General features: G+C 42.9%; 2 protein-coding genes across 3 annotated transcripts in view; one reads left to right on the top strand and one right to left on the bottom strand.

The window, feature by feature from the left end:
- Positions 1 to 10007: 10007 nt before the first annotated feature.
- Positions 10008 to 53468, bottom strand: Lgi1 (leucine rich glioma inactivated 1). Of its 2 annotated transcripts, none has more exons than XR_003842389.1 (8): positions 52918 to 53468; positions 52430 to 52501; positions 34684 to 34755; positions 34510 to 34581; positions 21158 to 21229; positions 17778 to 17947; positions 17333 to 17497; positions 10008 to 13316 (listed from the first exon to the last, which is right to left on the bottom strand). XR_003842389.1 is itself a non-coding variant. In XM_021205724.2 (8 exons), exons 1-8 carry the CDS (start codon positions 53139 to 53141, stop codon positions 12481 to 12483), a joined length of 1674 nt encoding a protein of 557 aa, XP_021061383.1. In that variant the 5' UTR covers positions 53142 to 53468; the 3' UTR covers positions 10008 to 12480. The 2 variants fall into 2 exon arrangements, 1 of the variants encoding a protein (XP_021061383.1); XM_021205724.2 differs by having other exon boundaries at positions 52927 to 53468.
- A 4045-nt stretch (positions 53469 to 57513) lies between these two features.
- The window catches only part of LOC110329052 (protein FRA10AC1 homolog), a 75833-nt gene continuing 65664 nt past the window's right edge, over positions 57514 to 67682 (top strand). The window contains exons 1-2 of the mRNA XM_029540596.1: positions 57514 to 57547; positions 61234 to 61268. The gene's annotated coding sequence lies outside the window, so the exon portion shown is untranslated. The remainder of the gene's footprint in view (positions 57548 to 61233; positions 61269 to 67682) is intronic.

Here is a 67682-nt window from a genome sequence, read left to right as displayed (position 1 = left end):
CTCTTTGGCATCCGAGCAAAAAGGGCGAAGGAAGCTGCAGAGCAAGACGTTGAAAAGAAAAAGTAATGCACTGTTGGAGAGTTGCAATAAATTTTCCATAAAGCAAAAAAAAAAAAAAAATGAAGCCCAAAGCAACTTAAACATCATACTCTGGATGACACTTCAGTGTGCCCAGAACTTTGGGGGAAATTTTCTCAGTCATAGGCTCGTCACTGTTGGCACACTGCTGTTCCCCGAGATGTGACCAGATAGTTATTCCAGGGGTTCCCAATCCCAGACTGTCAACTTCAGAACCCACTAGAGACCATTGCAAAAGAAAAATGAAAGACAGGAGCCTGGTATGGCTTTCATGTGGGAGGCTCAGCCAGCACCTAAGACAGATGCAGATGCTCACAGCCAACCACTGGACTGAGCCCAACGGAAGAGTTAGGGGAAGGACTGAAGGAGCTGAAGGGGATTGCAACCCCATAGGAAGAATAACAATATCAACTAAGTGGACCCCCTCAGAGCTCCCAGGGACTAAACCACCAACCAAAGAGCATACATGGGTGTGAGTCCATGGCTCCTGATACATATATAGCAAAGGACTGCTTTACGTGGCATTACTGGGAGGGGACGTGCTTGGTCCTGTACATACTTGTTGCCCCAGTGAAGGGGGACGGGGAGGAAGTGGGTGGGTAGGTGAGCACCCTCTTAGAGGCAAAGGGGAGGAGGGGTGGGGAGGAGAAGATCCAGGAAGGGGGACAGCATTTGAAGTGTAAATAGATAAAATAATTAATTAAAAAAGAAGAAGGAAGCAAGGATGATTCTGAGAGAGAGAGAGAGAGAGAGAGAGAGAGAGAAGAAAGGGAAGGAAGGAAGGAAGGAAGGAAGAAAGAAGAGAAAAGAAAAGAAAAAAAAGAAGGAAAATCCCTTTGTTTCATTTTTTGAAGTACAGGTCCAGTGTGTATAGGTTGAACCCTAAAAATATGTATACTTAATTAGCTTTTGGTACCCTCTTAAGGAACTTTGTAAAAATTACATTTATTTATGTGCATATGGGAGGAAGTACATATGTGTGTAGAAATGAGAGCACAACTTGTGGAATCAACTCTCTCCTTCCACTGTGTGGGTCCTGGGGACTGAACTCAGGCCACCAGGCTTGGCATCAAGTCTCTGTACCCACTGAGCCATCTCTTCGGCCCATGCTCTGTTAGCTCTGGTGACCTCAGGCTTCTATGATGCTGTGGATGCCCTGATTGGGAAGCTGATGCGAACTGAAGGTGGTGACTGATGCTCTACTTTCCTTTCCTGAGCTTGGCTTAAGATAATTCCAAAAAATGACTAGGTATCCTCAGAAAATCTACGTCAGGAAGGAGCAAGTCTGGGCTGTGAGGGAGCCCTGAAGATTTGAGCCTCAATGTAAGGAGAGAAGGCAGCTGTGCAGCCTTTGGCAGGGGAAGTGTCGCCCGAAACAGGAGCACAGTCAGAACAGAACGTGATATAGGAACATGGGCTCCTCTCCCAGAGCTGGATGGCCAGCTAAGCACAGGCTTTGAAACCTCCCAGGGAAGGGACTTTACACACATCAGAGGACATGGCCTGGGCATTCAGCTCTGTAAGTTGAGCTCAGACTCCTACCAGTGACATCACCTGCCCTTGGGTGCCCCGGCATTCCCTTTCTATTTATAACAACTCCTTAGTTTTACTCCTGGAAATCACTTTTTTTTTTGTTTTTTTTTTTTTTTTTTTTTTTTTTTTTTTTTTTTTTTTTTGTTTTTTTTTGTTTTTGTTTTTTTCGAGACAAGGTTTCTCTGTATAGCCCTGGCTGTCCTGGAACTCACTTTGTAGACCAGGCTGGCCTCGAACTCAGAAATCCGCCTGCCTCTGCCTCCCGAGTGCTGGGATTAAAGGCGTGCGCCACCACGCCCGGCTGGAAATCACTTTTAACTTAACTCTTTGTCTAGTTGGTTCTTATCCACAGTATGGCCCAAAGTGGCTAGTGGGAGCACTCTATCCTTTAACCACAATGATTATCAGGTCTAGCTCTGGTCCAAAAAGTCTCAGCCCTGAGACTTTGCTTTAAAGACAGAAAGTGGTTCCTAAGCTTTCTGCTGGGAGTGGCTGACCTGACAGGACCAATGACTGGAGATGCTTGTGACTTTCTTCCTCCATGGAAGAAAGAAGACCTAGGAAGATGCTAACACAGAAGTAAGCACACCTGAGGGGCAAGGAATGGCAGGGTTATGGAAATTTCATATGGTTACATGGTTCAGGCATTTCTGAAACTAAACACACGTGGTGGTTGAATGAGAATGGCCTTCATAGGCTTATAGGTTTGAATGCTTGCTCCTCAGCTGGTAGAAACTGTTTGGGAAGGATTAGGAGGCATAGCCTTGCTGGATGAGCTATGCCACTGGGGAGTGGCTTTAGGGTTTCAAACGTCAAACTGTTCCCAGTTAGCTTTCTCTTTTTCCTCATTATGGTTGCTGTCTCAAGATGCAAGGTTGTAGCTCCTTCTCCAGCACCAAACCTTCCTACCTACTGCTGTGCTCCCAACCAGATGGCCATGCACACACTTCTGAGACTATAAGCCCCAATAACCTGTTTCTTCTACAAGTTGTCTTGATCATGGTATAACCAAGGCTTTTCACAGTCATAATAACCCCAGGACAGTTCATGTCACATAACAACTAGCTGTTTTGTTTTGTTTTGTTTTGTTTTGTTCTTCAAGACAGGGTTTCTCTGTATAGCCCTGGCTATCCTGGAACTCACTTTGTAGACCAGGCTGCCCTCAAACTCAGAAATCCACCTGCCTCTGCCTCCCGAGTGCTGGGACCAAAGGCGTGCGCCACCATGCCGGGCATAACAACTAGCTTAGTTAAGTTTCTGTAATGTTGCCAAGAGAACTTTTTTTTTTTTTACTGCCTTAGAGATCAGAGATCTCTGTACCCCAGAGATCAGAATTTAGGGTAGAGACTTGGTCACATTCATTTGGAAAAATCCCGATAATTTTGATATATTCACTGAGAACATGGATGGGATGTGAGACTAGAAAATGGGAGTCTGCTTTTCCGCACTGAACACTTCCGTTGGAGACTATCATTTAGGAAACTCAGCCATAGTCATAGAACTAGAATGAAATAAACCTCCCCCGAGTTCCACTCTACCCTGTTTTACATACAAATCACAAGATATCTTTTTAAGAAGTAAAGCACACGTCACTTCGGAACATAACTCTGCTCACAGAGCCTGTGGTAGATTGCTTCATTTTGTCATTCAGGCACATTTGATTTTTATTGGCACAAAAGGGAGACAGAAGTTTGAAGAGCTTATTTTTCACAAAGTGTTCCCTTCACTGAGACACCATTGGCCACATTGTAACAAAAGCAAGTTCTATTAAAATAGAAGTAGTTTCTCAGAGGCCAAAGTCCCTCCATGTAAATCACAGTCCTGTTGTCTTCTGTGTTGGAATACATCAGTGCTGCTGGCTCTTTACCCTGCATGTCTGTCTTCTCCACTCAGTAAGTCTAGATGACTGGAACGGCAGAACCGTCTGGGCTTTCGTTTCGGCCCCTCTTCCAGAAGCCCACACATATCCTTAGCAGTCACAGAGAAGGACAACCACATCGAGAAAGCTTCCCGCTTACCCTCCTGATTGCAGCTCCTGTACAGCAGGGTATCGCTGGTCAGTTACCCAGTTCCAGCCTTGAGAGCAAACTGAAACGCTCCAATGTGTGCCCAATCAGATCTGCCAACTGTACGGAACATGGACCTACTAAGATGCCACTCCAGCCTAAGAGAAGGGGCAGTGTGTGAAAGCGCTTGCTGCGCAAGTCTGATGACCTACCTACCTGAGTTTGATCCCTGAAACTCCCTGTAGAAGAGAATCTGCTCCTCAGAGTCAGGCCTCTGACCGATTTTTTTTTTAAGATTAATTTTCAATCTTAGGGACACTAAAATGCCACAAAATGTGCATTTTTAAAATAGCGAAATACGGTAGTGATGCAGCTGTCCGCAGTCACAGGGACATCAGCACCTTTGTCTGGGTCCTACGGCAATGTAGATCAGACTTTCTTTTTTCTCTTCCTATTGTAAGAAAGGAGACAGGTCAGGGATTGGGTTTTGTTAATATCTGCTCCAATAATAAAGCTAATGGATGAAGAACAGACTATATTGATATTTCTGTATGGAAATGCCACCATAACATCCAACTTAAAAATGAAAACAGCAGCAAATGGAGACAGCTAGTGTTGGCTGACTGTGACCCAGGAATTGTTAATATTTTCACATTACTTTAACCTCAATGTTCTTGAGAGGGAAGCACAGAAACAATGTTAGGCGTCCAGGAGATAGCTCAACAGATAAAGTACTTGATGAACAAATTCAAATCCCCAGAACCCATGGACTAGCTGAGCGCAGTGGTCTTACAGCAAGATGAGAGACAGGGACAGGAGAAGGCCCTGAATTTTGTGGGCCAGCTAACTGGGTATATGCAATAATGAGCAATAAAGAAGATATTCATCTCAAACAAGGTGGAAGGCAAAGACTGACTTCCAAGGTGGTCTTGTGACTGCCACATGTGTCTTGGTATGCACGTACCTATACTCATATGAATGTGCACTCAAATACACACATACCACATACATGTACCATATGCATATATACATACATCACACATATACATATACATACATTATACTTAGTTGCACACTTATAGGTTATCTACTTTTCTAGTTTCATTTCTATTTCAGTGTTTCTTCATCCATGACCAAAAGTTACTTTATGTGAGAAAGGGCTTATTTGGTTATTATTAAAGGAAATTAAAGCAAAACTCAAAGACAGGCCTGCTTGACTTCACACATCATTACCTTTGACCAAGAAATTTACTTTATAACAAAGGAAGCACAGCAGAAAGTCGGAGGGTGCTGCTGGCCAGCTGTCAGGCAGGTGTGTATGCTCAGGTAGCATTTATATACAGTTCAGGACCACCTGCCTAGGGCATGGGGTTGCCCATAGTGGGCTGAGTCCTCCTACATCAATTAACAGTCAAGACAATCCCCCACAGACATGTCCAAAAGCCAATCTGATTTAAACAATGTATCTGTTTAGATTCTCTTCCCAGATAATTCTAGATAATGTCAAGTTGATAAGGGTAACCAGGTGATAGACCACACACACACAAAACAGGGTGGAGGGGGGGACTTGGGGAAATAAGAATAGGAAATGAATATTATAAGGGTTAAGTACCTAGCTTACTGGCCCTGGTTTTGAAGTCCAGCCTTGCAATACACAAAAAGTTATTAACTGTGAGGCTGAGTCTTGCCAGTTTTATAGGTCACAATCGGGCATTACCTCAAAGACAATTGTCTGAGGTGACATAGTTAGCAGTCTCAGGATATTAATCCCCTAAACTAGATTTCTTTAAAAAGGAAAAAAAAATGTCATACATACAACATGTGCGTGTCCCTGTGATAGTTATCACCAAGCAATTAGCTGCTGTTTGTCTAAGGAAACGGTGTTTCAATGACATAGTTCTTTTCTTGCCTTTCTTTTCCTTTCTTTCTCTTCAGTTAACTGCCACCAAAATTTTAGATCAGCCAATTCCTTTTTGTCCTCATCAGATGTCACTACCTACATACCAATAGAAAATGTATTATTTAGTTATGTCTGCTTTTGAACCTGAGATAAATTGAATCATACCTAAGTATTCTTCCCCGACTTGCCCACCGTTTTTAAGATCCATCCATGTTGGTAGTGATACTGCAACTTATTCACTTCCCCTGATGTATGGTATTTTATGATGTGCCTAAATCTCAATATATGTGTGCTTTTATCATTGACATAGGTTTACTGAGACACTGGGTCCTCAAAGGCCAGCGTCTGCAATGTGTCACCCTAAGGCAGACCCATCTATAGTATGTCCTCATGCATACACTTGATGTTTTAGGGCATAAGTGATTTATTCATAATTAGACTCCCTTTCCTGAACTACATCCTGATGCTCACTTCAGATATTCCTTCTGCAGCCCCATTTCTTACCCCTTCCCAGGACTCACCCTGTACTCCTGGCTTAAGGCTGATTGCATTTCTACAAAACTAAGTTCACTCACACTCTCTTGCCTCAAAGCATCTGCCTGTGACTCTTGCTTGCTCTACCCGGAACAGCCATTGCTCTTCCGACTCTTCCCCACTCCTCAGGTGTCTCCTGGGTAGTGAAGCCTTTTTCTAGTTGGGGTTTTCCATGACCTAGCTGAGTTCCTGCTGTCATCATCTCAAAGTGCATTCATTTGGCTTTCAGAAATGTCAGTGATCTCAGAAAATAAAATCCCACAGCTGTCCTCAGTGCCTGGGGAGGCATAACAACTGATTTGTGTGGTTGACAGTGTGATGGTCAGGAACCGTGGAAACACCACTGAACAATGTCTGTATCTATCTTTGCAAATTCTCTTGGTCAGGGTAAGGACACCAATCNCATCCTCTTCAGTTGAAAAGGAGATGCATCTTTATTTGGACCGAAGGGCCACTCAACAATAGAAAAAGCATTCCTTGTACTGGAAAGCTAGCCAGCTACCCAAGCCTGGTGAAGTCATGGTTAGAGGAGAATCTACAACCACCACTTTACTCAGCCAACTTAATCCCTAACTACATTCTAAATATTTATCCTTCTCTTTACAACAAATGGAAACCATTACAGAAAACCACAACCAGTCAAAATGCAGAGCTGTGGAGCCCAGTTCCAAGTGACACCTCTCCAACACATCTCCTGCTCCCAAGGCTCTGGGATCANTTTGGAAAGGGAGATGGAAATATTTTTAAGAACTGGAAGAACAGGAAGTTTGCTGTGAGATTCTAACTCCTAGAAATGTCAGAAGAAGCCAGACCAGTGTCTCACTAACATTGCCACCTCCACATGTGCTGAACGAGGAGGACGCCCATACACATGCTACATGCTACACTCCCATACGCATGCTACAGTGGGAGTGGGCAAAAGTCAAGAGGCCTCAACCCTACACAACTGTAGGCAACTAACGAATGCTGAGGGCAAGAGAAATTGCATTCCCTAGGGAAAGGCGCACCGACTGGTGATACAACACCAAATAATCAGTTCTGAAAATATACATACAAGAAGCATTACACAGACTGAGCAGGTGGTATTTTTATATTTAGTAATGTGCACACACAACAACAAAAATTAAAGATAAAGAGTTGAGAGAGATTTGGTAAGGGAGGGAGGGGGGAGAGGAAGAGGAAATTGATTAAAATTATATGCTAGCCTCAAAAAATGTGTGTGAGTTTTTTTTAAAAGCCCACTATCCAGTAACATACCTCCTCCAACAAGGCCACACCTCCTCCAACAAGGCCACACCTCCTCCAACAAGGCCACACCTCCCAATCCTTCCCACACAGTTTCACTAACCGTAGCCCAAGCATTCAAACCTAAGAGCCTATGGGGGTCATTCTCGTCCAAGCCACCAAACCTCCTTTTCCCGCCCCTTCCCCATTTAATCCTCCCACTCCAGCTCCTACTCTGTCCTTTCACAATATATTGCATTTTTCCTTCCTTGAAAGATCCTCTTCTCCCCCACCCCCACCATTTCCTTACTAAATACCTAACTTCTGGGGTACTGTAAGCCCTAGCGTGCATATCAAAGGCTGCCAAGCCTACACCCACATATAAGAGAAAACCTGCAGCATTTGTCTTTTTTAGGTCTCAGTTCACCTCACTCAGGATGATTCTTTTTTTCCTAACTCCATCTGGTCACCTGCAAATTTCATAGTTTTTTTTTTTTTTTTTTTTTTTTTTAAACATCTGAGTAATATCCCGTTTTGTAAATGTACCACATGTTCATTATCCATCAGTCATCCAGACATCCATATGTCATCAGTTGACGGGCATCTAGGTGGTTTCCAGTTCCTGGCTATTATAATAAACTAGCAAAGACACATGGATGGACAAGCATCATTCTTGCGTGGGTGTAGGCAGAGTTAATCATGCTGTGTGTGGTTCCACGGTGCAGAGACTGTTCTCCGAAGAATTATTTAGAAAGATTGCCATTGTATACATTTACACACTCCACTAAAACTCACATAAAATTCCCCCAAAGGGAAAAAAAAAAACATAAGGAGACTCCCATAACACACAGTAAAAATCCAAGATGAAGATAAAAAGGATGCTAGGGAATTCTGGTTCACAATCTTGAAATGCTGGAACACTGTCAAGCAGCAGTGGTCACCGTGTGGCCCACACCAGTTGAGGATAGTTTATAAAAAAAAGTAGAAATCCCTCAAAAAGTGTGTGTGTGTGTGTGTGTGTGTGTGTGTGGTGTGATGGGAACTGGATGGTTACAGAAGTATCTCAGATAACCGGGCAGAAAGCACAACCAGATCTCTTGAGATGTGGGGCAGGAAACAAACATGGACTAGGCAGCTGCTCCCTCCTCCTTTCTCTTCCTTCTCCCTCTCTCTCCCCTCTGAGGTGGACACCATGGACTACCAAGATGCCCATTCAGGAACATAGGACTTATTGTGAAGGAGTTCAGTGAAAAGATGGACTCTGATGGTTGGCGTCTTTGCACATGGCTTTGGCTAAGCACCAGCCTCGCCTGAGCCCATGCTTCCTTTCCAGGAACAGCTTTCTTCCATAGCTGAGGAGAGATTACATATCTATAAAAGTGAGTTCTCGTGCTCCAGCTTGGGACAACTGAAAAGAGACATTTCAGCTCCAGAGCTCGTGACAGAGCTGTCAGAGGCTTTTGTCAGCGTCGGGGTGTCCCTCCGCCTAATCCTGTTCCGTTCCCTCTTTCCCAGATGTTGACTTTGAGAACACAACCCAACAAATGCTCCAGCAACAGTTTTACACAGTCTGGTTATCGGGGCGCCCACCCTGGCACAGTCCCTCCCTGCCTGACTTTCTTCCCTTTGTGCCCTCCCCTCCCTCTACCCCTCCTCCCTCACCCTTTTCTCTGCTCTTTCCCACACACTGTGCCGCATCTCACTTCTGCTTCTTTTCTAACTCTTTCAACCAGGATCCTGGTACATACATGGGCCATGACAACCGTTCAGAGATGGCTTCGGCCCCTTGGTCACTATCATGGTGGCATAGGCTCCTGGCACCCCACCCAGACTCCCATTCCCAGTTCACATACTCACTCCACAGTAACTGGGATTAATGATCAGTGACAGCTTATAAGTACCGGTCTCTGGAGGACTATCCTTAGTGGACTGAAACCTCTTCTAAAGTTGCCCAAAAGTGATGATACTCTTCACTCTTGGGCGAGTGTCACAATGCTCTTGAGTCCCCAAGGGATGAGTCCCCACTGGGATGAGGCTGAGGCCAACATCCATCTTTACCCAACATCCTCTCCTCTCCTATTTTGCTCCTCACTTTCTCAGCAAATCTAGAAACCCCAATTTAAGGTTATCGCCTTGCCAATCTGGTGGCTGTGTTAAAAGCCCTAGCCTCTGTGGTCCTAGTTCCAAATATTCCCGGGAGATAACTGACTTCGAGTGCACCCAGACCCAATCATCTGTGGCCAGAGGGGGCTAGAGCTGAACCTCAGTAGGGTCTTCAATGATTTTCTCTTTCTCCCCACTCTTTTCTCGCCCTGTTGGCCGTCCTGCATATAAGCTGGAGAGTGAAAAACTGAATGATAACACCTGATGACAGAAGCTAGGCAGGCCTGGATGACAGTCTGAATTCAAGCAGCTCATCTCCCAGCTCCATGTTTCAGGATTTAAGGAAAATTACTAACACCGCGTGGTCAGCAGACTGTGGGTGTACAGTCTCTGCGCTCGGGAACAGCGCTCGGTACAAGGTAAGAACACGGAAATGGCGTTGAGTAAAAGTAGCTATCCTTTAAAAAGTATAATATGATCCAAAAGTGGGTAATGTGCTGGGGGTGGAGTGGGGGGGTGGAGCCTACCAGGTAACTATTGTGTGGAGAGTGTTCACATAAGCCATTCTGCTCCTGTGCTTCTTGTACCTCCTGATGACTGCGGATGTGTAACAAATCACCCCAAACAGATCCATTTAAAACAACCACTTTATTATTCTCATAGAGTCCAGGTCACAAATTTGGGCAGGGATATTGTGGATGGCTTGCTGTTCTTTAATGGCTGCCCCTTAGGTGGGAAGGTCTGATGTCTGGTAGGAACTTGACCGCACAGTCTGGAGCTGTAGGCTTCACAGGACTGGTGGTTGATGATGACTGTTGGCTGTAACACCAGCTGGGCCTGTTGACCAGAGCACCAGGAGGTGGTCGCTCCCGAGGGGATTGGTTTTCCACAAAGAAGATGGCCTCTGGTTAGTAAGACTTCTTATGCAGATGTTCTGGGCTCTGCAGGCAAGTGTTCCAATTTGCAAGGCAAGAAAGAGTTCACGGTTTTTATGACTTAGCATGAAAGCCAAACTATCACTTTCACCAAATTCAGCGTATTAACAGCAAGTCACCAACCATTCAGGTGAGTTGGATGCTCCCTCTTAGTGAATTTGGGACAGGGTCTCACAGGCATGGGGTTCAAGGTGTGGTAGGGGCTATATTTGGAGAAATACCATCTGCTGTTCACGAGTAGTCTCATTTACTCCTCTTCTCAGAAGTAGGTTTTGTTATCCATCTTTACAAATGAAGAAGCGGGCTCAGGTTGGTTAAGACCTCGCCTGTTGCAAAGCCTGTGCATGGCAGAGCTAGATTTCAACTCAGGCTGTACCATGCAGGCGTCCTCCAGCAGTATGCGATGATGTTGCTTGTTAGAACAAAGGAAAAGGCGTTCCAAGGCCAGCGAATAATCAGGAGTCAAGCTTTCCTCTTCCTTATCGCTCTGAAGCCAAATCTACTATCTTTTCTATATGAGTAATGAGATTCTGTCTTTGTGTGTGATGACCTAGGGTGTTGCTTCTTTGGAGACTGATTATTATGGAGACCCCTGATGCTTCAGGCTACCAGACTTATCCTGGGCAAAGGGTACTGCTGTCTGCATCCTACCTCCATCCAGTGGGAACATAGCAAGCTCAAATGCTCTCCATAAAGGCAGCACACACAACCAGTTTGTGCCCGCAATGTCTTCCCTACACACTTTCTTTTGCGTCTTCCCTTTAAATCAAACAAAGAGCATAGCTTCCCCAAAGTTGCTCTGATTGTTTCCATGATACTGAAAATCTAGAATTTTCAGGTCATTCTTTGTACTCATTGCTTAATCTATCAATGTTTTTGCATATTTAGCCCACTGCCATTCTTTTTCCAAGACTACAGAGGGTAAGCATTGCACCCTCCTCCTGTATTAATTACCCACAACCACACCATATTCTGAACAAGTAACCAGTAAGTACTCAGTAGGTCAGAGGGACCCGTGGAGTTTATTATAAAAGAAGGAGTCACTTGTTTTTTCCCCAAACTCTTTTGTTTTATGCTAGGGATTGAACTCGAGGTTTTACACATGCCACATGAGTACTTTTCTGTGAAACTATCTCCTTAGCCTTTGAAAAGCAATTTCTGAGAGCCTACTATGTACATAACAGGCATTGTGCTAGCTACTAATGACTCAAGTGATCCAGAAGCAGGAATCTAGAAAATCAAACATGAGCCTCACAGGCACTGTGTGGCAGGTCAGTTACAGCAAATCCAGTGTCTAGAAGCAAAATGTCCTCTGCCAGATAGAGAGGCCTCCAGAGCCAGCATGTTTAGAGGCAAGTGCTCTACATAAGTTACAATCTACCAGCTGTCAGGCGACTCTAGAGTTAGATATTCAGAAGGTCCCAGATCAGGAGCTTTTCAATCCTAAATCTGAAATTTCTTCTATAAAATGGCTGAGTGGTATTTAGCCCAGGCTATCAGATAGAACAGGATGGTCTTCCTTCTCATTACAGGTTAGCCTTACCATAATAGGCAAACTCCCTCTCATCGAAGGGTGTTACCCTTTCACCTTTAAGTGTCCCTAAGCATTGTGACTTCTGAGTATTCAAAATCCATGGATAGAACCCAGATAAAGGTGTTTATAAATTATGGGAAATTATTTTCATTTGTTATCTTTACTCAATATTCATACAATAAATCCTTGATCCAAATATAATCCTAGTGTATAAAACTATTTCTTCAACATACAATCAACAGGAATCAAACAGCTCTTGTAAATAATTACCTTTGGGATATGAAAGAAAATGTAAACATTTTATTTGGCAGTTGTTTCTGAACATGTGAATAAATAAATGGAAAAGTACATATGAATATTTCTTTTCGGAGTAACAGATGCCATTAAACGCTTATTTACACATCTTCACTGCAAAGAACAGTTACATAAGGAAACTTTTGTCTTATAAAAGGTAACTTCCCACACCACTGGACCGGACAGTTAAGGATGGCGATACTGGTAGTATTGGCTTTAGCAGTCTCAATGTTGAAAGGTATTCATCTGCAAGTGTGATAAGAAGAGTCATCATGCATTGAGTTCATCCAGGTCACGCACTGTAGAAAGTTTCCGATGGCAGCCATGGAATTTGGTGTCTCATGCGCTTAAGTCAACTATGACATGTTTGTAAATCTGTGTGTTTCCCTTAAAACTGGAAGCAAAGAGAAAATTACGCTTATTAATGGACACGTGTGTGAATGATCTGGGTGCCTGAACGTTTAATTCCTGAAACTTCACAAATTTGGCTTTCTCTGCATCCCAGTTATACACTTGAGTAAAGGAGTAATCGCTTCCAAGAATTGCATATTGGTAATTATTTATCTGAAGAGGTTGGAACACCATGGATCCTCGAGATGGCATCCTCTGAATGTCCTGGAAGGAGGAGCCGCCCCACTTCATGACTTTGGAGTCGCCAATGAATCTGGTCAAGCAAATGTACACATCTCCTTTCACAGAGAAGTGCTTCACTGCGTACACATCCTCCATATTGGGAATGTCAGTCTGGTTAGTGAATAACTGTGTTGCTTTGCTCCACTGGTAAATAACAGGGCGCTGAGAACTACTGGACAGGATTAAATGAGGTGTTCTGAGGGCCAATGGGGGTCTGGCTATTTCAAGGTATTCCACATCAGTATCCCTGTACCAGGCATGTAAGGATTGGTGGGAGTAGAATCCGTTTCCGTTCCATTTGTAAATGGTAGTAAACCCAGCTTTGGAACTGTCAGCAACGACAAAGTACCAGTTGTCTTCAATCTTGAATGTTTCGATGTCATTGGGTTTTCGAATTTTGAGAACTTCAATATCTTGGATTTTTATGAATTTGTTTGCAAAGCCATCTCGCTTATAGATATGAGAGCCACCAAACAGTTGGGCCACAATGACATAGAGCTGAGTGTCAATAACTATGGGCTTACACACCACAGTGGACGTGCCTGAGGAAAAAGCAAATGAGATGTTAGATGTGTGGCCACACTCTGTGGAACTTGTAAACCCATGGTTTTCAACCTATGGATTACGAAAGGGAGGCCAAACCAAGACCACACAGGGGGTCACCTAAAACCATCAGAAAACACAGATTCATATTATGATTCATAGCAATAGCAAAATTACAGTTATAAAGTAGCAAAGAAAATTTTATGTCTGGGGGGGTCACACAACATGAGGAACTATACTCAAGGACCACAGCATTGGGAAGGTTGAGAACCACTGATGTAAATGCACAGGCTGGAGTTGGAAACTTCCACAAAAACCAGCCTAGAATGAGAGATTCCCTTGGTTTATTAGGCAGGGCCAATCTCCAAGGCTAAAGCAGCAGTGCCTTCAGGTTCTGGGCCTTTACACCCATGGGGCCTTGTTATGAACAATGACATTGTCATGTTATGTCCAAGCTGCTCTTGACAGGATGTACTTAAATGACCAGAACTCTTTCCTTTCACTCTTTGCAGAAAATCTTGTTTTCCTTGACATACCTGATTTAATTTCTCCCACTGTAATTAACTGCCATTTCTGAACATATGCTTTATCAAAATATTACATTATTCCAATAACCTTGGGATCAATGCTATTAATGGTGTCTGTTAGCTAAGAGTATGACATTTATGAATAAAGTGTTAACTCCTAGGAGTTTAACATTTGGAAATCCAAAGATCTACAGAGCGAATCTACCCCAGACTTTTTTGACTTTAGCTTTAGGGCTTTGAGGGAAGGAGTCCCACAGGAAATCTTGCTACAAATTGAAAAAAGAAATTGAGACTTGTGTGTGTCCCCCCCCCCATGTACATGTGTGTACATGTGTGTGTGTGAGCACTGCGTTCGTGCGTGTGTGCACAGATACATTTGTGTATGGATGCACATGGAGCTCAGAGGTAAACCTCAGATGTCATTCCTCGAGTGCTGCCATCTTGATTTTGGAAGTAAGGTCTCTGACTGGGATATCAAACTCCTTGATCAGGATAAGTTGACTGGCTCATAGTCACAGAGATCCTTCTATCTCTGCCTCATCAAATGCTGGGATTACAGGTGGACATTACCACACCCAGTTTTTTTTTTTTAATGGGTTCTGGGGATCAGACTCAGATTATTATACTGAAATAACTAACGTGTCACCATCTAAACCATCTCTCCTGCCCCTACTTGCGACTTCTTTCAGAACTAAAGTTACTGTATAACTTACAGAGGATGACGACGTCTCTGGGGTCAGTTTTCTTTTCTACACAATAAGGGTTAGAGTGTATCAGGGAATCTATCAGATTTCATCTCAGGTGCCCATATTGACTGACTGAGTGATCAGACTGCTTGGTGAGCTTGTATTGAGAAGAATTCCTTGGCTATATATGTATTCTGCAAGAAATATTGTCACAGGCAGGCAGTGACACCGGTCCATGGTGGAGATACTAGTGACCACATCACATTTTATTTGTGATCTTCATGGCTTGAATATGTGTGTGTACCTCCAAACTTGTTTTGAAATGTAATCCTCAGTTGAACAACGATATGAAGACATGAGACCTCTGGGAAGTGATTAAAGGACACTGAGTGATTATGAGGACACTGAGTGATTATGAGGACAATGGAGTCCTCATAAAAGAGCTTGAGAGAGTTGTTTTAATGCTGCCCTGTGCATCCATAGAAAAGAGGCTATCTTTGAAGTAGAAAGCAAGTTCTCACAAGACACTGAATCTGTTGCACTTTCCAGCTCCCAGATCTGTGACAAATACATTTCTGATGTTTATAAATAACTTAACCTGAGGCATTTCATTACAGTACCGGGAACAGACTAAACTATCATCTAAAGCAAGCCTTCTGAAAATCTGCAAGCAGACAGGGATTCCTTTCAAGTTCTAGTCTACAGTGTTATCCAGAGCAAGCTGAGCATGGTAACACATGCATGAAATCCTAATGCTGGGACTGAAGCAGGAGTGTTGTGGGTTCAAGGCCAGCCTTGATGACACAGCAAGATCCCGAAACAGTGTCATGTGCACACATCAAAAGACCTCAGGTTAGACAGCATAGACCCTGGCTGCTACACACTGGAAAATCCAGGAAGAAAGAGGAGCATGAACATGCTTGAAAAAAAAAAAAAAAAGACTGTTTGGATATCTGATAATGGATGGGCTTATGACCACTGGCCAAATCTAATTAATAATTATAACCTTACAATTGTATCTTGTTTAGTGTTAAGTCTTCTAACTACTGAGTCTCACTAAATATCCCAAGCTGGTCTTAAATTCACAGTCTTTTTGCTTTAGCCTCCTGAGTTCTAAGATTACAAAGGCGTGGCACCCTGCCCAGCTAATGGTGGCCTTTTATGAGGGGGTTGGGGTGTTCTTGAGAGCAGGTTTTAAGACGTTAGAAAACGACTGCTGTCAGATTGATATTTCACAATTTTAAAAACTGTTGAAATGGGAGCAAAACTTAAGAGATCTCCCACACGGGAACAAATGGAATCTATGAACAAATTAAGAAAAAAAAAAAAAAGTTGACCACAGGCTTACACACTGCAGGATTTCTCATAATCTCCGATTTATTTATAATTAATCTCTAAGAGAGAGATTTTTGTTTCAAGGAAAACATTAATATCTTATTTAAAATGTTAAATCAACAGAGTTTGAGAGTTGATCTAAAATAGTTTTCTTGTTTAATTTATTTACTTTCAATCCAAGCACATGTAGTTATTATGATAACTATATTTTTGTACCATACATTCTCATTTATGTGTTTGTGTCCTTTCTTAGGGCTAGAAACAGGAAACGACTTATTTCCACTTTCCTTCCTTTCCTTTTATTTTCTTTTAAAAAGCTTCCCTCTCCTCTCTCTCTCTCTCTCTCTCTCTCTCTCTCTCTCTCTCTCTCTCTCTCTCTCTCTGATGTTATTTGTACATAGATGCATCGAGGATGCACTCATCTGTGTGTGCATGAGTGAAGGTCAGAGGTCAGTGTTGGGCATCTTTCTCAAACGCTTCTCCACTAATTTGAGACATGTTCTCTCACTCAGCCAGGAGCTCACCGAGTTGACCAGACTGGCTAGCTAGTGAACACTCAGGCTCCACTTGTCTGAGAACCTGCAGAGAGATGCCTGACACTATGGCTTTTTACAAGGGTGCTAGAGATCCAAACTCAGTTTTCCATGTTTGTGCAGTGACTTCTGTACCCAGAGAGCCGTCTCCCTAGCCATACTCCCTCTGCTTTGGGAAAACACACAAAACAGTTTGTCATATGTTTGAAATAGGGTCTTATTATGTAGCTGAGCTCAGCCTCCTGATCCCATCTGTCTTGCTCAGCCTTCCAAGAGATGGGATTTCACACGAGTACCACAAGGCTCAGTTTATTTTATCTTCTTAGTTTAGAGTTAAGAACAATGAGGATACAGTGAAGGTGATGGGTTTGTCTAGCCAAACAGTAGCAGAACCTAGATTAGAGTTAATCACTGAGATCTAGCACTTTACTCTGAAGAAAAAGAATCGTCCTTCTAGAGTATATTTTATATATTAAGTACTATGCCAAGTTTCTTTTCTTTTATATTTTAAATATTTATTTGTTTTATGTATATGAGTGCTCTATCTGCATGTACACCTGCATGCCAGAAGAGGACATCAGAACTCCTTATAGATGGTTGCAAGTCACCATGTGGTTGCTGGGAATTGAACTCAGAACCTTTGAAAGAGCAACCAGTGCTCTTAACTTCTGAGGCATCTATCCAGTCCCTATGCTAAATTTCTTAAGTATAGGATCACATTTCCTTACTGTGAGTTAGATACTACTCTTATTTACAAGGAGAGGAATTAAATGTTAGTTAAAGTTTAGCAGGCAATCTCAAGTCACTTAGTAAAAAGTTTGGGGTTAACACCACTAAGACCAGTCAAAGCATTTCTTCATGAACTCCTCTGTTTCTGCTGCCCTTGGCCAAAGCAGTTTAATGTTCTAGTCAGTATTGTTAGGTTTTTCCATACCTGTAATGTTGTCATAATTCCGGAAGGTCTTCTCTACATGGTCCCATTCCAGGAAAATGCATTTTCCAGTAAAAGGTTGAGCAATGACTACATATTCATCATTCAAATAAGAAAAAGTATCTATGGACAGTGACTGGTAAGGTAGGTCTTGGGACTTTGCAAATTCTGCAAAAATAGGAAAAGAAGATGATAAAATGTAAGCTAATACTAATACCTCACTTCTTGGTTAGATCCCAAATACCCATAAGTCATATATTTATTTCAGAGAAATAATAAAATGACAATTTTGCATTTTTTAGCATGTAGAGTTTTAAAGGTTCATAATATTTCACACATTAAATTGCTCAGATGGTTCTTAACAAATTTAAAAAAATCAATTTTTATATGTGCAAAAAAGCAACCTTTTAAATAATTTTCTGCTGTAAAATGGTTTTCAATACATTACCTGTAATGATACAGTCAAAATCCTTGGGGGAGAGGCTATTGATTTTCCGCTTCTTATATTCCGGTGGGCCTTCACAGTAGATATCTTCCACAGTTGCATTGGTGTGGCCGAGCCATTCCACCAGCCACTTCAACTTACAGTCACAATTAAATGCGTTCCCTCTTAGGTCCCTGAAACAGAAACCCTTGCTTCATTTGCAGTGCATGGATCCTGTCATGATCCATGCGTGACCTCAACTCCAGCATTAACCTGCACATGCTCCATTATCTGTGTCGAACTTGACTGCCTATTCAGTTTGGGCTCAGAAGGTGATCACAGAGCACCCCTAAAGGCCACCCAGATCCTAGTAGCCTATTTTTGTCTGGATTCAATGGTGTCTTACACTAGAAGAGTAGCTAGCGTCAATGGAAATAGTTCATGAGTCATATACATAAGTTGCATTTTTTTTTAAACAGGGGCACTAAAGAAATGTAAAAAGGAACAGGTATCATTAATTTTAAAGTTTTATTTACTCCAATACATTCAAAATGTTATCCTCTAGATATGTAATCAATATAAACGTTATTGAGATAGCCTATTGATTAATCAATACTCTGTTCTCTCTCTTTCTCTCTCTCTCTGCATTATCTTTGAGATTCTCTGATTAGTTTATGCTTACATCTCAATTTTGATGCTAAATTCACATCAGAAATACAATCTATGTTTAGAGTTCATAAAGTTCATAGCTCAAAAATAGACTCATATACCTTAAGTTGTTCCAAATGTAATTATTTTCTAATATAATAAAATGAGAAAAAATGCAATCTAAACCTTAAAAAAAAAATCAGGATCTTGAGTGTAGCCATGTATGCTTAGCCTGTTCAAAGGTCAAGGCTCAGTCTCTTGGACATAAATTAATAAATAGATAAATAAATGTAAAACATAAAATGCAGTGCCTCATTTGTTCTAGCAGCACACCATCCCCCATGGCTATGAGTATCCAGCGGCTACCTTACTGGGTCTAAAGGACAGAATGCGGTGATTGCTGTATGATATTTAATTAAATCCAGTGAGCCACTGGCTTTTCTTCTTCATAGACATAGTTAATCCTGATCCTGTTCTGTGGTCTACAAATTCCACTTTAATAAGAAATGACTTCACCATAGCTGAGTTAATGCAGACATAATTCCTACAGCAGCCTGTGCCTGTAATAAGCTCTACAGCAGAGTTTAAGTTTCCACTCATGGCCTTGGATCACCAAGCTCTCGGTTTATTCTGCTTCTGTGCTGGTTTTCCACTTCTTTCCTGGGCATACAGAGTTCATGAGATTGGTGCTGCCCATTCCTTATGCAGCACATGAATAATTTTAAACGCAAGAGTATCTACCTATTTCTTAAAGTCTATGTTCATTATTTTTTTTTAAAAAAAAATCAATAGAAAATCCTCTAAAAGACAAGTTATCATGAATCCTTGTACTTCGAAAATGTCTCTTGATTTGGCTTAAACTCATTCTGGGGTTCTCTAGGGGAGTCTGAGCTAAATTTTAAGTGTTACATTGACCCAGGATGGGAAAGAAGCCCCAACATGAACTATATTCCAAGTAAGTCACAGGGCATCATCTAACTTTCAAAACATTCCCAGAAGTGACCTCATCCCAAGAGTATCAGCCTTTTTGGGCTATGGTAGGCCAGAGTAGATAACTGATCTGTCAGCTCTCTCAAGGAGGTTTCTTGATTCTGGAAATAAACCATTTTTCAGGAACTGGGAAAGCAGGCATGATAGAGGAACCGGGGATGACTGCAAAGAACAAAGAAAGGTTTTCATTAGCTTCTTGATTTGAAGCTAAATTCTGGGCTTAGAAGGAAATTCTTAACTTAGAATTTGTTATTATTAGAAAAAGCTGTTTTGGAAGCATGGATATAGATAAAAGTATAGATATAGATATATATCCCCTCTCTCTGTGTACATGTATTGTTAAATTTACTTTCTCTATTGGTCCCATCATAATACATATATATTTATTTAATTTCCTTTTTTCTATATTCTATTTTAAAGTAAATGATAGTAAAAAAATGTTCTCAGAATTATTTTCAAAAATGAAGTAAAGGCTGAATTGCTGAAAAAAAAAAAGTTCTCACACATCTTCCCATTTGTTCTTATATTCTACTTTATTTATATTCTACTCAATGACATTTAAATGCCCTGCTAATGTTCTGGAAGACATTTAAAGAGACTAAATTGCTTTTGGGAGGATTGGGCATATAGAAGTTGCTTTGCTTACAGCAAAATATACAAATTCCTTGCGAAGATCTTTCACTCTGAGGCTTAAAAGTCAAAGTTTGAAAGCTCTTTTGTTTGAAAAGGGGTCAAAAGTAATTAAGTTCATTCCCTTCCTGGGGCTGAAGCCAAATTCCTAGGGATTAAGCCTAGAGTTGTTGTTCAGGCTAATGAGAGAAAAGGCAAACTCCCCTCCCTTCCCCCACTTCCTGCTCCATTTCTGCTGCCTGACCAACCCATGGGTGTAACCTTTCATCTTACTCTGTCAGTTTCTCAGACTCCTTTATGTTTTTTCTTTGTAGCCCTATTTCCTGGACTTCATGAGAAAAAGAGAGAGAAAGATATCTTGAAGTTGCTGTGGATCTCTCCTCTCTAGGCTCCCCCAGTGACCCTTTTGATCGCCCCTAAAGATAGGCTCACACTTTGTCAGAGTAATGCCTGGGTACTGTGCATTCAGAGTTTCCCATGCTAAGTCACAAAGGAGTCTAATGTAGTCTGTGTAGGTGAAGGGAAATGAAATTTAAAATGAAATTTAAGGCCTGGGATTCATGTAACTTATGTCCAGAGAGTTGTTTTATGAGCTTAGAAGCCTGAGCTGGGAAACTAGCAGGCCCGGGCAAGTCTGAGCAGGCCCGCCATTACACTTAACCAGATTTTACACAGTAAGGAGATGTTCTGCTGACCCATCCCTCAGGTCTCCTAACACTCCTGCTTTTGCACTTACCATTCTGCAAAGGTGTGGTCAATCTGCTGATGTTTAAATGAGCCAATCACGGGTAACCTTGACAATTCTTGCTAGCCCCTCCCCCCTCCCCTATAAAAACCCTTAGCTTTCAGGCCACGTGATCGGTGCCTCTACCTCCTGCATGAGGTACGCATCAGCCCGGAGCTCTGCCAATAAACTACCTCGTGTCTTTACATCAAGATGGATTATTCGTGGTTTTGGGTGCCACCTTCTCGAGACTGGCGTGGGGAGGGCTCCCCACAAAAGTCTTTCATAGATTTGGGAGTGATGTCAATGAAAACATTCTAATTTTAAAGCCAATTTAAAATACTAATAATCAATATCAGATCTCATTAATTATTTTCAATCAATCAGTCAGTGATTTCTTAAGTCCTCTTACACATTTGTTAAGGAATCCAGGCCTTTGAAAATGTCTTTTGGCAATGTCTGGAGATTGTTGTTTGCAAGACTCCTAGGAAAAGAAAAAGAAAAAGAAAGGTGATACAAAAACGTAGCGAAAAAATCAATAAATGTATTTATGAAAAAGCTTACTTATATATTACTTTTAAAAATCATTTTCAATCTGTTGAGTTGCTGGGATTCAAGCAGGACAAGCAGCTGAGGTTCATATTTAACATACCTGGCCTCCAAGTTCTCCCAGCATCCTTCAGTCCCTTCCTGGCATACCCCACCCTCTACTTCCCAGCCCATGGGCTGGGCTTCTTCTCCCCAAGAGGCTCTTTCCTATATACTGGTCCCACTTCTCTCTCTGGTCACCTTTTCTCTTTTCCTTCTCCCCCTCCTCATGGTGACTTCTCTGATCTTGTTCCTTGGGACCAGTGAACTGGCCTGAGAGCGTTTTCCCAATAGACCTGCCTTTGAATAATATGACTTGAATTGGCTCATTTCACACAAGGAGAAATAACTTATCAATGATCTATGTAGTACTTTTATTTTCCCAAGACACTACTCAAATTTCTGTTGTTGAATTTTCAGTTTCTGACCTCTTTGCTTCAAGATCCACTTAGCATCGATGTAACACTTGATATGTCTCGATATCGACTTGAGGCAATGACAACAATGAACCCCCAGCAGAATAGTGCTTAGGTGTCACTCATAGAATTCCTAACCTGAGACTCCTACTCAGAGGTCCAACCTAGAGGATGCTTCCCAACCGATGACCGACTACACTGGATGATAATATCCAATTCCAACGCCCTTCCTCTTTTGGCTGGGACTTTGACTTCCTTCCTTCCTTCCCCAATCGGTTCCCTTGCTTCCGAGGGCAGCTAAACTCCCAATCCCTTTGCTTTCGTGTGCTTTCTTCTTTCCAAAGTAACTTCCCTGGTTTTTGGTTTTCTATCTTGGCACAAAGCTTTCTCACTAATGTCCATCCATCCTCTTTAATTATTCCCTTCTGTTGACTCTCACTTACCCTGTCATCACAGAATCATTTTCTTTCCCTTCCTAGTCGCTGTTCCACAAATGACTAGGATGAGTCTGAAGATGGCTACCAACCGGAAAATAGTTCAGATAGTAACAAGGTAAGAGAAAAAGGTATGCACATTACAGAAAAATGAACATGAATGATCAAGCTCTGGAGAGGGGACAGGGTACTGACACTTTTGGTGTTTTATCAGCATGTATGATTTATTTCTGATAATAACATTTAAGTCTAGTACAGAAGAGCCTCTTGTTGGCCTCAAACGTCCTTGAAAAATTCTCTCAACTTTCTTTTAAGATATTCTTTGAGGTTCTATCTCTCTTCTACTTCCTCTACTTAAATATGGGATTTTTCATATTCGAGCAGTCCTGATTTTTTTTAGAACATATTATAAAGTTCATTATGCTGTTTGTTGGTTTTAGAAATTACTACTAGATGTCAAAACTTTTTTTCAGTGAACCGTGGAATGTAAGAATGGGAAAGAATGTAAAGAATTAGAACATTTAGGTCTCCACAACAATGGGTTATGTGATGAAGGGCCTAGCTTTGCAGTCAGTCTGAGCTGGGTGGAAAGCAGGTCTCCACCACTTTGTAGCTGGATGACTTCTGGTCTGCATCCTTTCTAACACTCCTGCTACACCAGTGTAGAGCACCTGCTACAGGCCCATGTGCTAGAGGCTTGGTCCTCAGCCTCTGTTGTGCTATTGGGAAATAGCAGAAATTTTAAGAAGTGGAGCCTAATGGGAGATCACTTGGGCTGTGTCCTTGAAAGAAGACTGTGACTCTGGTCCTGACCTATGCTGGTTAAGTTTTGTTAACTTGACATGAGCCAGAGTCATCTGAGAGGAGGGAACCTCAGTTGAGAAAATGGTTCCACCCGATTGGCCTGTAGACAGGCCTGTCGGACATCTTCTTGATGGATGATTGATGTGGAAAGCTTCAGCCCACTGTAGGCAGTGCCATCCCTGGGTAGGTGGTCCTGGGTGTGTAAGAAAGCCGCAGATCAAGCCAATAAGCAGCATGGCTGGCTTCTGCTTCAGTTCTTGCCTTCAGGTTCCTGCTTTGGCTTCCTTCAAGAGACTATGATTCAGGATATATAGGCCAAATAAACCCTTCCCTCCCCACATTGCTTTTGGTAGTGGTGTTTATCACAGCAATAGAAAAATAGCCAACACACTTCCTGTTTCTCCATGTTTTCTGATTGTTAAGACTTTATCTCCTCCACCCATTCCCACCATGCTATGCTACCATAGGCTAAAACAAGCATGAACTGAAACTTCTATAGGTGGAAGCAACAATATCTCATCTCAAATATTGTTAGAAAAAGAAAAATGAACAAGAAAGAAAAAAAAAGAGCAAGATAGCCTAGGATAATATTTAATATCGAGATTGCTCTTTAAAATGGGGTGGGGGGTGGGGGTGGGGGGGATGAGAAGATGGAGGGGGAGGGCAAGAGGAAGGGTAAAGGCTCCTGTGTGCTATTGTCCAGAAGCAATATTGGGAAAACGGAGTGCATGAATGAACTGTCATGGCTGTCCACATATACAACAATAACGAACACTGTGAAGGTCAGTTATAGAAGATAGGATGGCACTTCCTAGGATTGATGAACAGAACGACTGAGAAAGCTGGACTAAGGAAATAAGACTGGGTCATGGCGAAGGCTTTCCTGTCCACTCAGCCTTGGACTGGATTTCAGATAGCTTCTCTGGGTCTCTGGGAAGCCCCAGAGACATCTGGTCGATTTAGAGGGACAGACACAGGCAGAGGGATGTGAGCAGAGACTCACCAAGGAAGCAGAGCTGGCAGAGCCTGGGAACAACTCATGGAAAGCTAATAGATTCTGAGAAAGGTTATGGCTTCTAGTGCAGGTTGAAGGTGGAAAGTGGAGGAAAATGTATCACGGGCTCAGGAGCGGATCAGCAAACCTGTAGGTTAGAGAACTGCCCGAGGGTTTAACAATTCCCAAATGAGGAGAAAGTGGAAATATTAGCATTTCATTGCATACGCAAGGGAAGATCTTTCATCTGCCTTTGTCTGTAGCTGTGAAGAATTGGAAACAACCAGCATCCCTGTTAAGAAGGGATTATGTAAATAAACAATGGTTCACAATTAACACACACTGTTTCATAGATCTACAAAAAGGGGACCGATCCCAATGAATTATAAAATGCTTAAGTGAAAATTAATATGAAGAACAGTATGAAGAGTGTAGTCTCCAGGCAGAGAGAGGATATATACATATATATATATATATGTCTGTAGATGTACAAAGGAAGCTCTATGGAGAGATCTACACACTGATGATTGAGAGTCCTGTGCCCTGATAGAGCCAGCAGTGAAGAGGACTCAGGGCCTCCTGGATCCACCACAGACACCTGTGGGCTTCAGAGAGACACTCTACAGAGTAGAGACACCTAGGGCATCAGGCCTGGGCTACCAGGGGGAAAAGCTCTTTGCAGCTTGTTCAATATTTGTTTTTTACCCAAAAGGGTGAAAAAAAAAAAAAAAAAGAGATCTGGCAGTATTAGGTAGCTGGGACAGCTGTAGAGCCTGAGAGATCACGGTTTGCTTTAAGATTAGGCTTCTACTAGGGTTGTTAGGACTATCTAACCGGTCATATTCCACCTCAGCCTCAAGTTCTCCAGCCTGTGTTACATTTTCTCAGAGCTCCCCACTCCCCACAGCCTGCCTGCCAGCCAACTTCACAGAGAACAATTTCACATTACTCTCTTTCTCAGTCTCTTCATTGGGACACTCTGGTAAGAGCAAGGGTTAAATCAGAGCCAGACTTTAATGCAAATCACAAGAATTCTTAGAAATAAGAGTAGGAAAAATTTGGAGTGTAAAAGAGGAAGGGGTCTGGGGACAGAGGTGGCCTTCAGAGGTGTCAGTTGACTTTCAGCTGGGCCGAGCAGAGGAACAGTAGGTTCTTGCCTTGTCCCAAGCCTGCCTTGGTCAGATTCATTATGAGATTCTCCAAATCAGCTCCAGAGAGCAGTGCAAACTGGTGTGAGCAGGGATGGGAGGCAGGCTTGAGTTTTGGCAGCTTTCTGTGAAGCCAATTCCTCTTGGGTCAGAATGATCTCCAAGTCCTAATCTCGCGACCAAATCACATCTCTGTACCTTCCCCTGTGAAAGGCTTGTGGCTTCATCTTTAACAAGAGTCAGATGATTCTGGAAGCAGTGCCGTAAGCCACATGCTTAAGAGTCATTGCCTCTGACAAGGGTTTTTCTAGGAAGTCCAGAGACACAGAGTGTTAGGTGGGGCTAAGAGATGGCAGAAGACGGGACAGTGAGAGGCTGAGGAAAGCATTTCCTCAATGTTAACCACACTCCTCCGATTGTTCTGCTGTGAGAGCTTGAAGAATGTGCTAGTGCCATCAGTGTACACCTCCAAAGGAATCAAGAGCGTGAAAAGGCAGGCGGGGAGGGAGAGTCAGGGAGGGAGGGGAAAAGGAGCATGGAGGAAGGGAGGGAGGCAGGGAGCCTGGAGTGGGTGAGAGGAAGCTCGCTAATCTAGACAGGAAAGAGCAGAGGATACTTGTCCAGGACTCAGTCACGTGGGCTTATCCCCAAAGACATGATTTAAATTAAACCATTTCCTAGAGATACTGCCACTAAATGTTAAACACCAAGCCCAGGCTAATTTCCCACCCTTAATACCATTAGCATAGGATTTGGGAGGATTAAATTCCTTCATGGGCTTAAAAGTGCAAATCTTACTCAAACCCTAACAGCATATTTAACTTTTAAGATCTGAATAGTTGGTATAGATTTCAAACGAGCAAGTATTATTATTCTTTTTTTTTTTTTTTTTTTTTTTTTTTTTTATTTTGGAAGAAAAGAATAGCTCTGGGCAATGACAATCAATTTGCTAAATACTAATACTCCACGACCCTTTTCCTCTTCAGTAACACATAACTGTCACCATGACTGTGGACCAATGGAGCCAGGACTGTTTGCACAGGTATAAGGAAGTATCAGAGGGTATGTGTCCACAGTCTATCTGTCGTGGAATAGATGCTGGGTGCTGAGCACTGCCGGGGCCTGTAGACCAGGCTGGCCCCGAACTCAGAAATCTGCCTGCCTCTGCCTTCCAAGTGCTGGGATTAAAGGCGTGCGCCACCTGCCGGGCAGCAAGGATACCCCTGAGTTCCAAATCAGTAAAGAAGCCTTCATTTTAGCCTTAGTGTTGACAGGCTTGTGAGGATGTAGTATGGTATAGTGGATAAAGGGGAATTTCTGCTTCCAGCCTGCCAAGGTTCGAAGCCTGGGGCAGGTCATTAGCTCTCCTGTTTCCAGATTACTCATAGGTAAAATGATGGTGTTGGTAATCTGTGAATTTATGGTGAGGGCTGGGGGTGCAGCTTGGAAAGTAGAGAGCGTGCCTAGGGTGTAGATCAATTACTAGGATGCTTGACTAACATACGCAAAGTCCCGAGTTCAAGCCCCAGCAGTGCATTAACCAGACATGGTGACATATGCCTGTAATCCCCTAATTTGAGAGGTAAAAAGAAGGAAGATGGGAAGGTCCAAGGTCATTCTTGGCTACATAGTGTATTTAAGCCCAGCTATAGGCACATAAGCCCCCTTGTCTTGAAAAGAAAGAAAGAGAAGCAAAAAATAAAAACAAAGACTTGGAACCCTATTAATCTGAGTATTACTGGTGATCTTGGCCAGAGTGCTCCAGTGGAAAAGACAGTGTGACTGGATAGAATGGAGACTAGGGGTCAATTAGCACTTCTCGGGTATGAGTAATTAAGAGAAAAGAAGTCCCCAATGTCCAGTGATGAGGGCTATTAAATTCCAGTTAATTTAGCTATAACTGTTAAAAATGAGTTCATCTTCACGGACAGTGAGGCTAGCAAGGTACTTGGGAACACCTAGCTCTCAAGCTTGTTTGGAGATTTCAATGAGTGGCCAGCTGCACGGCGGTGAGCGTGCATCCACACGGAGAAGCTGATGTGTGTCACGCACAGGGGGAAGCTAACGGGTCTCTCCTGGATTCGGGGCCGCAAGTGCCACAGTGCCCTCGTGCCTTCTCGAATTTTGTATCAAACTAGAATACCAGCCTGTGAAACTGCACGCCCCTAGAGACACAAGCTCAAGCTGAGGATGGTTGCAGGGGGGTGGGAGCACCCCAGATGGCTGAGGATGGTTGCAGGGGGGTGGAGCACCCCAGATGGCTGTGGGCATTGCTTTCTTAGCAGCACAGCTCCGTGGCACTGAAACAAATGCGCTGTCTGATCCAGTCTAGTTTGCCGTAGCGGCGGTTTTCCAGTAGGTTCCATTGCTACAATCAAAGGTTTTCTCAGGCAAACCATGAGAACACTGAGGCAGATGGAATGATGGGATGTCTGCCTTCCAGAATGCCTGACCCTGGACAGTAAGCCTTAATGTATTCAGTGGGGGCAATATCCCAGGTGATCTGAGCGCTGGGTTGTAGACTCACTCTGAGGTGAAGCTGGACTTTCGAGAACTGCTATTGGCTTTGGAACTGTGGCTATGGAGAAACGGGGGGACGAGGAGGGCATTTGTGAAAGCAGGCTCACAGGATGGGGAGGTGGCGGTCCAGCCATGGGCATTCACAGCGCGCTGCGTGCTTTTTCCCTAACTCGGTGTCTTGGGACACACACTCACTCACACACACACACACACACAAACATCCCTTGCCACAAGATGCCATAGGCTACCTTAGAATTCAGCCAATTAAAAAGTCCATCATCAGAAGTGACCCACTCCCAGTGCCCTAGCCTCAAACCTCCCCAAACTGTGAGCTGAACCCTCCAACGTTTAATTAGCATTATAAAAGTATGCCTATATAATATTAGGACACTCAGAATAAAGCAATTCAGAGAGGGTCTCAATACTTTTATAGGGGCTGAATTACAAGAGTATGCTATCATTATGGGTTTTTTTGTTTGTTTTTGTTTTTTTTTTNAATATGCTTTTCTGGGTCTAGAACTCAGGATGCCAGGCACATAAGGCAAGCATTTTTGTTTGTTTGTTTGTTTGTTTGTTTGTTTTTCAAGGCAGGGTTTCTCTGTAGAGCCCTGGCTGTCCTGGAACTCACTCTGTAGACCAGGCTGGCCTTGAACTCAGTAATCAACCTGCCTCTGCCTCCCAAGTGCTGGGATTAATGGCGTGCGCCACCACTGCTCAGCCATAAGGCAAGCATCTTACTTAGTTATCTAGAGTGGTTTTCAAGTTGTCTGTAAATGCCCTTTGGGAAATAAGCCTACCAAGGCAATCACATAATGGGATAAAAGCTCATTGTTTCTTTAGGAATGGACCAAGTCTTTGCAACCGATGTAATATCAGGCCAGAGTGGAATGAGTTTGTTCGTCCAGTTCCACCTCTCTGAGTTTGGGAATAAGGGTGGGGCTCTTGCCTTCAGGATCTCTTTCATTGTTTTCTTTTCAAATATTCATTACATTTATTTATTTGTGTGTATGTATACAGGCATGAGGGTACGTGTGTATGTGTGTGTGTGTGTGTGTGTGTGTGTGTGTGTGTGTGTGTGTGTGTGAAAACACCACAGTAGATGCATGAAGGTTGGAGGACAATTTACAAAGGGTTGGCTCTCTCCTTCCACCACGTGGTCCAACTCAGGTCATCTTGGCAGCAAGCACCTTTGTCTACTAAGCCATCTTGCTGACACCAAGATCCCTCTCTTGTCATTATCTGAAGTGAGTGCCAGGAGCCGTCAAGGAGAAGCTAGAAACTAGCATGTGATCTTCCTGAGATGGGTCTACCATGGACTGCTAAAGTTAGTGACGGAATTACTTCTTCAGGCAAGGCTGAGAAGAATTTCATTTTAGGAAATATTACTGCTATTAATATGATTTTTCTGTTATTATTAATATATAATAGCCACTAGGTGTTAGCCAACCCTTTTGAGCAGATCTCTGCAGAACAACAAAAATGTACTTTCTTTTTTTTTTTTAAATGTACTTTTTTATAGTGATGCTATACAGACAAATAGATGATTTCTTAATTCTTAATGATGATCTTATAAGAATTACTAAAATTATATTAGTAATTATTAAGTACTTTTATAATAGAACTGCTATTAAGTCCTTTCTGATGACAAACTCCAACCCCTCTGCCAGTCTTCCTGTCATGAGTTAATTGCTCCTGAAACAGCAAGCAGGCACCCACAACTTAAAGCACATTCCAAGAGGTTGTAAAACAATTAACCAAAGGTCATAAAAAGGAAACTAAGGACTTACTGTAAGTGCAAGGACAGAAGATAAAATACTGACTGGGTTTAGCTATACAAAACTTCACTAATAACTTAGTCATAAAAGTTATGGTGTAGCACACTGTTGAGTTTATGGACAGATGAATGTTTAACCAGATAATTACTCTTAACGTTATGCATGTAAACAGTTTCTGTTGTAAATGTATTTGATTTATTATTTTAATTTATGTGTAAACTTGTTACCATTTGGTCATGTATTCTGAAAGATGTATAAGTGCTGAGGACAAGGAAGGAGACAGAACAGAACTCAAGAAGAACTTTTAAGAAAAGGCATAGCATTGGGAGTAAAGGAGTTGAGAGCAAGGACATTGCTGTGACATCAGAGAAGGAGGAAAGGGCAAGATTAGAAGAAGAGAGCAGAGAGGACTTTTTAGAGCGAACTTTTTGGAGGCGAACTTTTGTAGAAACTTTTTGGAGAACTTAGAAATAAAGGCTAAAATCACTTTTCAAAGTGTCCCTCTTTTCTTCCTGTGACTTCAACTAGCAGGCTGGAAGTTAGAGCCAGCGCACTTCCTGCAGAGATAGAACAAAGGTCTCATTACTTAATCCCCCCCCCCCATGTTAGGCTGTTAATCACTTAAACCCACTGCTGCTTTTAACTCTCAAAATGAGCAAGAAAGTTTTTAGGACTTTTTAGAAGCTATCAGCAAGCACTCAGAATAGTTAGTGGGCTAGAATGTCCAGAGACTATCAGTCTTTAAAGCTACACTTGCATCCGATTCTGTGTCTAGGTGGCTCCTGGCAAGTGAGAGTCTTGGTTTCTTAAAAACAAACAAACAAAAAACAAAAAATGAAACACAAAACAAACTTTAAAAAACCAGTTATGTTATGTGGGCATGTTTTTGTTTTAATCTTAGATGTGGGATAAGAAGCTGTTTTACAGCAGGTGATTATGATTTGTCTCCTTCATTAGCAGGGGTGTGATCATTGCTAGCTGCATGTAGTTTGGAATTCTGGGGACTCTGAAGAGGGGATAAATGTCAGAACCCCAAGAGGGGCAAGAGGTGTTCATTCTGCATTTAGCTTTCTCTTGTTGTTCTCTCAATTTTTAAAGCTGCTTTTCTTCTCTGTAATTTTGGAGGAGCTGTTTCCATTGGTCTCTTAGAACCATGTTCATTAACCCATTAGCAACTCTTGTGAATGGCTTTCTTATAGTAGAGACTGTTGGGGCAATCTGCTTTGCCCTCTAAGTAGCAGCTGATCCAGTTACTTTCCCTGATGTGGACACCATGGGCTCCACAGTTTTTTCCTCTTTATCCACTATTTTCTTTTCAGACTTTTGTCTTTGGCCAGATTGGGTTGCTTGAAGAATATTCCTGCTATCAATCTTAGTTCATTCCACATTGTCTTTGGCTTCTGAGCTTGTAATCTGCCTAGTGTATGGGGAAGCCTTTCCAGGCTCAGCTTTCACATCTCTACACCACGAATGATGGACTAGTATTATTGTGTCAGCTTGATGAGAGAGCTCTAACTGACATGGAGGAACCTTCACTAGGTGCCTTGCTGAGGACCTGGGTATCTTCTGGTTTTGTTGCTGATGAGAAGGGGAGCAGTGTCCACTCAGGCATAATTCACACTTTCATTTTCACACATCCAGGAGAGCAACCTCACTGCCTATGCCCCCCCAAAGGTCACCTGGAGACTAAAATGAGGTAAGACCATGAAACACCTTTATAAATGCTTCCTGTGGTGTGCACAGACAGGCTAAGGGGCGCACTGATAATTCCTCACTGCTTGAATGCTTTGCCTTTCAATCAGAAAGCATCCGTCAAAGGTGGAAAAAGTGTCCTTGATAGCCTCACACCTTAAAAATTAGAGAGAGAGAGAGAGAGAGAGAGAGAGAGAGAGAGAGAGAGAGAGAGAGAGAGAGAGAAACTCCAGGCTTACTTATAAGCAATAAGTAGTAGGTAATGAACTCAATCAATGTGTGGAGCAGGCAGAGGGACATTTGGTTTTCAAAGGATGCCAGCTCACCTCTCTCCTTAAAGGAAAGCAAGAGAAGCAGGAAACACACCTTCAAGAACAGCAGAAGCAGAAAGGAGAAAAACCTGAAGACAAAGCCACGTAGTGAGAAAATATCCATCTACCCAATTGCTCTTCCTGTTACACAAGGAGATCCTCCAAGGTGGGACTGCATCACACTCATTTTTGAGTCCTACTTACTTCTTGAAAAGCTCAAACTGCACCCTATGTGGTTATGACTTAGAATGACCCATATGGTGCCGCCGCTTTTATAGATCAAAACAATAGTATCATAGATTAAGTAAAGACGCCAAAGACTTATGGGACCCATTTGTCTGATCAACCATAAACCCACTCTCTTCCCCACTCCCGCTCCCCATTACAAACACCACCTATGCAAGGCAGGTTTGCGAAATCCTTAAGATGCATGTCTTTCTCTTGAACGATTCACTTTGGATTTTCCTTGACCTTGAAAGGTTCTAGAGATAACTCTTGATGCTCTCTCTATGACTAAAGCTCTAAAGTTAAATTCTCATTTTATTTGATGGGCAAAATGTGCTGCGGTCAAGCAAAGCAAGTATTCTTCAGCATGGTGATCTACAGATTCTTCTTTCTTTCCTCCTTCCTGGTTTGTACTTCTTTCCCCTTCTTCTTTCCTTCCCTCCTCCCTCCTTCCATCCTTTTCTGGTGAGATAGAGAGAACATTTTCTCATATTCTATGCAAGGAGTCTGAGAGAAGCCACATGCTTTTTAAGATTGGAACATCCTAGCAAGCTGAGCACAGCACACTTGTGTTTCAAGTTCCTAGGGAGACCATGGATCTCACAGCCTCTGAGCAGCAAGCTGATGCTGACCATAAGGCAGAGACCCTGTTGGGTACTATATATATATATACATCAAAGAGGTCTCATACTAAGTTGTCTTAGTTATTCTATGGCTGCAAATAGATAACCATGACCAAGGTAACTTATAACAGGAAGAGTTTATCAGGGGCTGACAGTTACAGAGAGTTAGAATTCATGACCATTGTGGTATGGAACATGGCGAGCGTAGCTTTAAAGCATAGCTGGGTGCTTATATCTTGACCTACAAACATGAGGAAGAAATAGCTAACTGGCAATAATGTGGGCTTTTGAAATTTTAAAGCCTGTTCCCAGTAACACACTATCTCCAATAAGGCCACACCTCCTAATTCTTCCCAAACAGTTCCACCAACTAGGGACCAAGTACTCAAACATATGAACCTATGGGGGTTATTCTCATTCAAACCACCACATGAGGTAATGAATATTCATTTCACCTTTTGTGTGCTTATTTATTTTATTTTATCTGATAAACATTCTGCAAAACTAGACTCCATGATAAAAAAATACATAATGTTCATCCTGTTACACAGCCATCGTCACATCATATTATATCACGGACAGGGAGGGCATTGAAAATTGAGTTCATATTTTAATGACCATATACAAGTCTTGGAAGACAGAATTGTATTTTATAAAATACTCTTGGCTATCATCTCTCTCTTGTTGCAATCCAAATGCAAGAGACAGTGGGGCCTGGCAGGTATAGCAGGGTCACTACATGGGCACACTAGAAAGTAGGGTCAAAGGGCAAGTGTTGCTCTGTTTCATCACAGCTTAGACCAGAATGGGGCTGAGGAACTGGAAAGATAGGTCAAGGTTGACAGAATGACTATGACCCATGGATTCGTTACATCATCAGCATGGATAGACTCATATTAGGTATTTAAGAAATTGTCTTTGAATGATTTGAATTCATTGAATGAATGGATGAATGAATGATGAAGATAATAAAATTGCAATTCAGCAACTGAGTTGATGTTCTTGTAGTTCTATAAGGAATCAGTTCAATAATCATATCTCCCCTTCAAAATTCTGTCTCTGAGCTGGGCCTAGTTGTGCAGGTCTGTAATCCCAGCTTCTAGGGTATTTGAGGTAAGCGGGTCATAAAATCAAGACACGTATAGTCTATAGAACATGTTCAAAGCTATCCTGGGCAATTTAGTGAGATGCTGTCTCAAAATAAATGCTGCTACTAATAAATGGGGGATTGGGGATGCAACGCAGTGGTAGGACACTTGCTTCCAATGCATGAGGCTCCAGATTTAGTATCTAGTATCACAAACTGTTTCTTCATCTCTAACATGGGTAGAAGTTTTATCTCTAATGTGTATTTCCCTTAAAAATAACTCCCCGCCCCCTGTCTCAATGAGGTGGAAGAAGCTAGAAGAAGAAATTCATGTGATTTCATGGTGTTGAGTTGTTTCCCTTCCCCACTGTGCCACTTCAGACGGGGGTCATCCTTGGCTGCACGGATTGCCCTCCACATCAGAGATTAATTAGGAGCAGCTCTTCCCTCCACCCACTAGGTGCTGGTAACAGTCCCATATTGTGGCAAGCAAGCACAGCTTGTATTTTTTTTCACATTTCCTGGGAAACAAAATTGTCCCTCGTTAAGAATGACTGCTGTATCTCTAACCACCCATTGGATAATTAAGTATTTCAGTTATAAAACAGATTGTCCTTGCACTATACAGAGACTGCCTATGGCTACATCAGGTTTAAAGGCATATAGAGTCAGGACTTAAACAGTGAAAATGAGCAGTGAATATCAAATTAAAGGATATTAGTCAGCCCATAATTCTGGGACTTATGAAGTGAGAGATGATGAGGATAATAAAAGTTATTTCAGTTATGTTATTTCCCTACATAGATTGCTTTTCTAATTATATTCCATCTAGGCTAAAAATAGTAACCATAATCAATTTCCCGAGTTCATGCTGATATATGACAGGGAAGACGGCAAATGTGCATGAAGAGAAAGAATTCGAGCTCATATATTTTCATGGGCACTCATAAAATGGGTGCCGTAACCTTAGATGCCAAACTGAATTTGTGAGCTCAAAAATACAGGCTAGGACCATAGCTCAGTGGTAGAGTGTTCATCTAGCATGCACAAAACCTCTAGGTTTGATTTCAGTAATGCAAAAACCTCAAAAAAAAAAATCAGCCAAACAAAGAAGCTTCAAGAAAATAATAGCGTCACCTATACTTACAAGTGAATCAAAGACTTGAGTCCCCGGAAAGTATGTCTTGAAATGGACTTGATGTTGTTGTTTTCTATGAATCTGCAAGAGGTAACAACATTCTCATTTGATCAGGCAACTACAGGCACAGAAGAGAACCTATCCTGAGTCAAGGTTGGGGGCGGGGAGAGTTTTCTTACTTACAGATATTCTAGATGTGGAAGACCAATAAAAGCATCATCACTGATCACATCAAAGGAGTTGGACGTGAATAACCTGCCCAGAGAGAGGTGCACACAGTGAGAATAGTTACACTGTCAGCCGCCATCTCCCCTGCATTGATCTCTCAGAGAACCAAGTGGAGGCTGACACAGGTACGGCTGCGTTTTCTACTGTGTGGTTTATCCACAAAACCTTGGTAGCTTTTCTCACTCCTGAGTGTCTCCCCCTGAAGTGCTCACTAAAGGGGTCCTTGCAAGCTCCTCTCTTTGGGTGAGGTGTCACACGTCCTGGGAAGCATTTTGAGAGAGACAAGCAGAGGAGGTAGGCAGCAGGTGTGACCAAATCAACATTTTCATGGTCCCATAACAAAGACGCTGGCGGTTATTTTTATGGGAAAACATGCTCTAGAAACTTCTGGAATTTATTTTGACAGGCCAAAATCTTTAACCATTACTTAATAATTAATACCAGGAGTTTCAGACTAGGAAATGTAGGAAAAAAATGGACCTCCACCTTTATTGTGTAATAGCTCGTAGCAGGTGTAATGGACAGTGGTCATAAACAGTGAACACCAACGTTTTGGCTGCGAACATGACAGGCTGAAGATAGGACCTCATGACATTTGGGCATCTGAGGCCATTTTGTTACTAAATAATTAAGATAAACACTTTTACTTGGATAAATTTATTGACATTTTCAAAATCCACAAGAACCTGGCTTCAATATCCCCAAGGAAAAGGGCATGAGCCAATCTGTCACCACACCCCATTGGACCCTTTGGAGAACTTGCCAGATTTCTGGGTGAAACCTTAAAAACATATATATACACATATACACACATTTGGCTACATAATAGGTTTGTGTGCCAGACAATTTAATAGTAATATAGAAATGCTGTTAGTAAATCTTGTGATATTTTTACTTGGGGAGGGTAGTGGTTAAATATAATTGCTAGTAACTATCTAAGTGACTTCCCCGCTGAGCCTGTTAACAGAGGAGATTAAGCCTGGAGATTTTTACTTTCTGAAATAGTTTGAAATGAGTAATTTATTGGATACAGTAATCAAAGGAGGGTTCGACATGAGCTAACGAGGAGGAGCTGGTAAGCGAAGCTGAAGGATGGGAACACAGGTGTGTGGATTTTACTATCAGCTCTGTTTTCCCCAGAGACTTGAGATTTTCCCGTCAAAGAATGGAAGCAGAGGAGGAGCCAGCCAAATGTAGTGAAGTGACCTCTTCTGTTCCTTCCCAAGCTGTCAATCCTGGAATGGTGTTGAGTTCACTTCTAATCCCTCTTCCCTCTTACGTCATGGCTTTTTTTACTCAAGTAATTCACTAGGCCCCAAAAAGCCAAGGGCAACTAATCAAACACACACTACAGCCTGTGCTTATTAAAATGAAGTCCAAGGTTCATGACTTCCATCACAACTCTCGTAATTGTCTCTTCTCATTTTATGGTTTTGGAAAGCAACATGAGGGCTCAGCCTTCCTCCTAGGTAAGCTGACACCCAAAGGCTTGAGCAGGCTCCGTGGGTTTTGCTTCTCTCCTTAAGGGCAGCAACAGGGATGGAGAGAGTAGAATCCAGTGGCGACAGATACAGAGAAGTGCTTCTCCAATGGTCTGCCAAACGCCCCGTGGCGCACCTGGGAATTCAGCATCCCACGCTCCCAAGTTGCCAGAAGAAGTAGCTTTCGTCCCTTATGTTAAGTCACCAGTGAGCAGTGTCCCTTGCCTGTGCATGTCACAGAGATGAAAGATAGGATTTCTTCTAAAATTTTTGTTGGCCTTTTCAGTATTGACTCCTAGAAGTTGTGATAGTAATCATTCCATTGTAAATATTAAACAAATATTTGTTGAACAAAGAGACATTCGCGTTCCATTGATTGCATTCTAGTCTCTGCTAGGTTAGGATATTGAATGTAATCTTAAAGCAAGGACCTGCCTTTATTTGTTTTTGCATCCCTAACTCTATCCCAATTCCTGGTTTTGAAAAAAAAATGTTTGCTGAACTACATTTCAAAGACATAGAAAAAACAAACAAACAAAACCAGCTGAACAAATCTATGCAGGCAGACGTCGATACAGTGGCTTTTCTTGGAAGGTAGTTCTAACTGAAAGTGAGCTCAAGGATTGTCTCTGGGGGGGGATAAAGGTTGGTTTCTTAACCTGGGTGCTGGACATAAGGATGCTTATTTGTAAACAAACATTACTGAGAAGTACTATACTTGTAATGGTGTCCTTCTCTTTATGTATAATTACACTTCAGTTAATTTTTTTTTCCTTATAGGGCTGAGAGGTGGTCCAGCAGCTAAGGCTGTTCTTCCAGAGGATCCCAGTTCAATTCCCAGCATCCACATAGCAGCTCACAACGGTCTGTAACTCCAATTCTGGGGATTCCAGCACCCTCATACCGACATACATGCAGCCAAAACAACAAAGACATAAAATACAAATAAATAAATTCTTTAAAATATTTTGTAATAAAAGCTAAAAAATATTTCCCTGGGCAAGCTAATAATGACTATCATAGCTTTTCAATTCTAAATTTTATAGTGGTTTCTATGAACATGGAATTGTAAAATGATACATACATATTCTAAATATACCGGGATGGCTTTTAGTATTTTAGTATTCAATATAACAATTTCAGTATTCGATATAAACTTGAAAAGACTCATGAATCGATCACATTCTATAAAGGAAAAAAAAAACCTCAAAATCTTTAATTCTTATAGTCTTATCAATACATTTTATTTCAATATTACGATTTGTGATTAAATCGATGTAGCAAGTATTCTACAGTGTCTATCAAGGGAAATGGTACCCACCCTAACACATGTTCACACAGTCCTGTATCAGAGCAGAATGATTCTCTTATTTTATATAACCTCTGTGGTCCTTTCCTTGGGCTTTAAGGGCAAGAAAGACTTGGTTTTCCCTTAGTGTAGCCAATTCCTAGATTGGATAGCAGTCCGTGATCCAAATGGCCTGGCTCTCAGTAAGGCAGTACCGGTTAGGCAATAATACTCTTCCTTGGCTTGTGGAACTGACAACGGAAACACTAAGCCTGCCGAGGAGGGAAAGGAGAGCTCTCGGAGCGATGACAATTAAGACGGGTGTTCGAGGACCACGTATGGACTGACCACGTCCGGATCCCTCGCAGAAGGAAGAGTGTTGAAGGCGCGTGGGGAGATGCCTGCATCTGTGTCGGATTCTACCAGTGCTTTTCTATCTCGGATGCACTTGGAATCACCCAAGGAGCCTAAAAATACTGACAACTCCTTCCCACTCTCAAGGATTCTGGTTAAATGCTACACTTGGATTGTGGCCCAAGCTATTTTAAAGCTGCCGGGGTGGATGCATGCAGTCAGGGTGCACAGGGAGAAACTTCTGGGTCAGTTGAGATAACCCCGGTACTAACGATCACCAAGAGTGCTCTGATCCTTGTAGTGGTTGCTACGAGGCATAGAAGGGCTATGGGTTTCCCTGTCCCCAAAAGTACGCATAATGAGAGTCTGCAATAATATGAGGGACAAACATCACATTCTCAGTGTCGTGTCGTGGTAGCATCTGTGGGGACCAGTGTGCCGTCTGGATGGCCTGGTTTCCCTGAGCAGAGACCAGAGGTCTCAGCATACCCACTTGCCAGGAGATATCCCAGAGGTCATGCATGGTTTGCCTCTGCTTAAGTCCCATAAGACCCCTGAAGTCTCTGCTATTTCCTCTCTTCCTGAGGAAGGAAGAAAACCAGGCATTTTCCCACTAGTTTCGGTGGACGTTCATCAGGGATACGTCTTGACCTCTCTAAGTCCCCTCAAGGGATAAGCGTTTTTTAATATGTCATGAACAAGCTGTGGGAGGGAGGAGTGGGGAGTGTTTTTATTTTATTTTTTTAGAAACCAAGGGAGTGTATATTTCCTTACCAGGAGGAAGATTTAGAAAGACTGCATAGATCAACTATCAACTCCAGGCAGGCACTGGCTCGTTTTAAAATGGTAATTGTTGCCCTCAAAATACTCTATACTTCTTAGTCCCTGTCAGAGCATCTCATGTGGCCTTTAGAACAGTGTTGTGAAGGTGGTAGGTCCATATTGCTATCTGTTTGACAGCAGGAAAGCAAGGTCCAAGGAACAACTCATGGCTTTGATAAAAATCATGAGGCCCAAGACCCCTTGGTCCAACTCCCTTTCCTCATACTGGGTGATGTAATAACCCCCTCCCCCCAGTAGTCTGATAAATAGCCACCACACAGCTCAACTCACATAGACATACAAGACATGATTAAGTGATTGATGTAAGTAGTTTCAAAGTTGCATCAAGATGCTGTATCTATCTGTATTTTTAAAAGTACAACATTTAAACATTTTGAGTGCAGTTTGTATATTATATAAATGTCTCATAGAAGTTCAGGAAAATATAGAAAAACTTGCAAAGTGGAGAACACTGTTATCATACTATCCAGAGACACATACTGATGTGCATACACATAACATGTATCACATATATGTTACCTGTATGTGTATGTCACATTGACAGAGCTATGTATTGTTATGTGTCTTTCTCTCTCTCTCTTTTTCCGTTTGAGGATTTGGAGATCTGTTGAGGCATCTCACTTTGCAGTTCACACTGGCCTAGAATTTACTTTGTACCCAGACTGGCTTTGAACTTGTGATCCTAGCTAGCATTGCAGCCTCCCAAGAGCTAGGATTGCGGGTGTGCTAAGCACCCAACTTGATGTGGGTACTTTGCATTTCTTCATTTAATCATGAACATTCTTTCATGATGATGTTTTAATAATATAGTTTAGCAAGTGACTGTGTTTCATATTGTGGCATACTATAATGTAGCCATCTAGTAAGAACTCTGTTTTTTGTTTTGTTTTGTTTGTTTTGTTTTGTTTTGTTTTGTTTTACTACCTACAACAACCACCTTTGGATACAAACACTTTTCCTGCCTCCATTTCCTAGGACGGACTTACATATTTCTATTGCTGGATGTTTTTAAGTGCCTAGCTTTTATGCAAGCTTTGCGGATCACATGTCTGACTCAGAGTGTGGAAAGACCTACTTCCTTACCTCTTCACTAACACTGAATCTATCACTTTATCTCCTATGAAGTCATGACTCCCTCACCTCTTCACTAACACTGAATCTATCACTTTATCTCCTATGAAGTCATGACTTCTTTGATTCACTTGGGACTTAGCCCCATGATGTAAAGTAGGTCACTTCCTTGGTTCTTCCCTAGACATTATTCTGCTTTTGGTTAATAATGAAAGGACTTCTAACTTGTGAGTGCTGTTCTTTCCAAATGGCTACCATTTTATACCAGGTTTCCCCCCTTCCAATAGTGAAAATTTGGACTTTCTTGTCCAAATAAAACTGCTACTTAATGCATTGTTTTATTTTTTCATTATCCCTTTCTTCCAATTTCCTTCTGCTATTTATTGAGTTTAATACTCATATTTTTATTCTTTCTGTATAAACATAAAACAATATAAAGGTATGGCTTCTCCACTGTGTAAAATATCAATCAAATTTTGATTCGTAATAAGCTTTAAGTTACATATTTTATTTAAGCGTTCTTTAGAATAACACTTCTTTCTCTTTCCTTTCTTCCTTCCTTTCTTTCTTCCTTTCTTTGTCTCTCTTAAGACAAAGTCTTACTATATAACCCTGGATAGCCTAGAACTCACAAAGGTCCATGTGCCCCTGCCTCCTTAATATTGTGATTATAATTACACATAATTATAATATAATGTGTGGCATATGGCACCACATCCAATATAGAATATTTTTGAAACTACATTTTTTAAAATAATTTTTCATAAATAACTGACAATATACACCTTGGCCAGAGGATATGACTTGACATATTATATACTGACCCAACCCATGTTGTAATTCTTTCTTCTACTTGCCTTTGTATGGCTGCCTATAGGTGCAAGGCACAGCTCTTCATCAACAAAACACTTAGTGCCATGGCCATAAGATTATTGGACGTGTGTGTGTGTGTGTGTGTGTGTGTGTGTGTGTGTAGGTGGGGAGGGGTGGTCTTGGTTGGATGAAAGCTACAATCAGCTTTCAAAAGGAAAACTGTAGGCAACATGGTTACCAGGGAACTTGGGTTAAAATAGAACCTGGGCTCGCTCGGCATCAGAGAAGTGAATGAGGGGGTAGAGGGCCTAAGAAGAAAGGTCTGGCTATATGAATTCAAGGCTAAGACTGTCCGAGGTGAACAAGCCAGAGACAAAGTCCATTTAGAGAGATGACAGGTCAGGCACATGAGCCCAGAAATGGTTTCTTCCTCCAAAGGCCAAGAAAGGAACACCCCAGAAGGATCACAAAGCTTAGGTCTTGATTGCTTCTTAGCCATAAATCCTCTGTGTGCACTAATGCATGATACTTCTATCTTATTAAAGGAAGGGGCCACTTTTATCTCCAAAGACACGAGTCTAGGCTTATGGCATTGTAGGGATGCAAGCTGGGATGGAAGTCTGCCTGCAGATGGCAAAATATGGGGACCTGCAATGTCTGCTGAGAAAATCTTACTGTCCCCCAGTCACCCTGCTCACTTGGCCCTATGTCAAGACCCCTGGCACTAATAACATTCACTCAGGCCCTCTGTACCACCTGGACATCTTTACTGCTGTCAGGATTGTCATTGGCCCATGAAAGGCCCGCCTCCATTCTTTCACCTTGAGCAGAGCAGGTTCTCCTGGCAACAGAGGGAGGATAGTTGAGGAAAAGGGACCAGCAGTGGCATCTGGCTGTCACCTGGAGACTGCATCAATGAGATATGGAATACGGAATCTGGCTTCAAAGCTCATCCCTGCCACTTAGGATTGTATGTTAATGTATTAAGTATGTGAAGATGTTCATGCTCTGTTCAAACAGGAATTAGAATAACAAAAAGGACTCCCTGGATGAGCCTCCAGAATCCTATAAGAACATAGACAAGTCTCCAGTTTTCCTGTCAGGAATTATCTACACAAAAGAGAACACTAGCAGTATGAGAGCCAGTCCGGGGACGTCATTTATGCCAGATAAGACTGATGAGTCTGGTCCAGGCTATTCAACATCCAACAGCAGTGTGTGAAAATGCACAGCACATATCCAGGTCCCTATGGGTCTGGGTGTATGTGTACTATATCTACATTAAGGAGAATAAACTGGACATATTACAGCTGTTGCAAGATATGGCAGCATAGTTGGAGGGACTTGTCAACATGTTTAGAACCCTGCTTAACCATTTCAGACCCTCCGGCTGTTAGTAACGTTCATTGTCCAAGAGAAGCAGGCTGGCTGAAGAATAATGAACAATAAGCTGGTGATTCACATCTGCCAAGTGCGCATGTTCTGAGTGCATGTGCCATGTGAATAATTTACATTTGAATATTTTTAAATATGCTCTCAAGACAGAGAAGCACTAAAATAGGAAGCATTGCTGAAGAGCGAATTATTTGACGGTTATTTTTGACTCTCATCCTTGAGAATTATTTTCAATCTAATTCAGCTAATCCTTAAGGAGTCTGCCACCCTTTCAGTAAGGATTGGGTACAAAGAACCTTAATTTGGTTCTTCATAACCGAGGGGGAGGTGCTCTGGGGATGTGAAATCTAATTCTGCTTTTAACAGATGAAGAAACTGAGGCTGGCAGAGGTTGAACAATGTGACTAAAATGTCCTTTTCTTCTTTCTTTTCTTCTTTTTTCTTTCTTTTTCTCTCCTTCCTTCCTTCCTTCCTTCCTTCCTTCCTTCCTTCCTTCCTTCCTTCCTTCCTTCCTTCCTTCTTTCCTTCCTTCCCTTTTTATTTGCCACAGGTGGGCCAGAATTAGAATAGAGATTTCATATCTATAAGCATTCCCTGGGCATGGGCCTGCCCCTTTATTAATAATACAGTGTCATCTCAGGATTATCAAAATGCTTTCTTTCTAGAAACTGACACAGCTAGCCGACAGCTCCCACTCTATGTTCATCTGAAGTCACCTGGTATCTCTCTGGAACACCAAGGAGTGATTTAAACTGTATCTTAAGCCTGGTCTGTACCCTGCCTCATCTTCCGTGGCTTGACATCCCCTTTTGTCCTTAAAGGCTGCAATGTGAGTCTTACAGTCTCCACATAACACAGGAAGAAAACTGAGGCGAGAGGGGGTAAGACCATTTGAAACTTGTACGTGGTATAGCTGGCATTCTGGGGTCCAGCATGATTGTCCCACAGGGACTGGTTAATGCTTATGATCACAGTCAGCTTCCTCCCCTTGGTCCTGCCAGCTCTGCCCAGTAGCCACAAACCACAACAGCTGACCAGCATTTCCCGGGCAGCATTCCCTTATGTTCAGATCCAAGACCTTTCAGGGACTGAGAGAGGTGCATGCAAGAAGAAAAGGCAGCTAAGTTTAAGAGGAATGGGTTGAACAAATTAATCGGGCATTTTAGCTCTGCATGTCCTTTCTTCCCATAAATTTCGAAGGGGTATTAAACATGCAGGTTTCTCAATCTAATTGGTTGCAGGACCAGTCAATCACTGAGATCTACACATACTGAGTGTCTCATGGAAAGGTTCCAGGGCAGTGCGGGTTCAGCCACCAAGTGAACAACAATGAGAAAACTCACTTCACTTAAAAAACTGAGAGTTCGTTCAAGCTCTGGAGCCCTTCGCCTGATGACCGAGCTTCAAGTCGTTATCTACTTCCTGGGAGAGAAGCATCTACATGGAGGTCCCTAAGGAAAAGACAGACTTATACCAAGCTGCTTGACCAGATGAGTAGCCTGGTGGAGAGGCATGACTCTTCATAAAACCACCCTGAGTCATTCCTTTACGGAGCAGATGGCTTCATTTCTCCTTTAGAATAGTAGAGATGACCCGTCCACCATGCCTTGTCATCAAGTCTCTTTAGAACAGTGGTTCTCGACCTGTGGGTCACGACCCCATGGAGAGGTCGAATGACCCTTTTACAGGGTCACCTAAGACCACCAGAAAACACATGTTTGCATCATGATTTATAACGGCAGCAAAATTTCAGCCATGAGGTAGCAATGAGAGTAATTTTAACTGCTGGGAAGGGGGGGGGTCACCACACTATGAGGAACTGTATTAAAGGGCTGCAGCTTTAGGAAGGTTGGGGCCCACTGCTTTAGAACAAAGTGAGGGGTAATTAAAGTAAGTTCATAACTGAGTTTTGTGTGTGGGCGTTTCCAAACGATGTTCCATAGAAGCCATACTCTAGGGGAGGTTGGGAAGAAGGGAGCCACTTTAATTTCAGAGTCTTTTCTATGCCAAGGTGCGTGCGAGCAGCCATGCAGGGATGGAGCACCCAACTCTATCCTTGCAGGGTGACCGTTCCCCTGGACACAGGTTTGGAGAACCCCGCGCTATGACGCGACTCTGAAGAAAAGAAGGTTATTGTACTATCTTGCTCTATTTCTTTTCCTGTCAGCTTGTCTGTCTCTCGGTTCAAGCAAGGAGGCTGGGGCTTACACATACCAATGAGGGCGGAAACCCAGGGAAACTAGGAAGCCCTTGCCAGCGATGTTTTCACTTTTTTTTTTCAGAGAGCCTTTGAAACTCCCTTTCAGTCATTGTCCCCAGGATTCAGGGCACATTTCCCCTGAATAACCTTGTTAATGGCAGAGGTTGACCCCGTGAGACAGAATTTGATTTGAGGAACAAAACTACGCAAAGTCAAACTCACCAAGATTATTCATGTCAGAAGGAAGTAAACAGGAGTGGTTAACAGTAGGGGCGAAGGTTTCAACGCCACTCCTGCTGTTTAATGCCAATTTAACAGTCACTGTGGGCCTACCTGGCCCTCTGAGGACTCAGCACTTCCTCTGTACTTAGTTCTTAGTACTTCTTCTCTGTACTTACTTTAGTACTTCCTCTGGGGAAAGTTGTGTGTGCCTCAGAAGGTTACGATAATGATATAAATATCGAAATATAGTGCGTCACCAGGCACTATTAAAGTAACCAATGTCTCTAGCCAAAGCTTGGCTGGTTTTCTTGTGTGTCCTGTGAACCTTCAGTAAGGGTTCTCAAAGGAGAGTAGAGATAGTTAGCTGCAGAAGCATAGGATGAATCCACGGCTCTTCTTGAGGAAATCTCTAAGATTCCTTAAATGGTTTTAAAGTGTGTGTGTGTGTGTGTGTGTGTGTGTGTGTGTGTGTGTGTGTGGTGTGGTATATGCATATAGAGGCCAGAGGCTGATACGGGGTGTCTTCCTCTATTGCTCCCTCCCCTTTATTTTTTTGAGACAGGGTCTCTCACTGAATCTGGGGCTCACAGATTAGCTGGTCAGCAAGTTCCAAAGATCCTCTTGTCCTTTCCTTCCTAGCATAGGTATGAGCCACCATGCCTGGAAATTTTATTGGGTGCTGGTCCTTGAACTAAGGGCCTCCTGCTTAAGTGACAAGTAGTTTATAGGGTGAGCCACCTCCCCAGCCCCAGCTTATTGCTTTTTAATTGCACTTTACATAAGCAAACACCCACCATCTTGCTATGTAAGTGGATCCAACATTTCCTTTTGGATCATAGACCTATGAGATTGTTACTAAATACTGTCTCCTTTTAGCCACCTTACAGAAGGCCTAGTTAGGCACCATTGCACTCTGTAGATTAGAAACTGTACTACTTGTTTTGGTTTATTGTTGATAGAGATGGGGCCCAAACCCAGGGTGTCATAAAAGAATTCATTCTTATTAATAACTATAGAGCCAATTCTATATTGTGGGTTCTTTTGATTACCAATTTAGTTTGCTGGTTTATGAGAATTGATATAGTAATTTTTATCTGCTTCTTTAACAAAGTGATTTTATATCTTATAGTAAAGTTGTCATAGATTAGAATGGAATAGATTTTTTTAAAATATATTTTTGTAATTTTATTTTTACTAGCTGTATTTATTTTATGTGTATGAGTATGTGGGTTCCCCATGTGTGTGCATTTCCCACAGAGGCCAGGAGAAGGTATCGGATCCCCTGGAACTGGAGGTACAGACAGAGGTGAGCAACCATGTGGGAGCTGGGACCTGAACCTAGGCCCTCTGCAAGAACAAGTCCCCTTAACCACTGAGCCATCTCTCCAACTCCACAGAATATAGTAGAATTTTCAGATTGGAGGAAGCCTTAAGAATTAGTGTGAAGGTCCTCAAATGCCAGCTCAATGCTTTGTCTTTATCCTGTTTAAAATAAATTCCCAGAGTTCTGCTTCCCCAAAGAGTTAGGAGGGTAATGACTGCATGCTCATCTACCAGCAATAATCATCAGGAGACCAAGATGTCACTCTTAGGTAAGTCATATCTTCTCAGGGTGCCCATCACTTTCACTTCCTGTTGTCTCATGCCCAACTGTCTTCTTTGTTTATCTCACCACCTCAACTAGTACTTGAGTTTCAAAACCAGAACCTATTCTTCCTTTGGTGTTTTATGCTTATAGGATCTGAGGCCCAGCACCATTTTGCTCTCTGCCCAATGTTACACAGTCCATTTATGGTCATACTGGATTTTAGACTCTTAAATTCTAGTTGTATACTACCATAGGACCGCTTGTCTGAAGATTGGCCCAGGTTAATTATTTTAAGTAAAATATGACATGTTTTATAAACTGTGGTTGTGGTTACTTATTCATGAGGAAGAAGTGAGAGGGTTAAACATTTTTTTAAGGATAAATAATGCATATTGCCTATTTAAAAAATACCTGAAAGCAAGATTTCTCAGCAGGTCCCAATACAGACCTGTGTGTAGGGCCACAGAACCTTAAAGCTGGGGTTGTAGACAAGCTCAGATTATACAAGCAGACACTAGTGTAATGCTATGACAGGTTCAATAATAAAAACAACAACCATTGTCATAAATCCAGCGTTCATGCATTTAAAGGAACAGTGTCATCCGTGAATTTCCACCTGCTACCCAATGCACTAGGGTCTATTGAGTATTTCCCACTTCATATGCATAAATGCCAAAGCTTGGCTCAGTTTACCCCAAATCACAAAACTAATAAGCAACAGAGAGGAAATGGGTACTCCAGAGAATCTGAACACAAAGCTATTAACACTTGCTGGCCACACTGCCTGCTCTCCAGGAGGCAGAGGTGACTTTCCAGCTCATACAGAAAAGCCCCTGCAACCATTCTGCTGCTGCCCATGTTACCCACAACCTCACCACCAACAGGCATCGCCGTCACCACCCATCAGCCGAACACCAATCCTTCTGATCACAGGTTGTTAGACTCACCTGATGCAGCACAATGCATCTAGGAACAATTGAAATACAATGCACCTGTCATCAATCACCACCTGCCTGGAGCTGCCCTACTGGGGTGAAGTGACAGCAGGCCAGTCACTTTTGTGTCCCCCATGAAGCTAGTGATTGTACCTGCTACACAGTAGGATCTTCAAACTCATTTACTGCACCGAAAATATCTTGCTTTCTTTTTTTTTTTTTTTTTCACTGCTTGCAACTACACAATAAGTACTTATCTGTTTTTGTTTTTGTTTTTTTTTCTCCCTTGGTCCCTAACAAACACTGGTTTTAATTATGCAGATGCTAATAAGCACGGAAATGATTCGTTCCTGATTTTCTCATCTTAATGCTTCTCTACCGGTTCTGTTTGGGTGTCCACAGTCTGTTTATCCTTCACAGAAGAGTCAAAGTAAGAACCCAGGAAGCCTAATGTGAAACAAGGGTGGGAAAGGGGGGTGGCTAAAGATAAAGTGGGTGTTCTGTGTCCCTTTTAAGTGCCAGCAGTCTTTTTCAGAGAATTTTGAATATCTCTTTTCATTTGTGGTATGGGTGTGTGGGTGGGTGGGGGTGGGGGGTGGATAGGTTACTTTCTGGTGACTTATCACTTTCTAGTACTCTACCCCACTAATTTGTGTGTAATTGGGGTGAAAGGCTGAAAATTTGCCCAAGGTACTATAGCAAAATGCTTTACTAGGAGTCTGTGGCTATGGTGATCAGCACCAACAAATATATAAGCAAAGTTTGGCTCTTTACAGTCCCAAGGCTCTCCCCTAGGCCGTAGCTCACTTCTGACCCTGGATATCAGACATGGACCAGATAAAAGCACAAGTAAGTAACAAACGTCAGGCAGTCTTAGCAGCATCTAGAATATGAGATGCCAGGCTAAGACAGGCATCCCCTTCTCACACGGATATCCCTGGTGTACATGGATGCACCTGGTCCATGGTGGGAGTGGCTAGGGTCAGGGTTGTGGTTGACAGGCCAGGATAAACAGGAAAGAGCCAAGTGCTATTAGCACCAGCTCTGGTCCTATGACTTTCTCTCCCTTCCGAGGAACCATTAAGAGCTTCCAAGCACTTGGGTGGCACCGTGACAGTTACTGTTTCAAAGAAGGTAGCACTAATGCAGAGGGTTCTGACTGAAAGTCGGAGGGTGGGGCGAGGAGGGATTGGGTGACCGGAGGTGTGCTGCAGAAGCCTTAAAGTCCTTCAGGCAGGGACAGGTCTGGGTGAAGAGGAAAAGTCAGATTCTCACGTTCAACGTGAGTCATGGGAGGAGAGGCAAGACACCATCAGGTTTCTGGTCTGAATAAGTGGAAGAATAAAACACACTTTCAGAGAAAGCACACTCCACATCCAAAAGGTAATTGACACAGATATAAGAATCTGTGTGATTGCGTTGGCGGTGTAGTTTCGTTGGCAGAATGCTTTCAAAGTATGCATGAAGCCCTAGGTTCGATACCCAGAAGCACATAACAGGGTTTGGTGGCTAGGTGTGTGGGTGCACGCCTTTAATCCCAGCACTTGGAATGTGAAGACGGGAGTATTAGAAGTTCAAGACTGTCCTTGCTAGATTGAAGAGTCTGGAATATGTAAGACACTGTCTAAATAAATAAATAAATAAATAGAAAAATTTCAGACCTATAGATTTTAGGGGAAAAGGGAAATTTGGGGGGAGGGGCGGGGAGCTTCACAGAGCATCAGCTGGACATAAACCAAGAATATTCATCAACACATAACCAGTTAAGAAAGTACCCTCACACCCTTGAAGCTGACTGGTCTAGCTTGAGTAGTTGTTCAACATTGTCACATTCCATTCTTATTACTTACAGTAGAGAACCCAGTGGTTTCAAAGGACAAGGTCTGCTGCAGGTATTTCTCTGAACAAATAAGCTGGCGAAAGTCCTAATGGAGTACCGGCGGTAAGAATAAGCTTATTTCTTATGCATACTATTTCCTTTTCTATTTATTTTGAGTTTTGATTCCCTGTTGATTACATATTTGTGTCAACTGTGCATTCATTTTGCTAAATGCTATTTTCCCTATATCAAAGGTAAATTTTATGTTTCACTCAAGACCAAATCTCATTGAAAAAAAAAGTGGATATATTTTTTTCTAGCCTTATTGAATTTGTACAGTTTTTTTGCTATGCATTTGAGAGTTATACTAAGAACTACTTCTGAGATTCACTGCCAGTAAATAGGAGTGTCTTAGGAGTCAAAGGGCCTTAATTCATTAAAACGTCATAAACAAGTGGCAATGTGGCCACGTTTTTTTTCTCTTAAATCTGAGTCTCCCATCATGAGCCTGTATCACTGGGGATTCCAGTCTGTAGTTGGGAAGGAACAGGGCCATAACGTGTGAAAACACATTTCTCCAAACTGTGTTCACTGAAAGAGCCACTCTAGCACAGAGAGCAAGCAGGAATACATAACCATGCTCATTCGTTATGTTTCAGATTGGCTCTGTGAAAAACATGAAGAAAGACGACATTTGCTTGGGAACTTGTCCTTTTTTCCCTACACAAAGGGAGTGTTTTGTACAGCTGATCTGATCGATTTTTATTGGCTCGGTTTAGTTTTTCTCTCTTCTCTAGTAGAGCGTGGGTTTTGTTTCTCTTGTTCTCCAGCATAGCCTGCTGCACAGCCAGCCACAGTCCTCAGCATCCTTCATAGCTTAGAGAAGGTCCGAGGAAGCTCCTGGGACCAGGACCATAATATCAGACTGTGACAGTGGGTGACAGGGATGGAACGCCCCATCCCAGACCCCTCTAGGCTGGCTTCAAACTCTAGATCCTCCTGTCTCAGACCTCTCAAGCAACACTGTCATTGCAGGGCCGGCCGCACCACCACACCTAACTGGAACCAGCCATTTCATGTTTTATCCAAACAAAGAAGCTAACTGCCTTCCACAAAGACTCAGTAGAATTGATCCTAAAGTTGTTCTCTTCACAGATACACAGTGAATCCACAGATCCATGGTCTAGAATTCATTGCCAACCCTACGCAATGCTAGTGACACCTTGGTCTTCCTGTTCCAATAGCAGGTTGGTAGCAGGTAGGGTTTCTTTCTGTCTGCAGAACTTTCTGTCTGTAGTCATAGCATGCCAGAGCCACTGATTTTCTTACTTAGTGAAAATGCTTTCATTTGGCTTTTTCCTGAGCATATGAGGAAGCAGAGAACAGGGAGCAGGTTGCATGGGAAACAAAGTCCTTAAAAACATGGTCCTGGAGCCTATGCATAAACTTTGATGGTTTTGCATAAAATCGGGATGGCCAAATCTACTCTGCTGAGGTCAGCTAATATGAGGTAATGAAGGACACACAGGGGAGAACTGCTGGCTCCATTGTTACTTCTGAAATCTGAACTGCTTTTAGAAATAAGGACTGGAATGTTCCATAGGAACTCAGAGCATGGGACAGCGGGGCATGGCACACAGTCAGTGTGGGCTATTTAAAACCAGGCCCTTGGCTTTCCTCTGTGATTCTAAATACGTGAAATCCCACTGCCCTACAGCAGCCGGGGACTATTTCTATGACATTGCCGGGCACCTGTGCTCAGAGTGGCTGAGTCCACCCAACAGAAAAAAGTAGAGTACAGGCTAGGTTTCCAGCGTCTAGCCAATGTCCACCTCGTGTCAGATCGAGAGAGCACTGGGGGACTGAGAGGTCTTGAAAGTTAAGGATTCATTGGACTATCCCAGTTGCCTTAGTACATTTTTTAAAAAGCACATTTTAAACAAGCCATTTATATGGCCAATAAATAGTGTAAGCAAAACTGATCGTTTTCTCAGGATCAGCACAGTCTGTAGAAGGAGCCCAGACTTATAGACGTTGCCCCTTTCTGAATTATAAAACCTGTTTAGACATTTTTTTTCTTTGACATGTTAACACTTTCTGTAATCAAACAGATAAATAAACCCTTAGGAACTCTGCACTCAATTGCAATCAACCAAAGGCCTTAGCCAGGAAAGGACAATAAGGAACCTTGTTACATAATGTCAAAACACCTGATCAAGTTTGTAACTGCAATCAGTCAAGCCAGTTTTAGGATTTCTGACAGACCACAGAATATATTAAGTAACTTTTAGCGTTTTATCTTGATGTAGAAAAATTAAAGCTGCAGCCTTTATAAAACATATAAGACTTTGCCACGTCCAATAAGCCACATCTAGGGCTTGATCTAAAGCTGCTTGTAGTGATTCACACCTTTGATCTCGGCAGTGGGGAGGAAGAGGGAGGAACATCAGAAGCTCTTGGCAAGGTCAGTCAGTGTGAACTATGTGAGACCCTTTCTTTAAAAAAAAAAAAAATGAATACTTAAATTTTTATTTCTCTCTGATCACAACACTTCAAAAATATGTCTTATCATTTCCATTTTGTAGATAAGGAAGCTGAAGGGAGAAGAGGGAGAGCCAGTCTGAACAAGACCACATGGCAACATTCCAGTGATTAGTGAGATGAGATTAGTGGGGTGCGATTCGAACACAGGACTCTCCAACTTCAAATGCACAGTGTCTGCCCATGTATAAACACAATGGCTAAGCATGGATGGCAAGGAAACAAATATAAATCTAGAAATCAAATAAATTAAAAACTTGGATCTTAATCACACAGTTAAGTAAGCTATCTCAAATTCAGTATATTGACAGTTGACTGTGTCTGTTTTGCAAGTGTCTGTCTGCTAACTTATGATTGATACTGGAGCACCGGAGACCCCTCTACTCTCATGTGATACCCATGAAGAACCAGGCTCCAGTTGCCAGACATTATACATCAGAACAAATTATACATATTTCATTATCCCTGTAAAGAGGTCTGATTTCATAGTCCAGTGCTATTTTTGAATAATTTTCAGGCATGGACTGAATATGTGGCTCCCTTGTGGCCATCTCAAAACATAGAACAAGGAGTATTTGCTACATTAATATCATCTTTTCCTCCCTGTGAGGGGACTAGTTATAAATTACAGGAGATTAGAAAGCGGCCTCTTGAGAATTAGTATTTAAGAAATTACCTAGAAAGAACCAAGGGTGTTTTTTTTTTTTTTTTCTCTTTCTCCCCACATGGTAAATCATACAGAGGCACAGTCTGCCCCAGATCTCCATGAGACAACATCTTGAGCGCATATGTGATGCTGGGCTCTGTATTGACAAACCCAAGAACTCCAGCGCAAAATAACTGAAGTTCCCCAAGTTAAAAATGAAAGTAAGATCATCAAAATTAGTATTCTTGTTACATCGTCCCAAAACTTCACAAACAGCCATTAAACTAGACAGTATCCCAAGTTAGTGAATTTACCCGTGCAAGAATCTACCTTTATGGTGGACATGAAGTTACAAATAACCCATCTATCTCCTGCTTTACCCATGTTCTTGCCCCTTTCAGAAGCATCATCACATTCAACAGAAACAGTATTAAGCTCATTTTACTAGAAGGCTTATCCAAACTCATGCCATATTAAAAATAGTCATTATATAAATGTTTCTCACAAGAGCTGCAGCGATGGTGTGAATAAGAAACTCCCTTCTGAGATTTCAGTAAAACCAGATCTCACAAAGGATCTGAAAGAAAACAAAACACACACACAAAACAAACAGACACACACACAAAGAGACACACACAGAGAACAGATCTTATGTTAATCCGATTTACCATAACAGTTGCTATATTTCCCCACTATTTTATAAAGTAAGATTCTGTTCCTTCCTAGATGAAGCAAGAGAGAGAGAGAGACAAGCCTGCTCCAGGTGCCTCGGGATAATGTCCAGGGTGGGGGCTAGCTAAGCATGTTCACTAGCAGCTTATCAAAAAATCACAAATTTTAAATGCAGCAAAATGTTAGTGCTGTCAAATGGTCAGGCATGCAAGAGGAATCTGTCTCGCGAGCTCCATGCCCCTCTCAGAATACATACAAACCCCCAAATCCACCAGCTGGATTTTTTTTTTTAAATTGTAAATTAGATATCAAAATGCTTACGGGCCTTACAGTGAGATAACATCAGGAGGAACGGTGCGTGGAATGGATCTCGCGTTCTCGCATAAAGCGTTATCTTTGCTACAAGTACACACAGCAGGGCATTTTGGCTTCGCTGGTTTCTTCCCCTCAGTCAGCAAAACCACAGAAAAGAGGCATAGGAAATAGGCAATTCTTTTCAGGGGAATGCAGGCGCTTCCCATCCTTCTGCTGCTTTCTGATTCCATGCAGTCGAGAGAATATCCCCACACATGAACAGGGCTTCTGGAATTCAGCTGCTGATTGTCTTGCTCTAAGAACAGGTCACATAGGAGTCCACCCTTCTCTGCTTCTGTATCTGCCTTTTTTTTTTTTTTTTTTTTTTTTTTTTTTTTTTCAAAACAGGGACCTCCAGCTGATTCGTGAGCTGTTCCTCGCTCAGGCAGCGTACTGCTGGGGGAAGAGACCTGCGAGGTGCTGCGAGGTGGGAGCGAGCCAACTGCTGGAGGAAGAGAGCCGACTCACTTCACAGAAAACACTGAACACAGACCAGTCTTCGAAGGCAAGCGAAGTGATGTAACAGAAAATAAACAGCTTTCTGCTGTTCACCGGGAGGCCCTTTAATTGTTACCAAAAATAGGACGGCATTATGTCTTATTAGTGGGTGGGTGGGCGGGCGGTGGAGCAGTCATCTTAGCATAGGATGTGGGCAATCTCGGGAACCTCTGGGAATTTGCTCTTCGTGTAGCCAACAGCCTAGTAAGAAAAACTAGCTTGGGGGACAGTCTTGGCTGGGAAGGGGAAGTTAAATGAAGCTGTCTGCCGTTAAGTCCGTGCCTTCCCTGGCAGAGCCCACCTGGTTGATGCTACCATTGAATGATAAACCCGTGAACACACGGAGACTGTCAATTTCAGGAGAATATAGTGGGACTGAATACTTACTTCCCTGACACTTACCAACTATTACGAATTATTGATTTTCATAACCCCCCACCACCTTGCAGAGCCCACTCCTCCCTCCACGGTGAGGGAGGCGACAGAATGGTAAGCCATCCCTGTGTATAATCCAGTCTACTCCTTCTTGCTCTCCCTTCTTTGGCAGAGTTCCTCCTAAGAGGCTGGAACAGTACTCCCTGCCAGCAGGAGGCAGCCAATTCCAGCTTCCTGGGGCTTTGAAACTGGGTCTGGCTCACCCAGCAGGCTGCGATAACGTGGAGAAGTGCTAGAGTAAGCTAGAGACCCCGCTTGGAGATCCCCAGGTCATCTGGAAAAAGCAGATTTTACAGACAAGGGAGCTATCCTGCCTGTAGAGTGGGGACATTAGGGACGATAGAGACGATAGGACAGATGGTCTCATCATGTCTGTGGGAACCAAATAAAAATCACAGGCGCGTATTGGCATATATCATAGGGAAGACGAAGACACTCCCTTGGAAAGGGAAGTTTGTTTAAGGACAAAATCAAGATAGCGTGGCCTTGGATGTGGGGTTGTCCAGCCCCAGAGGGTGAAAATATCCTTAGCACAGTAGAATAAAATGTCCTTTGACTAAGCTGATGGTGGCCATCCCTCATGGTGGCACAGCCACTCTGGTAAGTCAGGCACAGTCCTTCCTTTTCTCACTTTTTAAAATTGAATGTATAAAATGGATTGTTCGAGTACCCGCACCTTTATGAAGCAAAGCCACCCTCATCAGAGGTCTGTGCACTGCTGTTCTCTTTCCCCCTTGTAGTTGACCCTAGGCCAACTTCAATGAACTCCTTTTGTTTGTTGGCTTAAAAAAAAAAGAGCCTTGCTGACTGTCTATGTAGCCTGTGATGCTCTGGGATTTTGCTCTTTCTGCCTCAGCCTCCAAAGTTGTGGGATTTCAGGTAGGTGTTACAACTGACTCCAGGCTCAATTGCTCCTTTAACTCTACTGGCTTTGTGAGAGGAGGGCGGTGTTAGTCATGATCATTCTCTCATTGGATTGCTGAGATGAGGATGATGATGATGATGGTGGTGGTGGTGGTGGTGATTATGATGATGATGATGATGATGATTCCAGAGGATTAAAAGCTTCGTGGAAGTGGAAAACTGCTGCAAACCAGGGCGGGCATTCACTGTGTACAAGGTGGGGATATCCAGCGTGTCTGTAGGAGCTCATTGGACAATGCATGGTCTATTCACATGCAGTAATCATATATTCACTTAATAAACTTCAAATTGCCCCACAGTGTTATGATAAAGGGACTTGCCTTGGTCAGAGAGGTCAGGGTACACTTCCATGAAGAAACAGTGGAGGGAGGAGGGAGGATGGAGGAGGGAGGAGGGAGGAGGGGGAGGAGGGAACAGTGCGTGCAAAGCCTGGGGTGCTCTGCCAAGCCATAGGATGCTGATGCTGCTTTAAGCAGAAATTCTTTCCTGGTGCATGTTTCAAACAGTCGGGTCTTAGAGAAGTTCTTCCTGTAAAATGGACTGTGTTACCACTGTGGATGAAAGAGACTGTTCTCGGAAACCCAGACCTGTGGGCAAGCCTCAGCTAAACAGTAATGTGACACTTCAAAGTTGGCCACAAGTTGAATCCTTTAAAAATTGAAGCCGGGCGTGGTGGCGCATGCCTTTAATCCCAGCACTCGGGAGACAGAGGCAGGCAGATTTTTGAGTTCGAGGCCAGCCTGGTCTACAAAGTGAGTTCCAGGACAGCCAGGGCTATACAGAGAAACCCTGTCTCGAAAAACAAAAAACAAAAAACAATTGAGTCATTCTGCAAGTGCAGGATTGGATCTCTCTGCATATAATGTGATTACACGGTAAGAATTTTATACTGTCATTTTATTCAAATTGCCACTCTCTTAATTCCCTGATTTCTAATAAGTTTTGTTAACCACAACACAGTGGCCTTGAACGTCTTCAGGGACCTTAGATCTTGGATCCAATCCCTGCATATTACATATTGATGGGGAAACTGAGGCACTGAGCCCCTACCCTACACAGGAAGAAGATGCATGACTGTAAGAAACTAAATCCCTCCCATCTGCTTGCAGCTCAGCTTGTCTGTCAGTTCAAACGGAGAAAGGACCACTGGGGGGGGGGGGGGACTAAGGACAAACTACAATGGGCATTTTGAAAAGACAGTAACTTTTTCTTTTTCTATGGCATTGAAAGCCCAGACTTTAATTCCTTACTCAATTAAAACGCCCACCAAGATCAGGCACAGTTTAAACCATTCGGTGAAGGATGCTGACAGCCTTTCTGGGAAGAAGCTCTAGAAATGGATCTGGGGAGGGGGCTTGGGAAATCTTGAGAAGCTTGAGGTCAGACAACAGGACATCCTGCTGGCCATGCCTCCCACCCTGCTCTCCTGGGAAGCCCCCGGGGAGTATAGGACAGATATAAGAAGTAGGGGTGCAGTGCTAGATGTTTCCACAACTCGGAGGACCCTAGATAAAGTTGGCAACCTACCTGTGGCCTCTGGTGGCCTTTGGGAGAAGGGCCTAGAGCAGATGAAAGCAGAATTGGCAGGAGACCCAGAGGAGTTGGAAGGTCCCGGTTGTAACAGGCTCCGAGCCTAGTGTGAGCTGCAGAGGAACAACGGAGAAGAATCCAAGGCTGGCTGTGTACCTCGCCAGCAGTGTGACTATGGACCTACTTAACTTCTTAAGTCACAGTTTTATTTTATTTTTCCCTTGTTGAGGGGATATTGCACATAGAGTTGCTGAGAATACTAAAGAAGATCACATATCTAAAGGCTTGGTATGAATCTGATATTTAAGAAAGATGATTCATTATCACCATCACCATCATTGAAACAAGACAACTTCAGATCATGTGCTTCCCAATACTTGGGAGGCAATGCTTTCACATAAATACAAGGTCAGTTGTTGCCTACGGTCACTCTAGGAAGCTGCCACTTGTCTTAAGGTGACAGGTGCTGATGACATTGCGACTTTAACCACATAAAGGAACCAAATGAACCAAACCAAACCAAGGTCCGGAGTTTGAAAAGGGGAAGGTTTGAGAGAGAGAGAGAGAGAGAGAGAGAGAGAGAGAGAGAGAGAGAGAGAGAGAAATGGATCTTCTTAAACCCACTGCTCTTGAGAATGTGTGAGCTGTGAAGAGGGTAAGAGGATTCTGTTTTGAGATCCCTGTGTACCAAGATGGGAGTCTCCTCTAGTTAGACACCACTGTGGTGTATGTGGATATTATGAACATAGAGGAGGTGCCAGGCTGATGCAGAGATGTGAAGCCAATTACATCTTTATCCAGGGCCAAGGCTCAGAGTCACCAGAGTCACTGATGCTTTGCTTCAACAGCAGCTCAACCTTGGTGGCCCAAGCTGGGCAGCCATTGGAGGAACTGGCCATGCTCAGAGCTGCTGAAGTGGGTCCCAGGAGTGTGCTGGCGATCTAGAAGGGCTGATGAAAGCAGAGGAGAGAGGAACAGCCTGTGCTGTGAGGACGAGCCCAATTTTCCCTTCAGCCTGGCGTGGCCTAGGAAACCCCACATTAACTGTGGTAAACAAATCATTAGGAACCCTAAAGAATCAGGCCTGGCCCCACCTCCTTCTGCAAACACCCGGGCAAGCAAACCAGTGTCCTTTAAAACAGCTTTCTGAGTAGATCAGGGGTTTTGAAGCTGAGAGTCGGGTGAAGCAGGTAGCTGGGAAATCAATCCGGTGGGTACAAGCAGGTTTTGAAAGTACATGATTCTGAATTGCAATGAATTGTTCTCCTCAGAGTAACTGTGGCCATTGTCAACCTTTTGACTCCATTCGGTATGTGTGCATGTATGAGTCCATTGTGCTGACAGAAATTGTGTCCTTTATAAGTGACTTACAGCCAAAACAAAGAAAGAATGAGGTGAAGAGGAAGGGGGAAGGAAGGAGATAAAGACCCCAACACACTGTATCGGAACAGGCTAAGGCTCTTTGACCACCCCAGGATCTGTGAAGCAGCAGAGAAAAGACCCAGTAAGCTTCACTTGCTGAAGATGGGAGGCAGAAATTGGGCTTGCTGGAATGTTGTTTCTGCGATTTACTTGCTCTGTGGCCTAAACTTCTCCGGGTCTCATTGATAAGGTCAGAATAATACTGTGTTTGCACTATTAATATTAGGATAAATTATGGTGTGCATGGACTGTGTGTGTGTGTGTGTCTGTGTGTGTGTGTGTGTGTGTGTGTGTGATGGAGATACCCAGTGACTGATGGTTCTGCCAGAATTGCACAGGAAGTGGCAAAGGCGGCCAGGAGAGGGCCAGCCCTCTATGGGCTTTAGGAGTAGTATCATTTAGGACTCTTTGGTAGCAAGTGAGACCCTGTTGCCACCTCTGCCAACCTAAGCATACAGGAAGCTGTTTCCATGGCGATAGCCTCACGAATCCAAGAAAGGGCTGGCCAGTGGATTTTAAGAGCACGGAACTTGGGAGAACTTAGGGACCTTGGTGGCATTCTTATGCAGATCCTTATGCATTTCCTCAGGGGAGAGAGACTGAGGGCTGAGCTGCTGGTGCCAGGTGCCCATCATCCATTAGCTGTGAAATCACAAGTGTCTTGGCTGGCATTCCCACGGAGATGTGTGATGGGAGAGGAGTGATTCCTGAAGGAAAGCTTGATGCTGTTCTGGAGGCTGAGAAATGGGCACTGGGCAGGCAAAACCGCGGGGCGTGGACCACAGCACCTGGATCTGCTAGCTAACTCTTTCCTTCTCTCTGGCCAATCACACCACACCCAGCTGCACTGCTTTATAGAGAAATGGTAAGAAGACGGTTTGCACAAATAGCTATGGATCATTTCTCAAAAGACAGCTAGACCTTGAGCCTCCAATGAGAGAATCGGTGGGGTTTTACCTCTTATGATCCAAGAGAATAAAGCTTTGGCTCAGAGCGGGGTTGAAAAGAATAAAACCAAAATCAGGCGCTTATATAATACCTGTTCCATGCCAGCTGACGTCCTAATGCACATTCCATGTACTAACTCACAGCAGTCCCATGTACTAGATGCTGTTATTATCCCCACCCCCACTGCTTCTAGAAAGTACTATTATTATTTACCCTATAGTCACAGAAAAGGAAGTACAAGCAGAAGAAGCTTAGCTCAGGGCCACCTAGCTAGTGAGATTGGTTCTGGGCTCTAACCTGGGACTTCTGACTGGCATCCACGGCATTAGCTGCCTCTCTGGTGAGCCATAGGGAATGGGATATACTGTCTGTTGCTTTGGAGGCCAACAGTTCCAGAAGCTCAAGGCATTGGTGTTGAACTACAATTCCCAGCATGCATCTGAGCTAGCTATCATCTTAACTCCTTCTTCACCAAAAGTTCCTCACTGCCTTGTATAAAATCATTTTTCAGTGACAAAATACAACCTCTCTAGAGAATGACTGTGCAATCGCACGAACGTAGATGTGGATTGGGTGAGTTTCTGGGTTGAAATAGCTTTTTCCTTTCCAGTGTCCAAAAGAAGACATGGGAGATTTAGCACAGAGAAGATCAGTAATCTTAGAAGTATGCACTGTGGAAACTCAACGTGGGTCTTGAACTTGGCTAAACTTCGGAATCACACAAGAAGATCTGAAAGCTCATGATGCCTGTGTCACAGAGAGATTGTAATTTCATCGTTGTTGTTTTGAGACAGGTTCCACTGCTTAGCTCTGGCTGTCCTGGAACTCACTATGTAGAACAAGCTGGCCTCGAGCTCACAGAGACCTACTTGCCTCTGCCTCCCAAGTGCTGGGCTTATAGGTGTGCAGAATCCCCCAAGGGACTCTAAGGGATCATGCAGAAGCACAAAAATGGAGGCCCTGCTTGAAACCTAGGGAGGTGTGAGGGTTGGCCAAGAGGCAGACAGAACAAGGAGAAACAGCCTAGCTTCCTCTGAAGAAATAGGTGAGGCAGACTAAAGCTATTCCTGGATTTATGGTTCTTGGCTGTTGTGATCAGGAGATGGGGCCTGGAGTCTGGGAGCCTGACAGGGCAGTGCTTGGTGTGTGAAAAAGGCATTACCCACCTTGGTAATTCAGTTGCTATCTCTGGAAATTAGCTAGAGAATGTCAGTCCCTCCAGCTTAGCCTGGCCCTCGATGCCAAAACTCTGGAGTCCAGGAAAGAAGACATACTCAACTCCTATCTTCTATCTATTCTTCAATAGAAAGCGGATCAAGCCATAAAAGAACTACAAACAATACAGGGGTTTGAAGAGCGCTCCGGTAAGAGCGATGGTTTCCATCAAAAGGACAAGAAGAAAGCCAAGTGGGAACTGCAGTCCGGGATGTTTTGTTCACGGAGATCCCAAGCCCATCCCAGGCTAGTGAGAAGAAAGGGAGCAAATCTGATGGCTTGAAAGTGCTTCTGGAGGGAGGACACACAACTTACTTCTCCGTTCCTTTAAGGGCGTGGTCACTAACCAGGGGAAGTAGCTAAAACTGTTTCGTAGAGAAGAAATGTTGGCTTAGAGGGATGAGCTTGAACTTTTATTTACTCTTAAGAAGCTAAATCACATTTTGCTTAACTGTGCCACTGGTCTTTATTGCTGATTTTATACAATTTCATGTTTTTCTTCATGGCCCAGTTGAAGATGAATGGTGGCTCTTGGGTGGGTCTTCAAGGGCAGAGCCACTCCTAGCTCACGCTGGCAGCAGAAATGGAACCACCCTTGCTTTTTCACCTGATTCAATTACTTCCCAGAGAAGGAAAAACAATGCTGTTGATTGATCATGGTGATGATAAAGAGTGTGATGATGATGATGATGGTGGTGGTGGTGGTAATGATGATGATTAACCTATATCACTGCTTTATATTGTTCCAAGAACTGTTTTATATGCTTTAGAGTAAAATACCCCACTTAGTCATTATAACATTGGCTATTGGCCTCCAGCTTCTAAGTTAGAAAACTGAGGTTCACCAAGGTTAGGTATAACTTGCTCAAGATAAGATTCTATCTAGCTGGCTTTAAAATAAAACATTCAAGGCCGGGCATAGTGACTCACACCTTTAATCCCAGCACTTGGGAGGCAGAGGCAGGTGAGTTCGAGGCCAGCCTGGTCTACAGAGTAAGTTCCAAGACAGCCAGGGCTACACAGAGAAACCCTGTCTCGAAAAACAAAAAACAAAAAACAATTGAGTCATTCTGCAAGTGCAGGATTGGATCTCTCTGCATATAATGTGATTACANAGCACTTGGGAGGCAGAGGCAGGTGAGTTCGAGGCCAGCCTGGTCTACAGAGTAAGTTCCAAGACAGCCAGGGCTACACAGAGAAACCCTGTCTCAAAAAAAAAAAAAAAAAAAAAAAAAAAAAGAAAGAAAGAAAAAAGAAAAAAACATTCAGACCTTAGATTCTATGGATGTAATAATCTCTCCATCTCCACAGATCTCCGTGCATTGCAGTGATTTCCTGGAATAAAGGTGAGTGATGGTGGTCTCACCTGATCCACACAGCAAAAGCTGTGGGAATGTAGGCCTTCCATGAGATGGTGAGTATAGGGCTTGTCCACTGCTGCGGAGACAGGACTGGGTCTTGGATGTTCTGGCATATGGGAGGATTGTCGCTGAGACATAGCAGAAGGCTACAGGGTAGGGAAGGGGAAGGCCACGGATACAAACACGTGACCTGTGTGACCTTGGGTACAACTCTTAACGCCTTTGTTCTGGTTTTCCAAGGAAATTCTTGGCTGAGTCATCTCTAATGATGCTATCCTTATAAACTGGCCCTGCCAGGAACCCAATTAGGAAGTAATTATTGAAAAGGCAAGGGCAGTGTCGAACAGGTTTTGTACATTGAAAAATAATGAGCGGAGAGTTGCTTGATTGTTTTAGACATCTGAAAATATTAGCTCTAGTTGCCTTTTTTTTATATATATATAAATGTTTTGCTTTGTTTTGCTTGATGCTATGGACATGAAGCTAGTGAATAGATGAACATTATTTATGGATATTACTGGATGCTCAAGAAACACTTAGGACAGAATGACTCATTATTTAGCAAGGAGAGTGTTACAGAAGACTGTGGAAGCAGAGGATATGGAGACACGTAAGGACATTCTCCTTGTTTTGGCTCTAGGATTCCCATCCTGAGTGTGGATATTAATTCAGAACACTCATGCCTTTCTAGGAAGTCCTTGGAAATGTGTGTGGGGAGTTCTGCCATCAACCTAGCTAGAAAATTTCATTTGCATGTGCTGGATGGAGAATGCTATGGGTACAAATATTGGGCCCTTCATACACAATAAAGAATTATCCCATCCCAAATGTGCTTAGATCTCTGGCCAAGAAAGAATTGAAGAATATTGCATGGTTGAAAACATAGCGAACCTTTTGGTACAGTTTTCTGAACATTGATCAATAATGTATCCATTAACTTGGGGAACCTGCACACCGCTCATACAGAATCCAAATCAAATGGACAGTTCTGATAAGAGTGGAGGAATGGCCCTGGGCCCTTAGTCAAGACATCCTTTTCTTAGGCTTCACTGTCCCCATCTTTACAGAGCTAATATCCTTTAACTCCCTAAGTTCTCTCTCTAGAAAAAAAACAAAACAAAACTGTGGTGTTAAAAAAACCAAGGTCTAGAAATGTTTTCACTTTGTGAATGGTCAACACGTGTACTTCCTTTAACAAAAATGCATAAGTTTAAACCAAAACTTAACAGAAGAGGCCATATGCATGTATGGAAATGCCACAGTGAAACCCTCAACATATACAAGTTGCATGCATCCATTATTATAATAACCTATACAAGGTGACCCACACCTGTAATCTGGCCCGTGGGAATTAGGAGAATTATAGGTGCATAGCCAGCATGAGCTACGCAGCAATTCCTAGTTAGTCCAGCTTAGGCTACATGAAAAGTCTGTCCAAAACAACAACGACAACAGCAAACAGCAGCAGGAAATAAACAGGGCTAGATCTCAGATAACAAAGTATGATCTTAAGTTAATGTACAAATATTTGAATTTTATCAGATCTGCACACCCTGTCCATGAACTACCTACCCCGAGACAGAAGTCTATCCTACAAAGCAAGGAATAAAGTCAGGATAATTCTAAACCATGGGCAGAGTAAAAATAATTTAGGTAGACTATATTTTGGGGGTGGTGCTATGGAATAGCGGTGGCTCTCAGAGCTGGTGCCGCAGAGCGAGGCTGGGTCACTGAACTGTGAGACAGAAAGCACGCGGACTCTTCTTCCTTCTGTTTGATGCCCACCCGAGTCAGTCCGCAGACAGTTCCCAGCGGCCAAGGGAGAGTGTTAACTGTTCTTTTAAAGTTCCCTTTTGTTAAAATGTCATGTTTGTGCTTTGGTTTAAGTCGGTGGAGTTAAGTGGAAAACCACACAGCTGAACTGGGAAAGCCTCGGAAACTCGGACTGTGTGTTGCTGGGTTTCAGGCTTTTGTCTTTTGTCTTCTCCTTTGGAAGGCTTCTGTTTCCCTTTGTTTCGCTTTATGCTCTCATTCTGGAAGAACTAAGTGTGTTCTATTGCTGCTGTGACTCGTGACCTCTATCACAACCCCTTAGTTTCAGTAGGAATGGTGACCCAAGAAGCAAAGAATTTGACCCCAGAAAATAGCAAGGGGATGAGAGAACCAGCTATGACCATAGGATTAATGACCTGTAGGTCCAGGGCAAAGGGGGTGGGCTTTAACAATTTCTGAGCCACACTTTCGCTGGGCTTCACAGGGTCCCACTGAACAATGGAGGCAGAAAGATGGAGAAAGTCAGACTTCTGGATCTCCTGCAGGCCTAGTGCTTCTCATGTGTTATCTTGATTGCTATTTCACCAGCTTTGGACACTAGGCACTAATTAATGTCTTCATAGTACAGATGAGGAACTAGAACCCTGGGGAACCTCGGTGATAATCTGAAGAATAGATATTTTGTATTCTGCCTTTTGTCTCTTTCCTAACTGTTCATTGTGTGATTCCTACTTTCTGGGACCTATGGAATAAATCTTGGACAGTTCTTATCTATGTGAGCTCCTCCTGGCTCTGGAGGCTCTTGGGTGACACCTACTGGCTCTCAAGGCTTTGGGGACACCTGAGGGACTTCTTAGGTCTTAAGTCAATGTGAGGTAGTATGAGGGTTATGACTCGGGTCTCAGCTTTTCCATTTAACAGTTGGGCATTCAGTCAAGTTTTTATGATTTTTTGCACCCTCAGTTTCTTCACTGATTGCATGGATATAATATGTGCTTTTCCAGGATTGCTATGACAGAGAAATGATCTACACCAGACACTGCTCATAGTGAGCAGTGATTATTCTAACGTGCCTCCTGTTATCCAATGTCTCCTCACCCAGTATAAGAGCCTCCTCCTGAATCTGTCAGAAGGACCTTGGAAGGAGAGGGTAAGAGAAAAAAATAGGTCTTGGGAGCTGGAGAACAAATGTGAATGTCTATAACCCAGATCAAGACCAGCTCCCCCACGGACTCTCAGCTTTTTGGGTAAGATCAAGTGAATACAGTACCTACTGGTCCCCAGGTCTGTGTTCCAGGGACTCTTCTTGCAGTACAGGGGTGAGTCTCAGAACAACTGAGAGGCATAGCTCAGGCCTCTTTCCTGAAGTTGAGACAGACTTAAGAAGGATTATCTTAATGAAAGAGCCAAAACTCTAAGTACTTAAAATAGCACAAAGAAAGTAGCTCTTTTTGTTACTCTTCTTAGTTAACATTAGTGATAGCACAGGCCTTGAGTGAGTGGTTAGCTTGTACATTACCTAAGATTCACTGATATATCACATTACCTAGATTATACCTACACAACACTGAATCTATTTAATATTTTTTAACTGTGAACACACTATTACTCCATCTCTTCTTTCAACAACTATATGCCCTCCATGTGAAATACAGCATGTCACTAGACATTCATATATAAAGAGACCTGCAGAGTTCCTGCCTTCAAGCCTCACAGGATAGAGACAAGCAACTAAGCAAGAGGACGCAAAGTATAGGGAAGGGCCAGGCCAGTCTAGGGGGCAATCACGGCCCCACAAATGTCTGACTAACTTATTGGGCAAGTTTATACTTAAGTCTCTATGACTGTCTTAGTGTGTCCCACGGGCCGTCCCAGGGGCTGTAGCTTTCCTGGGCCTATTCGCTGCAGCATCCATTAGCTGATGTGGCAGTGGTCAGCTCCGCTCTTGGCCACTTTGCTTCAGAAAGAGCAGGAACACTCTTCCTCACTTCACCTTCCAGTCCTCACAAAGAAGTTGTGAAGGGTTTCAGGACACAAGAGAAGGAGGGGAAGAATAACAAATAAGGACAGCAGACAAGAAAAAGACCCCGCTCATTGCCTCTCCCGCTGAGCACTGCTCCGAGAGTCATAGAATGCATCACACTCCATCATTCACAGCTCGCACCAGCTCTCTGAGGTCTGCACTGAGCATGTATACATCTTCTCAGTATAGAAAGGCATGGAATCAACCATCCACAAACCTAGCAATGGCAGAAATAAGATTTGAACCCAAGGAGATATAATTGGTCATTTCTTTTCTTTCTTTCTTTTTCTTTTTCTTTTCTTTCTTTTTTTTTTTTTTAAGACAGGGTTTCTCTGTATAGCCCTGGCTGTCCTGGAACTCTCTCTGTAGACCAGGCTGGCCTTGAACTCAGAAATCCACCTGCCTCTGCCTCCCAAGTGCTGGGATTAAAGGAGTGCACCACCACGCCCGGCTCCTTTCTTTTCTTTTTAATAGCATATATTCATTCACTTGTCTGTGGATGTGTGCACATGTGTCACAGTGTGTGTGGGAGGAGTCAGCTCTTTCTTTCTACCTTCTGGATCCCAGGGATTAAACTAAGGTCACCAGGTTTGGTGGTGAGCAGTGTTATTAGCTGAGCAATCTTGCCTGGCCTGGTTATTTCTCATTAAGGCAACCCCCCCTTTTTTAAATCCCCCTAAGGAAGAGAGTGACACTATTCCAACAAGGGTCTTTGGGTAGAATAAAGACAGATATCCTTTGCAGGAGTCATCAATGGCAAGAAGCACATGAGAAAACAAGTGGAGTGTTTTTCTTTCAACTTGCCAGATCCTTCCCTGGCCTTTGTCAAGTCACAAGCCAGTGCCCACACCCCTATGTCTTCCAGCCTGCTCAGTGGCTCACTGTTGTCCCCTCTCTGCTTCTTGCAATCAATATTCTTAGTTCTCCAGAAAGCCACAATGGACACAAGCATGCATATGCTCACATATGAAATTTTATATATATCTTTCTCCTTTGCTGAAGCTGTGAATCAGCCCTATGGCCCTGCTCTGTCATGCCGTTCAGAGTAAACACTGCTGTCCCACAGGTCCAGACACAGCACAACCAGAAGCCATGGACTGAGAACTCTGAGACCAGGAACCAAAGAAAATCTCTCTTCCTTTACGTTGTTTACATCACGTAATCAAGGGCTCAGGACTAGAGGCCATACCTCAGCGTACAGCCCTGAGTTCAGCACAGATGGAAGTGGATTTGAAAGGTTAAAAGATGCTTGCCCGAGGCTTTGGTTCTGCTCGCATATGTGTTAACTGGTCTTAGAGAGCTGCTGTGTTGATGTTTGCTCTCCATCTCCTGCATGATGTAGGCGCCTTCGACTCTCCTCTGAGCCACCTTTACGGTCTTACACTAACAAACCAAATAAATCCCTGACACATACCCATTCGTGTTTGCATAAAGGCCAGACCTTTGAAAAAGCATGCAAAGGACTCAGATATTTCTAGAGGTTAAACACACTTTAAGGGAAGACGAGGCCTCTTGGGTTGGGATTTATTTATTTATTTGGTGAACTTGAGATTTTTCTCTGTTTCTGCATTAGCAGTTTTAAAACATCAGTGGTCAGAACCCTGAACTCTGTTAGCTGGAGATCTTAGATCCTCCCACAATCAGACCAAGCCATGGAGTGGTGCGTTATTCTCCTTCCTTTTCCCCATTTCATTGTATCCTGAGATGGTTATTCTGGGCCTGTTATTGAATGGTTTCCTCTCAGATGATGGGGCATCCCACAGGACACTAGAAGCGCCTGTAGTGGCTCATCCCAGGCTGTTTGCCCTTGAACAGAGGACTGGTACTTTAACCTCATTAGGCTCTATACTGGATTTCTTGGACTGGCCTCTTGCGTTCCTAAATTACTAAGACCAGAAAATTTCTGGTTGAATATTAAGCTTTGGATAAGATTTTTGTTTCAGTGATCAATTACTACGGAAACGTTTAATCCAAGAGAACGAAACCTTAACCGTAGCGGACTCGTGAGCAGTAGAAAGACTGCGGCGCTTGGCCACGTGGATGCGTCTTGCTTTGCCGTTTACTAGCTTGTACAGATTACTTGGTTTCATGGATTCTCCTCGACTCTGACTATGCATTATGACTTGCAGGAGGTTTGGGAGGGCTAAGAAACATCACATATATAATCTTAGCACTTGGGAGGATGGGCACGTGGAGGAGCACGGGTTCAAGAACATTCTGGACCACATAGCAAGACCATATCTCAAAAAAAAAAAAATATATTTAAAGCGGCATATCATTAGGGTTGCTGTGATAAACTCCAGGCATTGCCAACTTGCAGTGAAGGAGATGTCGGAGGTCCTCCAGAGAGCACACCCTGAGACTACTCTAATCATATTGATTAAATGCCACCAGCAATCACAGTTATTGATTTTTAACCTCAGACTGTGAGCACTTGCTCTCTAGTTACCTTAAGTTCCTCTCGCCACCCATCTGGTCTCTCCCCCCTCCCCCCACCCCCGTTTCTAATTAAAAGTTGGAAGTTACACGAAAATTCGGCAGGAATGGTTTCCATGAAATGTTTTCCCAGAGGAGCAGATTGTGCTGCTCATGGAGGCAGCTCC

This window comes from Mus pahari, chromosome 1, assembly GCF_900095145.1.
Source record: "Mus pahari chromosome 1, PAHARI_EIJ_v1.1, whole genome shotgun sequence".
NCBI lineage: Eukaryota > Metazoa > Chordata > Mammalia > Rodentia > Muridae > Mus > Mus pahari.
This window is presented reverse-complemented; position numbering and strand designations above follow the sequence as displayed.

Bases quoted from the DNA above. Each gene is read 5' to 3' on its own strand.
- Lgi1 (XM_021205724.2), bottom strand. From the start codon at position 53,141: ATGGAATCAGAAAGCAGCAGAAGGATGGGAAGCGCCTGCATTCCCCTG. The intron at 52,502-52,926 runs GTAAGGCCCGTA...GTTTTCTTTCAG, and splicing joins CCTCCTGATGTTATCTCACT to ATCCTTTGTGAGATCTGGTT. The intron at 34,582-34,683 runs GTAAGTAAGAAA...TACCTCTTGCAG, and splicing joins CTTCCACATCTAGAATATCT to ATTCATAGAAAACAACAACA.